Source organism: Oncorhynchus keta, chromosome 22 (assembly GCF_023373465.1).
Source record: "Oncorhynchus keta strain PuntledgeMale-10-30-2019 chromosome 22, Oket_V2, whole genome shotgun sequence".
Taxonomy (NCBI): Eukaryota; Metazoa; Chordata; class Actinopteri; order Salmoniformes; family Salmonidae; genus Oncorhynchus; species Oncorhynchus keta.
In genome coordinates, this window is record NC_068442.1 from 38,556,493 (window position 1) to 38,628,581 (window position 72,089).

At 41.3% G+C, this 72,089-nt stretch overlaps 3 protein-coding genes across 9 annotated transcripts in view; 1 reads left to right on the forward strand and 2 right to left on the reverse strand.

The window, feature by feature from the left end:
- Positions 1 to 6,830: 6,830 nt before the first annotated feature.
- LOC118401439 (dipeptidyl peptidase 9-like) lies at positions 6,831 to 34,570 on the reverse strand. Of its 5 annotated transcripts, none has more exons than XM_035798944.2 (21): positions 34,234 to 34,568; positions 30,464 to 30,554; positions 30,027 to 30,257; positions 29,545 to 29,657; positions 28,911 to 29,084; positions 27,043 to 27,214; positions 19,078 to 19,188; positions 18,222 to 18,350; positions 14,993 to 15,054; positions 14,711 to 14,811; positions 12,724 to 12,901; positions 12,237 to 12,396; positions 11,720 to 11,799; positions 11,373 to 11,525; positions 11,102 to 11,237; positions 9,722 to 9,867; positions 9,427 to 9,573; positions 8,943 to 9,095; positions 8,470 to 8,612; positions 8,008 to 8,119; positions 6,831 to 7,677 (listed from the first exon to the last, which is right to left on the reverse strand). In XM_035798944.2, exons 3-21 carry the CDS (start codon positions 30,247 to 30,249, stop codon positions 7,585 to 7,587), a joined length of 2,586 nt encoding a protein of 861 aa, XP_035654837.1. In that variant the 5' UTR covers positions 30,250 to 30,257; positions 30,464 to 30,554; positions 34,234 to 34,568; the 3' UTR covers positions 6,831 to 7,584. The 5 variants fall into 5 exon arrangements, 4 of the variants coding, with proteins under 4 accessions (XP_035654837.1, XP_035654836.1, XP_035654833.1 ...); XM_035798943.2 differs by having other exon boundaries at positions 27,043 to 27,211; positions 30,027 to 30,265; XM_035798940.2 differs by having other exon boundaries at positions 30,027 to 30,265; positions 34,234 to 34,567.
- An 11,188-nt stretch (positions 34,571 to 45,758) lies between these two features.
- dazap1 (DAZ associated protein 1) lies at positions 45,759 to 64,743 on the reverse strand. 3 transcript variants are annotated; one of them, XM_035798946.2, is made up of 13 exons: positions 64,558 to 64,743; positions 63,217 to 63,257; positions 62,479 to 62,645; positions 61,913 to 61,978; positions 61,334 to 61,438; positions 60,982 to 61,030; positions 56,252 to 56,334; positions 52,335 to 52,482; positions 52,037 to 52,066; positions 51,317 to 51,469; positions 50,555 to 50,722; positions 48,042 to 48,134; positions 45,759 to 46,600 (listed from the first exon to the last, which is right to left on the reverse strand). In XM_035798946.2, exons 1-13 carry the CDS (start codon positions 64,587 to 64,589, stop codon positions 46,428 to 46,430), a joined length of 1,308 nt encoding a protein of 435 aa, XP_035654839.1. In that variant the 5' UTR covers positions 64,590 to 64,743; the 3' UTR covers positions 45,759 to 46,427. The 3 variants fall into 3 exon arrangements, with proteins under 3 accessions (XP_035654839.1, XP_035654838.1, XP_035654840.1); XM_035798945.2 differs by having other exon boundaries at positions 61,334 to 61,441; XM_035798947.2 differs by lacking the exon at positions 48,042 to 48,134 and having other exon boundaries at positions 61,334 to 61,441; positions 64,558 to 64,742.
- Positions 64,744 to 71,267: 6,524 nt separating this feature from the next.
- gamt (guanidinoacetate N-methyltransferase) overlaps positions 71,268 to 72,089 on the forward strand; it is a 4,231-nt gene continuing 3,409 nt past the window's right edge. The window contains exon 1 of the mRNA XM_035798948.1: positions 71,268 to 71,531. Within this exon, the coding sequence (XP_035654841.1) occupies positions 71,357 to 71,531 (175 nt within the window). The 5' untranslated portion in view covers positions 71,268 to 71,356. The remainder of the gene's footprint in view (positions 71,532 to 72,089) is intronic.

Consider the following 72,089-nt stretch of genomic DNA (forward strand, 5'->3'; position numbering starts at 1 on the left):
AAGCCAAAGTGAATTTGGACTACACTCAGGAGATAAAAAAAGTTCTTTACTAAACAGAAATACCATGAGTATAGCAATAGGCCCAGTAGATTGCTTGCTTACCAATTAAAAAAGGAGCAGTCAGAGCGTACAATCATGGCTATCCGAACAGCAGAGGACGAGGTCACATATGACCCAAAAAAGAGCAATCTAACTTTTCATGATTTTTACTGCAAACTATATACCTCTGAGAGAAAACACACAGAGGCAGAACTCCACTCTTTCCGAGAGGGAATCTCGCTACCTAAACTATCAGAGACCGAGCAGGAAGATCTCAACTCCCCCTTCACTCCTGAGGAGATCCTGGAGGCAATTACCTCCATGCCACCTAATAAGTCCCCAGGCCCAGATGGATTCCCCAGAGAGTTCTACAAAGCTTTTTGGCCCCAGCTCAGCCCCATCTTCATGCCAATGCTGGAGGATTTTTGCAAAAACGGAGTTCTTCCAGACTCAATGCACACAGCTCGCATTACAGTGTTGCTAAAAAAGGACAAGGACCCCCTATCCTGCTCGTCCTTCCGGCCCATAAGCTTGTTGGATTTCGACGATAAAATAATTACCATGTTGCTCGCCAAAAGACTAAACACTCTTCTTCCCAAAATAATAAAAGCGGCCCAAACTGGATTTATTAGAGACAGATACTCTTCTGATAACATTCGCCGTCTTTTTGATATTATTGATCAAGTAAACGCACAAAAGACCCCTGTCCTGCTGGCTTCACTGGATGCTGAGAAGGCGTTTGACAGGATGGAGTGGAGCTTTCTGTTTTCAGTCTTAGAAAAGTTCAATATGGGCCCAAATTTTATTAAATGGATCAAATCACTATAATCTCATCCAAATGCCATGGTGACTACTAATGGACTGAACTCTGACAGATTCCCTCTGGAACGGGGCACAAGACAAGGGTGCTCGCTGTCCCCGCTGCTCTACTTGTTGGGGGCGGAGCCTCTGGCAGAGCTGATAAGGAGCAATACAAGTATTATGGGTGTTTCTGCAGGTGGCCTGCAGCACAAGATTTCGCTTTACGCGGATGATGTCTTGCTCTACATATCCAACCCTGAGAAATCCCTCCCTCTCATTTTAGACACAATTGCTCAGTATGGCAAGATCAGGTTATAAGATCAATTTGAACAAATCCACTGTCTGCCCTCTCAATATTACACTCACCAGCTCTATGAAGACACTTTGTCCTTTCCAATGGAAAACACAGGGGTTTCAATACCTCGGAATCTTCATAACACCAGATCTGAATAGCCTTTTTAAGGAAAATTATCTTCCACTCCTGGATCGAATCAAGAACAATCTCCAAACCTGGATCTCCCTCCCAATTAGCTTAGTAGGAAGAATTAATGTAATCCATATGAACGTCCTCCCTAGACAACTACTTATTTCAGATGCTCCCATGCTATCTCCCAGTTTCCTTCTTCAAAACAACTAACCAAAGCATCACCAAATTTATATGGGGCAATAAAAAACCTAGGATCAAGTTTTCCACTTTATCAAAACCTGAATCTAAAGGTGGTCTTGCCCTTCCCTCCCTTCAATTGTACTACTGGTCTGCCCAAATCCGCAACATGCTAACATGGATCACAAACAGAGAGTCAACGTGGATTCAGATAAGGGCAATGAACCACAGGATTGGGCTTCTAAGCTCAATTATATTCATTAATAACTTTAGTGAAGTGGGCAACATAGCCAAAACCTTTGCGATTTACAGCACCCTACTAGCGTGGAGGGACTGTAAGAAATACCTGGGCATTTCCTCCCAAATGTTCTCACTCGCCTATAGTAGGCAACCCAGACTTGCCAAAAGCCCTGAGGGATGCCAACTTTAATCTTTGGCATACTCTAGGAATCAGGACCTTTTCAGACCTATTTCATCAGAAAACCACTACACTGAAATCCTTTCAAGAGCTCTGCAGTGAATTCGATGTGCCAAGATCCCATTTTTTTTTTAAATATCTTCAAATTAGACATGTAATTTCCTCATTTACCTCCAAGAGGAGGTTTAGAACTCAGTTGAACGAAGTTGAAACCCTTCTTGTCACAGCACAATCCATTAAAGGCTAAATATCTTACATCTATAGACTCCTTTCTGAGAAAGGAAGCTCCTCCTTTACTCCTTTGAAAATAATCTGGGAAAAGGACCTTGGTCTGACTATTAGTGATGAGTTATGGGCGGAGGTTTGCGACAGGGTATACTGCTCCTCTACCAGTGTAAAAATGAAATAATCTAATTACAATTTTTTTTACAAATGTTATTATACTCCTTTGAGACTCCATAGAATGAAAACAGATATGTCTCCTAACTGTAAAAGATGTACCTCTGAATGTGGAACCTATATGCATGTATTTTGGAGCTGTAGGGAGATTGCCAGATTCTGGAAATCTGTACATACTGCCGCACAGAAAATACTAGAGGTACAGTTTGATATGACCCCATGTATATATCTTCTTAATGCCCAGCAGGACTTTGTTCTTGATCCTGACAGAGAAAATTTGCTTATGACTATTACATACTTTGCTAAGAAATGTATTCTTCTATTGTGGGCCTCTAATACCCCCCCTACATTTAAAATGTGGATTGACCAGATTGTTGACTTTCTTCCTCTTGAAAAGCTCACTTATGACCTCCACAAGAGACAGCCCAAGTTTGATAGACTCTGGTCCCCACTATTCAACTATATTTCAAACTGGACAGAGTGAACGGGGTGACTAGGGAAATGCGCAGATACATTTTGTGTAAGGTACTGTAAAACCTAAAAACGAATTATTGGCCCGTCGTCTCAGCGAATGCTTGAAATAGCTGATAAGAACCTTGATAGTGCTGCTGCAAGTGTTATATGTTGTTGTTTTTTGTGTGTTTTTATTTTAGTTTTTGAGTACGTGTGCGTATGTGTGTGTGTGTGTGTATGTATATGTGCGTATGTATGTATGTAGGTATATATATGTACCAAGGAAAATATATAGATTAAGAAAAATAAATGCTTTTATTTGACTTTATCATTCATTTTAATTGTATTTTTATTTTTTCAAATGTATTATTATTTTTTGACTTTATTTTTTTAAAGCCTGTCACATCTGTGAATGTGGAATGTGTTTTGTTGGTTGAAAAACAAAAATGTAATAAAACTTTAAATTGAAAAAATAAATAATGCACACGTTCATGTGAATAATCTGGATTCTAATTCTCTTTTAGGCGAGTTTTGGCTGGGACTGGACAACATCCACACTGACCAAACAGGAAGAGCTCACATTGCTGGTGGAGCTGTCTGATTGGATGGGAGAGGCTCAGTCTGTGCAGTATACATTCCAATTGGATGGAGAAGAGAGTAACTACACCCTCTACCTCCCTGAGAGTTCATGTGATAGACTGAAAAGTGGCTTAACCACCGGGCCCTCAGGTCTGTCCTCCACTATTGACAGAGACAACGATCTGAACACAGACGTGAACTGTGCCAAGCAACTCAGGTATGTGTTTCTTGAACATTTTACTCTAAAAAATGTCCTCTATTTTTTTTTACCTCACTGAACTTATCTAAAAGTATGTTCTCTAACAAGTGTTTTGTTTCCTCATAGGTGGCTGGTGGTTCAGCAACTGCGGCCAATCCAACCTGAATGGCAAGTACTGTAGAAAACCCAACAAACTTCAAAGACGACAGCAAAGGAACTGATATTTTGGAAGACCAACCATGCCCTGAGGACCACTGTATTTTAGATTGCTACAGTGGATCACGGTTATTTTTAGACCTTCAGTATAAAAATAGTATACAAAAAGTGTATACATGCACCTTTGAAAATGCAAGAGAAAAGGTTGCTATGCATTAGTCCAGGTTAGGCACAATTTTGGCCACTAGATGGCAGCAGTGTGTGGGCAACATTTTAGAGTGATCCAATGAACCATTGTATTTCTGTTCAAATTAATGTATCAAGACTGCCTAAATGTGCCCAATTGGTTTATTGATACATTTTCAAGTTCATAACTGCTAATCGAAATAAGCCTTTGTTAGCTCAACCATCCTGCGGGGGGGGGTGGCACCAATCCAGTAACAGGTGTGCCTTGTAAAAAGTTAATTTGTGGGATTTATTTCCTTAATGCATTTGAGCCTATTTTTTTTGTGACAAGGTAAGGGTGGTATACAGAAGACAGCCCTATTTGGTAAAATACCAAATTCATATTATGGCAAGAATAGCTTGAAAGTTTCTTCAAGTGCATTTGCAAAAACCATCAAGCGCTATGATGAAACTGGCTCTCATGAGGACCGTCAATGGAAAGGAAGACCCAGAATTACCTCTGCTGCAGAGGAAAAGTGCATTAGGAGTTACCAGCCTCAGATATTGCAGCCCAAATAAATACTTCAGAGTTTAAGTAGCAGACACATCTTAAAATCAACTGTTCAGAGGAGACTGCATAAAATCAGGCCTTCATGGTTGAATTGCTGCAAAGAAACAACTACTAAAAAGGACACCAATAAGAAGAAGTGACTTGATAGGGCCAACACAAGCAATGGACATTAGACTGGTGAAAATTTGTCCTTTGATGTGATGAGTCCAAATGTGAGATTTTTGATTCCAACTGCCGTGTCTTTGAGACACACAGAGTAGGTGAACGGATGATCTGTGTGTGTGTTCTCTGCATGCGTCTCACCGTGAAGCATAGAGGACGAGGTGTGATGGTATTTTGCTGGTGACACTGATTTATTTTGAATTCAAGGCACACTTAACCAGCATGGCTACCACAGAACTCTGCTGTGATACGCCATCCTATCTGGTTTGCTCTTAGTGGGACAATCATTTGTTTTTCAACAGGACACTGACCTAATACACCTTCAGGCTGTGTGAGGGCTATTTGACCAAGAAGGAGAGGGATGGAGTGCTGCATCAGATGACCTGGCCTCCACAATCACCCGACCTCAATCCAATTGAGATGGTCTGGGATGAGTTGGACTGCAGAGTGAAGGAAAAGCAGCCAACAACCACTCAGCATATGTGGGAACCCCTTCAAGACTGTTGAAAAAGCATTCCAGGTGACTACCTCATGAAGCTGGTTGAGCGAATTCCAAGTGTGTGTCCAAAGCTGTCATCAAGGCAAAGGGTGGCGCCTTTGAAGAATATCAAATATATTTAGATTTTTTTAACACTTTAGGTTACTACATGATTCCATGTGTTATTTCATAGTTTTGATGACTTCACTAATATTCTCCAATGCAGAAAATAGTAAAAAATAAATTAAAATCCTTGAATGATTTACTGGTACTGTCACTATTCAGACCCTTTATTCAGTATTTTGTTGAAGCAACTTTGGCAGCGATTACAGCATCAAGTCATCTTGGGTATGACGCTACAAGCTTGGCACACCTGTATTTGGGCAGTTTCTCCCATTCTCTGCAGATCCTCTCAAGCTCTGTCAGGTTGAATGGGGAGCGTCGCTTCACAGCTATTTTCAGGTCTCTCCAGAGATGTTTGATCGGGTTAAGTCCGGGACACTCAGACTTGTCCCGAAGCCACTCCTGCACTGTCTTGGCTGTGTGCCTAGGGTCGTTCTCCTGTTGGAAGGTGAACATTCGCACCAGTCTGATTTCCTGAGCGCTCTGGAGCAGGTTTTCATAAAGGATTTCTCCATTCATGTTTCCCTCGATCCCGACTAGTCTCCCAGTCCCTGCTGCTGAAAAACATCCCCACAGCATGATGCTGCCACCACCATGCTGCGCCGTAGGGATGGTGCCAGGTTTCCTCCAGATGTGACACTTGGCATTCAGGCCAAAGAGTTCAATCTTTGTTTCATCAGACCAGAGAATCTTGTTTCTCATGGTTTGAGAGTCCTTTTGGCAAACTCCAAGCGGGGCTGTCATGTGCCTTTTACTGAGGACTGGCTTCTGTCTGGCCAACACCATTAAGGCCTCATTGTTGGAGTACTGCAGAGATGGTAGAACCTTCCAGAAGGACAACCATCTCCACAGAGGAACTCTGGAGCTCTGTCAGTGACCATTGGGTTATTGGTCACCTACCTGACCAAGGCCCTTCACCCCCGATTGCTCAGTTTGGCCAGGTGGCCAGCTCTAGGAAGAGTCTTGGTGGTTCCAAACTTCTTCCATTTAAAAACGATGGAGGCCACTGTGTTCTTGGGGACTTTCAATGCTGCAGAAATGTTTTTTTTACCATTCCCCAGATCTTGGCCTTGACACAATCCTGTCTTATAGCTCTACGGACAATTCCTTCGACATCATGGCTTGGCTTTTGCTCTGACATGCACCGTCACCTGTGGGACCTTATCTAGACAGGTGTGTGCCTTTCCAAATCATGTCCAATCAATTGAATTTACCACAAGTGGACTCCAATCAAATTGTAGAACCATCTCAAGGATGATCAATGGAAACATGATGCACCTGAGCTCAATTTCGAGTCTCATAGCAAAGGGTCTGAATAGTAATGTAAATAAGGTAACTGCTGTTTATTTTGAATAAATTAGCAAAAATGTTTTTTTTTAAGTTTTTACCTTTGTCATAATGGGGTATTGTGTGTCGACTGATGAGGGGGGAAAATAAAATAATCAATTTTAGAATAAGGTTGTAACGTTAAAAATGTGAATTGGTCTGAATACTTTCCGAATGCACTGTACATGTGACCCTATTGATACAGTTAACATTGCGATTGAGATCAATCAGTAAAAGTTATCAAAAGCTAAAGAAGCCTGCGTCTTCTGAGGCGACAAGCTCAGCAAAGACTTGATCACTAGAGTGAAATGGCATTGGAGATAGTAGTTTTAATGACTTACTACATTTAGACACTCGTTATAAAAGAAGAATTCCTAAAAATACTTTATTTTAATACACACTTAAAATACCAGTTGCAGGTAGTGTGTGGTTTCCGTCCTCAGCGGCCACACCATTTGGCTCACCACACAACACTGTAATCCACCATGACTTACAACAGCACAGTCCAAAGTATGAACAAAAAAAATAATTTACATTTTAGTCATTTGCAGACGCTCTTATCCAGGGCGATCAAAAGTAGTCCATATATTTTCATACTGGTCGCCCTTGCTAACAGGGTGTGGCACAAATATCCCAAATAAAAACAGAAAATCACTCCATGATGCTAACAAGCTCTTTTTCTCAAAATGCTCATGTTTGCTCTATATTTTCTACTTCTCTCCTTCTTTGCAGTCATTGTCCAGTTAAAAACTGACAGGTGACAACCCTCTGCTCTCGGCGTGGGAAGGGGTTGGTAGCATGGGAGGGCTTCTCCAGGCTGTTGTAAAAAATCTTGGTTTTTAAGAGTGGTGTGAGGGATCGGATGCAAATCGCAGATGGGGCACAGTGTGTTTATAACAGGTGGCACCTTAATTGGGGAGGACCAGCTCATAGTAATGGATGGAACGGGATAAATTGAATGGTTAAAAATACATCAGACATGTTTGATACCATTCCATTCCAGCTATTATGACCAGTCCTCCACTCACCAGCCTCCTGTGGTATATGTGAAGGGGCACGGTAACATTGGGCAAGGGGGGGTGCAGTGGTTCTGTTCATTCAACTGCAGCCTTCAGAGGTACTGCTGGAGGAAGTGCAGCAGCATAATCTCATAGTGCTCTCCAGACTCTGGGCAGCGGATGCTGTGTCTCTCATTGGGGTAGATCTGAAGAGATGGAGACAAAGGAACAGATGGAGGAAAGAGAAAGCCCCCGGAAAGGAAGCACCTGTCTTCCTCATTTATAAAATGTTTATTTTAACGTGTTCTGAAAAGAGGCCTTGAAAAATAAATGAGTCCCACACTTTTCTTCTTTGTAGCGAATGCATTTGTTTGTTTTCAACAACGTGTCAGCTAAAGCCTGGGAAAAGGTTCCACTCCACATATTCAATTCTCATCATCGTGCGCCATTTTATACAATGAAGTTGAATGAACACGGTGTTGTCGGTCTGTGTAAGATGGGGCACATGTACACAACTAAACCCACTGCCCTCCTACCTGTAGCTGATACGGCTTCCCCGCACGGATCAGTTGAGACACCAGGAAGTTGGTGTGGAAAAAGTGCACATTCTCGTCAAGGAATCCATGTAATATAAGTAACCGGTTAGGCCTGGGTAGGAAAACAAAATATAAAGATTATCCCTAGAAAAGTTTTAAAAAAACAAATGTTAATTTCCCCTCGCATCAGAACTTATTCTGGTCCCAGATCTGTTCGTTATGTATAGCCAACTCCTATGGTCATTGTCATAAGCGGTGCCTATACAGCACAAACAGCTGGGATCAGGCTATTTGAGACATACATTCCAAGCAAGTCTGTCCCATCAGGACCATATCAAAAACAAGTGATGAACAGTATTGTAGGACAGCTGCACTTTGGAGTCTCTTTACTGCTGCCTTTACGTACTGCCTGTGAAGCACCCTGAGGTTGACAGTAAACGGTAATGAACGGTGATGACTCACTCGCTGGGCAGCTTGTCTACGTGCAAGGCGACAGAACCGGCTTCGTATCCCTGCTGGTTGTTCTCAGGTAGGTCCATGTAGCGCTCCGTATAACCTGTGTCATAGGCCATCCACACAGTCACAGGGGCACCCGCTATGGCCACCTGGACCATACAAGGACACCTCAAATCAACCAGGCTTTTAAATGAATGCTAAAATTACTTAATTTTAACTGATTGAGTGAACAGTAACCATATGTACAGTACAACCAGTCAAGATTGTGGAGTGTTAAATTCAGTTTTAGAGTCAATATTTTGAGCTTGTTGATTTAAACCAGGGCTGGGCCACATTACTACCCCTTCATGGTTCAAAGCCATAGAACTACACAGCCTGTCGTCACAATTAATTTCTCACACAGAATGCATGTGTTGTGACATAGTCCAAAGAATAATCCCCTAAAGTTCTTCAGCGGCAACTTCGAACTTTCCTCTCACCTTGAAGACGTTGGGCCTGTGGACGAGGCCCATGAGGGAGAGGAAGCCTCCGTAAGACCAGCCGTGGATGGCCACGCGACTCAGGTCCACAAACGTGTAGTTTTCAGCCACGTACTGCAGCCCCTCCACCTGGTCCTCGATCTCCACCTGGCCCTGAGAACCACAGACGGGGAAAGGAATGTCACAACTGGCATGAAGGCAAACAGAAGAACACTTTTTAAACATAGTACATCCCCATTTCACTACCTGGGCTGGTCCAATAAGAATGCCATTGTGCCTAACTGAACACAACTCTGGTAATACAGATCGATCACAAACTGGCAATGCAAAAATAAATAAAAATTCAATACCTCAGTGTTTCCCTATATTAATTTAGCAGTGGTGCACTGCAAAAAAAATAAATGCTGCTGAACCTAGGTGAAAGACGGACACCTACAACACTGGTGTATGGTTAGTAGAGATGTGAAGTCGTGTTACTGTTTACCATTTTGTTTTTCAGAGCCCCCTCGAACTTGAGGCCTCTCTGACAGGAGCCTCTCCCGTCAATGACCACGACGGCGTAGCCTAGTGACGCTAGCGTATTTAGTCTCAGGTACTTCACTCCTTTGTATGTGTTATTTACTAACTGCACCTGGAGCAAACAACCCCCCCCCCTCAACATTAACAACATGCGAGATAAAACCTTTAACATTAATTTTTTTTTATACAACTAGCCTTGAAATCCAAACTGTCACAAACAAGACTATATTACAGAATTCAAATATTTTTATTGAACAAACCTGGGGGCCTCCATACACAAAGACGATTGTAGGGTGCTTCCTGCCAGGTAACAAGTTGTGTGGTTTGTACAACATGCCGTAGAGGTGGAACCCTGAATTCCCTGGGAAAGTAAAGATCTCTGGTGGGATGTAATCTCCTGGGCGCCCTGAGAAATAACATTAACACCAATATGAAGTCAAATGCATATCACTATCAAGGTCAACTGTAGATACTATAGCTGTTCATTCCATTGGGGGAGTTATTATTGCAAGGGCAGATTCTATTGATGTGACTTCCCTTGGGAAAGTGACTCATTCAACTATAAATAAGCAACATTGAATTTGCAGGGCCATTCTGTAGTCTCAACATGTGAGTTAAGTGTGATGCCGACAGCGTGCTTATGGTAACACAGTTCATTGATACATTCATGTTTTGTAGTCAGAGGTGAAAAGCCAACAGAAGATTTCAATGCATTGACCCTAGTGATGAGGGGGATACTTAGATATTACAATATTATTTTGGACGATATTATAAAATCAATACTTTCACACACAGAAAATATTCAGACCCCTTGACCTTTCAAACTTGAACTTTCAAAGTTCTTGAAATTTTCCAGATTGACTGACCTTCACGTCTTAATGAAAGACTGTCGTTTCTCTTTGATTATTTGAGCTGTTCTTGCCATAATATGGACTTGGGTCTATTACCAAATAGGGGAGTCTTCTGTTACCAACACTACTGGTTGGCTCAAACAAATAAACTTAACAAGCATTCCAGGTGACTACCTCAAAGCTGGTTGAGAGAGAGCCAAGAGTGTGCAAAGCTGTCAAGGCAAAGGTTGGCTACTTTGAAGAATCTCAAAATATAAAATATATTTAGATTTGTTTAGCACTTTTTTGGTTACTACATGATTCCATAGTTGATGTCCTCACTATTATTCTACAATGTAGAAAATAGTAAAAATAAAGAAAATGCCTTGAATGAGTAGGTGTCCAAACTTTGGACTGGTAGACTGTGTGCGGTGTGTGTGTGTGTGTGTGTGTGTGTGTGTGTGTGTGTGTATGCATGTCTGTATGTATACACACACACATACGCCAAAAAACTCTGGTATTTTTCATCCTATAGCTTGTACTCCATATTTTTAAAATAGTGAGCCAACATGTTTTCAGCACTTTAATTTCCATAATTGACCAAAATAATTTTCTCATGCTCTCTCATCTCTCTGAGGCAGACATATAGTAAGCAATATGTTTGCAGCACTAAAATCGCAATAAAATTGCAGCATTGAATCGCAATACATATAGAATCGTGAGAACCGCAATACATATCGTATCGGCACCCAAGTATCGTTATAATATCGTACCGTGAGGTCCCTGGCAATTCCCACCTTTCTTACTTACCTGTGGCCTCCATCATGCTAGCCCAGAATTCAGGCTCCTTGTGCAGTGGGTCACTCTCTGGGCCCATCAGCTTGTAGATGTGGACGCAGGGAGGTGTGCTGACATTACTGTAATGGCTGACAAACATGTCAAAATTCTACAGAAAGATAGAGCAGAAACATAACAGGTGCGGTCAACTAAATCTTCAAAAAGCTAAAATGCCAAAACCTCCAAGCTTAATTTCAAGGAAAAAATAAGATGACAAAGCTTGTCGCTAAGGTAATGTACCTACCTGGCTTACAGAGCAGCTGTGAGAGAAGCCTGGCTTGGTCAGCCTGACCATATCCCCCGGGGAGTCGTAGCTCACAGTGTATAGGTGATGCTCCAGGGGCGTGTCCCGCGTGCCTTGGAAGTACACCAGCTGGGTAGCCTCGTTCACCCAGATCTGAGTTGGTAGGGAGGGAGGACAATGACTGGGATGTTTTGCTTATGCACATCACCTTTCTACTGCGATAGCTGATGAGCGGTGACAAAGGGCTGTGGCAAAAAGAAATGGGGTGATTTCCATGCTCGCCACCTTAAAATGCTAAAACCCTTTAGGCAGTCATTTTAGATAAGAGGTGTGTGTCTAGGGCTTACCTTGGAGCCATGTCTGGCCAACACCTCCCACTCTCCACTGGTTAACGTCACCTCTTCCTTGATCGGGCATTTAAAGTCCTCTGAAAGGAACAACCAGTAGACTAAATGAGTTGACCACAGGTGGCTGGAGGCACCTTAACTGCAGAGGATGTGCTCATAGTAATGGCTGGAACAAAATAAATGGAATCGTATCAAACAAACAAAACACGTGTTGTCCATGCATTTCATACCCATTCCATTCATTATCATCTGATACCCATTCCATTCATTATCATCTGATACCCATTCCATTCATTATCATCTGATACCCATTCCATTCATTATCATCTGATACCCATTCCATTCATTATCATCTGATACACATTCTATTCATTATCATCAGCCATCCTCCCCTCAGCAGCCTCCTATGGAGTTGACCTCCCAAAATATTATCAGAAATAGATTTGGGAAGGTGCACCTCTATTCACATCTTCACCATTAACCCATAAATCAGAGTATAAACAATGTATTCTGCTACCCTCTGTCTGCATGTAGTCTCTGGTCCACTGGTAGCAGCCCTGTTGTAACAGCGTGGTGACTTTGTACAAATGGCAGAAGCCAGTTTTGGACTCGTTCGCCCAGAGGAAGGTGATCTCATCATCGTTTGTTTGAATGAAAGGATAAAATATGTCATGGACCTGAAACAAAGAAAAGGCCTTGCCATAACATGAGTCCAAGAAGAAACAGCATTTTCTGGTTTCAAAAGGTTAAGACTAAATCTTTTAATTTCAAAATGTATAATTAGAAGATAATTTTAACTTAACATTCATGTGACTACAAATTAACCAATAAAAACTACAGTACAAGTAACAACAATATCAACCAAAGGCATGTAACTACAACTTTGTGCAAATCAGGGCACTGCAAGCAGTTTAGGATGATTTCTATTACATATTGAGTTCCATGCTTAGATCTCAAGTCAAAATCTAGGCCTTAGAGCCAAAGCCAGACTTATTTTAACTCACGTTGATCCAGATGTCGGTGATCTCCTCGTAGATGATGAAAGGGTGAACCAACTCTGGCACAGCCCCCACACTCTCCTCTCGTTGGGCCTGGTCCTGGGTTACAGGGATGAACAGGGCCGGGGGCAGCAGGACCAACTGGAGCCTCTGTTGGCTCCTGTCCAGCAGTACCGCCCATGCACTGCACAGAGGAGCAGTAGGTTGTCAGGGTCAAATAATTAGCTGGCTAACGTTGCTAAATAGCCTCATGAATTCCATATTTCCTAGTTGACGTAGAGAAAGACAGCCTTGAAATTGAAAGGGTATATATACTATTTTAATTAAATGAAAAATAATTTGTTACAGTATACAGTGGGGCAAAAAAGTATTTAGTCAGCCACCAATTGTGCATGTTCTCCCACTTAAAAAGGTGAGAGAGGCCTGTAATTTTCATCATAGGTACACTTCAACTATGACAGACAAAATGAGAAAAAAAAATCCAGGAAATCACGTAGGATTTTTAATGTATTTATTTGCAAATTATGGTGGAAAAATAAGTATTTGGTCACCTACAAACAAGCAAGATTTCTGGCTCTCACAGACCTGTAACTTCTTTAAGAGGCTCCTCTGTCCTCGACTCGTTACGTGTATTAATGGCACCTGTTTGAACCTATTATCAGTATAAAATACGCCTGTCCACAACCTCAAACAGTCACACTCCAAACTCCACTATGGCCAAGACCAAAGAGCTGTCAAAAGACACCAGAAACAAAATTGTAGACCTGCACCAGGCTGGGAAGACTGAATCTGCAATAGGTAAGCATCTTGGTTTGAAGAAATCAACTGTGGGAGCAATTATTAGGAAATGGAAGACATACAAGACCACTGATAATCTCCCTCGATCTGGGGCTCCACGCAAGATCTCACCCCGCGGGGTCAAAATGGTCACAAGAACAGTGAGCAAAAATCCCAGAACCACACGGGTGGACCTAGTGAATGACCTGCAGAGAGCTGGGACCAAAGTAACAAAGCCTACCATCAGTAACACACTACGCCGCCAGGGACTCAAATCCTACAGTGCCAGACGTGTCCCCCTGCTTAAGCCAGTACATGTCCAGGCCCGTCTGAAGTTTGCTAGAGAGCATTTGCATGATCCAGAAGAAGATTGGGATTATGTCATATAGTCAGATGAAACCAATATATAACTTCTTGGTAAAAACTCAACTCGTCGTGTTTGGAGGACAAAGAATGCTGAGTTGCATTCAAAGAACACCATTCCTACTGTGAAGCATGGGGGTGGAAACATCATGCTTTGGGGCTGTTTTTCTGCAAAGGGACCAGGACGACTGATCCGTGTAAAGGAAAGAATGAATGGGGCCATGTATCGTGAGATTTTGAGTGAAAACCTCCTTCCATCAGCAAGGCCATTGAAGATGAAACGTGGCTGGGTCTTTCAAAATGACAATGATCCAAACACACCGCCCGGGCAACGAAGGAGTGGCTTCGTAAGAAGCATTTCAAGGACCTGGGGTGGCCTAGCCAGTCTCCAGATCTCAACCCCATAGAAAATCGTTGGAGGGAGTTGACACGTTTCTATACAGCACTTTGAGATATCAACTTATGTACGAAGGGCTATATAAATACATTTGATTTGATTTGAAATTCCGTGTTGCCCAGCAACAGCCACAAAACATCACTGCTCTAGAGGAGATCTGCATGGAGAAATGGGCCAAAATACCAGCAACAGTGTGTGAAAACCTTGTGAAGACTTACAGAAAACATTCGACCTCTGTCATTGCCAACAAAGGGTATATAACAAAGTATTGAGATAATAAACTTAAGGCTAAATAAAAAAATATCTGAGATGAAACCACAAGGCTTGGTGAGGTTCATATTTACAAGGACTTTACTCAATGACAGGAACAAGTACACCTTTACATCACAGATATAATCCGCTCCATGGCACAGATAGCTTCGCTTAGTTGTGTTTGTTCCAGTCTTTTGAACTCACTATTTGCCGTCTTTTGTCCAGCCGGCGCGGGCGATGTACTCAACCCCAGGGAACAGGGTGGTAAAAGGCAGGACCAACTCCTTGTCCTGGGTGCTTACAATCTAATGATAACAAGGACTCATAAGAATAGGCAGAAAGGCATTGAATGACATACAGAAACATATGGAACACATAAAAGACCACAAAAAGGGAACAGAAGGCAACATATACAAGATGACATGCAGAATACGAAGACAGACCAATACAGTTCAAAACCATGAGAACTTTTTAAGCTGTTCTTACTCTGCCAAGGTGGTCGGTTCTGATTTCTACCAGTTTGAAAGTAATTTGAGGATTCTTACTCCCTGAAAAGAAACATGGAGAAGAGAGCAATACAAGTTACCAGTCTTAGATATCACGTCTTGTCTGGCACTCCTGTCAAATAGCTCAAGTTACTCAAATGTACAGTACCAGAAACACCTACTCATTTAAGGGTTTTGATGTATTTTTACTCTTTTCTACATTCTAGAATAATAGTGAAGACATCAACACTATGAAATAACACATATGGAATCATGTAGTAACCAAAAAAATTCAAACAAATAAAAAATATATTTGAGATTTTTCAAAGTAGCCACCCTTTGCCAAGAGTGTGCAAAGCTGTCAAGGCATTCTCTCAGCCAGCTTCATGAGGTAGTCACCTGGAATGCATTTCAATTAACAGGTGTGCCTAGCTCAAAGTTAATTTGTGGAATTTTTTTCCTTCTTAATGCATTTGAGCCAATCAGTTGTGTTGTGACAAGGTAGGGGTGGGTATACAGAAGATATCCCTATTTGGTAAAAGACCAAGTTCATATTACATCAAGAACAGCTCAAATAAGCAAAGAGAAGCGACAGTCCATCATTACTTTAAGACATGAAGGTCAGTCAATACATAAAATTTCAATAACTTTGAAAGTGTCTTCAAGTGCAGTCGCAAAAACCATCAAGCGCTATGATTAAACTGGCTCTCATGAGGACCGACACAGGAATGGAAGACCCCAGAGTTACCTCTGCTGCAGAGGAGAAGTTCATGAGAGTTACCAGCCACAGAAATTGCAGCCCAAATAAATGCTTCAGAGTTCAAGTAACAGACCCATCTCAACATCAACTGTTCAGAGGAGACTGCGTGAATTAGGCTTTCATGGTTGAATTGCTGCAAAGAAACTACTGCTAAAGGACACCAAAAATAAGAGACTTTCTTGGGCCAAGAAACACAAGTAATGGACATTAGACCGGTGGAAATCTGTCCTTTGCTCTGATGAGTCCAAATTTGAGAATTTAGGTCCAACCGTCTTGTCTTTGCGAGACGCAGAGTAGGTGAACGGATGATCTCTGCATGCGTGGTTCCCACCGTGAAGCATGGAGGTGGTGGTGTGATGATACTTTGCAGGTGACAGGTCATGATTTATTTAGAATTCATGGCACACTTAACCAACATGGCTACCACAGCTTTCTGCAGTGATTTGGTTTGTTAAATGTGATACGCCATGTGTAATATCAATTTGTATAGTTTACTTAGCTACTTGGGTCATCTCTGCTCTTTCTCTCAGTGCCACTTTCCACAGACTTAGCCACACCCACCCCCTTTCACTCAAGGTGCGCATTTGATGTTCCTCAACCACGACACACTTGCGCTCAGTCTGCATGGTCAATGCAGCACATACAACAATGCTGATGATGACAAGAATGCCGGTTTCACTTTGCAGCTTAATATAAATCCACTAGCATTCTATAACGACACTATTAGTTTGTGTTTCTTACATCAACAAACAGCTAGTTTGTCTTCACTTAGCAAGTTGCCCTGAATCTTGTGAGATATTAAATGTTAGCCGCTAATACTAATAGCTAGCTAGTGAGATGTACTGAGTAAGAGCAAATGTAGCTAGCTAATACGGCCTGATAATACCAGTGATGGTGTAGACCTAAATCAGCATGTTGTTTGTGCAACAGTATCTTCCAAATCAAAGAGGAATATGCAAAGCAGGAATATGTTAGCTACTTGAAGTAGCTAAGAGAAAACATGCAATGTATTTAAAGCTTGTAGGATGCCCTAGGAAACACTTATAAACACTTTGGTTCCTACCCTGTCCCAATAACACCTCCCTGGCATTTTAATTTGCCATCATCTCAAACACTATTCAAAGTGCACACTATTATAGTCTAACTATAGAATTAGAATAGACATTCTATTTCCATGATTCCAACAGTTTTGCTCTACTTCTTTCTCAAGTCAAATCGCAATTGGTAAAAAATAAGTCCTAGATTATTTGCCCATATCGTGCAGCCCTACAGTGTGGCAGTGTGAAATTGTCAATTGAGCAGTGGTGTAAAGTACTTAAGTAAAAATACTTTCAAGTACTACTTAAATCATTTTTTTTGGTATCTGTACTTTACTATTTTTGACAAGTTGTACTTCACTACATCCCTAAAGAATATACTGTACTTTTTACTCCATACATTTTCCCTGACATCTAAAAGTACTCGTTACATTTTGAATGCTTAGCAGGACAGGAAAATGGTCCAATTCACGCACTTGTCAAGAGAACATCCCTGGTCATCTACTGCCTCTGATCTGGAGGACTCACTAAACACAAATGCTTTGTTTGTAAATTATGTCTGAGTGTTGGTATGCCCCTGGCTATCTGTAAATATAAAAAAACAAGAAAATGGTGCCATCTGGTTTGCTTAATATAAGGAATTTTAAATGATTTTTAATTAAGTACATTTTATCAAGTACATGTAGTTTTGATACTTAAGTATATTTCAAACCAAATACTTTTACTCAAGTAGTATTTTACTGGGTGACTCACTTTTACTTGTGTCATTTTCTATTAAGGTACCTTTACTTTTACTCAAGTATGACAATTGGGTACTTTTTCCACCACTGCAATTGAGTGCAGGAAATGCAGAAATTATAAAAGTGCTGAAATTTGTTTTGGTTGAAGTTGAATTGAACAGTATAAAACAATCAGAATGGAGAAAGACTCACTTAGAATGTATGTGCTACCACCCTAGGATCATGTAGAACTTTTACTTTTCAAAAACAAAAAAATACCACGATATAATATTTTGGCCATATCGCCCAGCCCTAGCTTAGCATATATGGGAACTCCTTCAAGACTGTTGGAAAAGCATTCCATGTGAAGCTGGGTAAGAGAATACCAAGAGTGTGCAAGGCTGTCATCAAGGCAAAGGGTTTCACACTTTTTAGCTTACTACATGATTCCATATGTTATTTCATAGTTAATGTCTTTGCTATTATTGTACAATGTAGGAAATAATACAAATCAAGAAAAAACATTGAAAGAGTAGGTGTTTGCAAACTCTTGACTGGTACTGTATATTGAAGTATAAAATCCAACTCTGCCTAGCCACAATAGTCACATGAAAATGTAGATGGTAGCCAATACAGTTCAATAAAAAGTTATGAATCAGAACTACTATTACTTAAAAAAGGCGATTTGGGGTGGGGATGAGGGTGAGAGCGGACCTGTGCGGGGGTATCTGTAAACATCAGCCTTGCGCTCCTCCAGGGCTGGGGAGGGAACGTGAATTAACTCCACCTCTGACTCATCCACCTCCTCATAGAGTAACTGGAGGGTCTTCCCCCCATCTGGGTCTGAAAGAGAAACTTATTGAGTTGACCATTTTATTCAAAAGCAAGTATGTGCTAAAGTTTTGGGGTATCTGTATTTTACTATTTATATTTTTGCAACTTTTACTTCACTACATTCCTAGAGAAAATAATGTACTTCTTACTCCTTACATATTCCCTGACACCCAAAAGTACTCGTAACATTTTGAATGCTTAGCAAAACAGGAAAATGGTCTATTTCACACGCTTAAAAAGAGAACATCCCTGGTCATCACTACTGCTTCTGATCTGGCGGACTCACTAAACACATGCTTCATTTGTAAATTATGTCTGAGTTTTGGAATGTGCCCCTAGCTATTTGTTTAATACAAGACATTTGAAATGTTTTGTACTTTTGATACTTAAGTATGTTTTACCAATACCATTTATTTTTGATAGTTAACTATATTTAACAACAAATACTTTTACTCAAGTAGTATTTTACTGGGTGACTAACTTTTACTTTAGTCATTTTCCATTAAGGCATCTTTACTTCTACCCATGTATGACAACTGGGTACTTTTTCCACCACTATGTGCTTTGTGTTGTAGTAGCCTAACCTGGTTTCATGTCTTCAACAATCCAGTAAGATTTAACTAAGCTTTTTTAAATTATTAAACTTACAGTAGTAATGAAAATCAAAATGCATTTTATTGCTAAGATAAAGAGAAATAAGGACAAGCATCACAAAAACCATCCAGAAGAGACTAACCTTCAGGAGCAGCTGGCGACCACCAGTAGCCCGTGAAGCGGTCAAACTCCTCCTGGATTACAAAGGTGGCAATGCCTGCAGACTTGGGGTCCTCCTTCACATTATTCATCCCTAAGAAAAGGTAGAGAAGGATGCACTGTCAGGAGAATGCTCTCTGCTTTCCATTTTACGTTAAAAGATGACCAATTTTGTTATTATTTTAATCTTTTAAATTAAGGTTGTTAATAAAAGGACATCAACACTACAAGATACTATTTTGAAGAAAACTCTTGCTAGTATATTTGCACATCATATATATCGTAGCACGCGCTCCCCAGCAGATATATCTCACTGGTCACCCCCAAAGCCAATTCCTCCTTTGGTCTTCTTTCCTTCCAGTTCTCTGCTGCCCATGACTGGAACTAATTGCAAAACATCTCTGAAGCTGGAGACTCACATCTCCCTCACTAGCTTTTAGCAACAGCTGTCAGAGCAGCTTACAGACCACTGCAGCTGTACATAGCCCATCTGTAAACAGCCCATCTATCTACCTACCTCATCCCCATACTGGTATTTATTTATTTTGCTCCTTTGCACCCCAGTATCTCCACCTGCACATTCATCTTCTGCCAATCTACCATTCCAGTGTTTAATTGCTATATTGTAATTACTTCACCACCATGGCCTATTTACTTCCTTAACTTACCTCATTTGCACTCACTGTATATAGACTTTTTGTTTTCTTTTGTTCTACTGTATTATTGACTGTATGTTTTGTTTATTCCATGCGTAACTCTGTGTTGTTGTATGTGTCGAATTGCTATGCTTTATCTTGGCCAGGTCGCAGTTGCAAATGGGAACATGTTCTCAACTAGCCTACCTGGTTAAATAAAGGTGAAATCAAATTAAAAATATATTTTTTTTTTACCTTTATTTAACTAGGCAAGTTAGTTAAGAACAAATTCTTATTTTCAATGACGGCCTAGGAACAGTGGGTTAACTGCCTTGTTCAGGAACAGAACAACAGATTTTTACCTTGTCAGCTCGGGGATTTGACCTTGCAACTTTTCAGTTACTAGTCCAACGCTCTAACCACTAGGCTACCTGCCTAGTGATGAAAATGTCATGCAAATGAAATTCAGGCCTGTATGCATCTTTGGTATTACCCCAAAAGAGCACCCCATTTCTGATACATTGAAGAGCATGCATTCAACAGAAATCTATTCAATTGAGAAATACCACAACTCTGAAAGCTGTCAAGCATCAGTCTCAAAATAGTTTGCTTGTTTAGTAGCATGCCAACCTTCATGGCTGTAGGAAAGTCTATCCTCCTAATTTTTGAAAGTTCTAATGTTACTGGCCCCACGACAACAAATATACATGTCATTTTGTTCTTGAAACAGTTAATTGAAATACTGTAGAATCCCATTCATTCCTAAGGAGTACTGCTTCTTCTGGGGAGTGCCAATATGGCGGACCGGTATACTGTGGTCACAAACCAGTCGATCTCCAAGCCATTCCTCGTAAATTCACTCTGGAGTGCCAGAGTGTGCGTCCGTAAATTCAGAGCGCTCCGCTCTGGGAGTGTTCAGAGCGCACACTTGGAGGCTCTGGCCGAAGAGTAGAGTTGATCCGAGCGTTCTGACCCCACAATGGCAGTCAAGCACCCAAGCTAACGGGCTAACGTTGGCGAGCTACTTCCAGACACAAATGAGAACACCTCACTCTGACCATTGTTATATAAATATTCATACACATAGCTCATATATTATACAGCGCTAAGCTAATCCGCCTGACTCAAGTCATTTCACGTACCCCTGCTAAAACAGGAACCAGCTCACACATCCAGCAATAAAACTACCCCCCTAAAACTACCCACTCAGCTCTGTTGTCTCACAACCCCAGGAAACAAAGACATTCCATCGCACGAACACATACACCCAGCCATAAAAACTGCCCCTCTCAGTTTTCTACCTCACGAACCCCTGACACAAATATCTCCTTGTATAAACACACAACTCACCCCCCTCTACTGGTCGGGTGCTCAGAACAAGACTCTGCTGTGCACCAATGAGGCTCCTGCTCTGGCTAGAGCAGGTCCGCCTCCAGCCCTTCGGGACCATTCAGAAGACCAACACGACAAGACTCCACCTACATATTCCATGTATAAAATCTGCTGTTAAGCCTCTTTTTCACCTGACTCCTTACCGAGTTATATGAACTAGATCCGTGCATGTTAAACTGCGGGACAAGATATCTTTTGACTCAATAAACTGCCTTATGTTACAACTGAAATTCACTCTGTCCAGCGCCCGTGATTTGGTCTCGACTCTCCAGTATTTAAACACTAACACCATTTTTCACACCCTAGCAGAGCTGGTTAGGCTGTTATCGTGTTATCCAGAGCGTTGGTGACTAACTGTGCTGCTGGCAACAATTTAAATACGTTTTTTGCCAACGTTTACTGACACCGGTCATTTAACGGGTGCTGAGCGTTCGTAAATTCGTAAATTAATCCGTTATTCTGCGCTCTTGTGCACTCAGACGAGAGTGCTCTGAAATCGGCGTAAATAGCCAGAGCGAATTTACGAACGCGCCCCTAGTCAATCACCAAACATTTCTGTAAAGAAAACAGCGATGAAGCCTTGCGTTCCTATTTATTTTATTTATTCGTTTCGCGCTGTTGATAGTATATATGCCTACTGTTGGCCAATCAGATAGCTCGTATCATCGCGCCGGCACAGTTTCCTCGAGCCAAAGACAAAAAAAAAAAAAAAACTAAAAGTAAAGCAAAGTTGATACTGTGAGCAGGGCCGAATTAACGTAGTGGCTTACCGGGGCTGAAGCCGCTGGGCCCAAGAGGCAGCAAAACAAAATAAGTAAAACATATACATATATATATATATTTTTTTTTTACTGCAACCACCATGGGAGAGGAGGTAGTGGGCCCACGTGGGTAACTGGGAGGCTCTGTCTTGAATGGATAACTGAATCATAAAAAAAAAACATTACTGCAAAATAAATAAATGCAACTGGTCAATTGTGTGAGTCATGTGTCTTTCATATGCCAATCAGAAAGCTGTTCGCAAATATGGAATGACATGTACTCGGTTACAAAGATCTTGCTAGCTAGCCTGCCTACTGAAAATGATGGCCTGTGTGGGGCCCAGAATATAAAATACAGAAAAAAAGCAGCAGGACCAAGAACTTAAACCAGAAAATACCCAAACTGACTTTTTTTTTCTTCTGCACAACACAAAGGGCAACCAAACACCTGCAATTAAGCACAGGAGAGATCAACCCATGCTGCACATGCAGTTGAAGTCGGAAGTTACCATTCAACTTAGCGAAATACATTTAAACTCTGTTTTTTTTTTTTTTACAATTCCTGAAATCTTTTAATGCTAGTAAAAATTCCCTGTCTTAGGTCAGTTAGGATCACCACTTTATTTTAAGAATGTGAAATGTGAGAATAATAGTAGAGTGATTTATTTCAGCTTTTATTTCTTTCATAACATTCCCAGTGGGTCAGAAGTTAACATACACTCAATTAATATTTGGTAGCATTGCCTTCAAATTGTTTAACTTGGGTCAAATGTTTTGGGTAGCCTTCCACAAGCTTCCCAAAATAAATTGGAATTCTGTCCCACTCCTCCTGACAGAGCTGGTGTAACAGTCAGGTTTGTAGGCCTCCTTGGTCAAGCATTCTTTTTCAGTTCTGCCCACAAATGTTCTATAGGCTTGAGGTCAGGGCCTTGTGATGGCCACTCCAAAACCTCAAATTTGTTGTTCTTAAGCCATTTTGCCACAACTTTGGAAGTATGCTTGGGGTCATTGTCCATTTGGAAGACCCATTTGCGACCAAGTTTTAACTTCCTGCCTGACTGATGTCTTGAGATTTTGCTTCAATATATATGCACATAATTTTTCTTCCTCGTGATGCCATCTATTTTGTGAAGTGCACCAGTCCCTCCTGCATCTCCCGGAGACAGAATACTTCTCCTTCCTGAGTGGTATGACGGCTGCATGGTCCCATAGTGTTTATACCTGCGTACTATTGTTTGTACAGATGAACGTGGTACCTTCAGGCGTTTGGAAATTGCTCCCAAGGATGAACCAGACTTGTGCAGGTCTACAATTATTTTTCCTGAGGTCTTGGCTGATTTCTTTTGATTTTCCCATGATGTCAAGTAAAGAGGCACCGAGTTTGAAGGTATGCCTTGAAATACATCTACACCTCCAATTGACTCAAATAACATCAATTAGCCTATCAGAAGATTCTAAAGCCATGACATTTTCTGGAAATTTTCAAGCTGTTTAAAGGCACGGTCAACTCAGTGTATTTAAATTTCTGACCCACAGGAATTGTGATAGTGATTTATGAGAAATATTCTCTGTATACAATTGTTGCAAAAATGACTTGTCATGCACAAAGTAGATGTCCTAACAGACTTGCTAAAACTATCGTTTGTTAACGAGTTAATGACTTCAACCTAAGTGTATGTAAACTTTCGACTTCAACAGTACTCTGCATTTGGTTGGGGTAAATCCTGTGAACTGCTGCCTTGAGACAGATTAGTGTTTAACGTTTGTGCAGTCAAATATATATTCTTATTTTATTACTTTTACCCCTTTTTTGTGATATTCAAATCGGTAGTTACAGTCTTGTCCCATCGCTGCAACTACCCTACGGACTCGGGTGAGGCGAAGGTCGAGAGCCATGTGTCCTCTGAAACAACGCTGCCAAGCCGAACTGCTTCTTGACCCGGAAACCAGCCGCACCAATGTGTCGGAGGAAACACTGTCTTGCTGGTGACCGAAGTCAGCACGCCACAAGGAGTCGCTACAGCGCGATGGGACAAGGAAATCCCAGCCGGCCAAACCCTCCACTAAGCCAGACGATGGCTGGGCCAATTGTGCGCCGCCTCATGGGTCTCCCAGTCACAGCCGGCTATGACACAGCCTGGGATCGAACCCTGGGCTGTAGTGACGCCTCAAGCCTAGACCGCTGCACCACTTGGGAGGCCATGTGCAGTCAATATTTAACTTTTGCTCCAAATCTACCTGGCGTGGCAGACTGCTATATCAGGTTTAGAACCAAATAAAAACAGGCTAATTGAAACCCTAAAATCCTTTTCCGGTATGAGGTGGCCTGCCCATGCACAATCAACAAAAGCATTATGCCTCAATTATGCCAATGTTAGTCAGTCTCTTCTAGAATTATCTGAGGATGAAAATCTAACATGGCTCTACCACTCTACACCCAAATGGATAAACTTGAAATAGCTTTCTCTTTAACTTGTGAAACAATACTCCAACGTTTTCAGAATACAAGCACTGCACTTAAGGTAGTCCAACTGGACCTGTCTAAGGGTGTTCGTTTGGTGGCCTCCTTTAGAGATTGTGGCTGTGCTCCGAGATCAGTTTGATAGCTTTGAGGCAAAAGGAAAGGACCAAGCATTCTAACGCTTTACAGACCTAACAACTGAGAAGATTTTATTTATTTTTTATTTTACCTTTATTTAACCAGGCAAGTCAGTTAAGAACACATTCTTATTTTCAATGACGGCCTGGGAACAGTGGGTTAACTGCCTGTTCAGAGGCAGAACGACAGATTTGTACCTTTTCAGCTCGGGGGTTTGAACTCGCAAACTTCCGGTTACTAGTCAAACGCTCTAATCACTAGGCTACGCTGCCGCCCCATATGACAGATGACAAAAACACGCTGATGAGTCGTAAGAGGCAGAGCCTGACTGTCGTTAATCAATGACAGTTTAGCAGAAATTTGCTGTTTGTGTTCACCGTTGTGATTGACACACTTATTGATGAGTTGGATAGGAGGTATGAGTCATACAAAGAGCTAAACAACTGCTTTGGATTTAACAATATACCTTCACTTTCAACATAAGACCTACAACCTTCAAAGTAAATAGCAATCTGACTTGCAACATGATTTTCCAGATGAAATTGTCCAGTTTAAAGAATGTATTAAAAGTAGGGGGGGAAATTGCTTCACGTGTTCTAAAAGAGCAATCTACAAGCAGTCTTTCACAATGTTTACATTGCCTTGCGAATATTCTTGACTTTACCCGTTACCTATGCATCAGACCAGTGGTGCTTTTCAAAGCTTGCTCGTCAAAAACAGACTAATCAACAATGGGACAGGAAAAGACAAACATTTTAATCTTATGGCTCTTGGGAATTATGTACTCAGAGCACTTGATTTCAAGGACATAGTTGCAGATTTCACTGCTTGGAAAATTAGGAACAAAACCATTAAGATAAGCCATGATGACACTTTTTGTAACAGCATAAGGCCTAACGCTCGTCCGCTGGAGAGGCTGTCCAGGCAGCTGGTAGTGCTGAAATGGCAGAGGCCGCTCTCTTGTTTTCTTTGCGTAGGCTGTCTGGATGGTATCTGTCCATGGTCCTCCTGAATCAATATTGTGACCATGCTGTGTAGCCTAGGTTATGCAACTGTAATAATATGCTTTGTGGACTTTAATGTTGCTCTCCGATTTTAACTGTGATAATTATGAAACAAACATATAAAATGTTATGCTTACTTTGTTATATTGTAGCCTAGGCTCAATTTATTTCGAGAAGACACACGTATATAATCCCATGAATAAGGGGCTCATTCATCAAGCTAGGGGAAGCTAAGCTCTCTAAATAAATTGAATTAAATTTGCCCAAATTATATAGCTCATGATTAGCCTACTCCTGTCTATTATACAGAAATAAAATCATTCAAAATAGGCTACTAAAGCATGATTTGGCCACAGAGGATCATTAGACTCTTACATCGCACTGCCTACAGTCAGAAGGCAGCATGCACAATATGGGCAGATGATTGTTGTGTTGCGACTGTCAGTGAAAAGTAGAGGCTCAGCCAGGCATATCGCAATATTTTAAAATACAATCACAGGAAAACATAGTTTGGAAAGCAAATGGTAAATGATGTAATGAGAAAGCAATGAAAATACTAAATCTGTCTGAGTTATCCAAATTCTCAAATTAATTGGTGAGGGTGCACTACGCATATTCACTCTTTATCATTGTTGGGTCAGTGCAAAGTTTGTCCAAAAACAATTTCCTCCTCCCGTTTAGATGGACGTTATATTCTGTTTGTGTCTCCCCTTCTTGTAGGCCTATTTATATGGACATCATTTTTATTGATATGTTTGTCAGTAAAGTAGGCTATTGGTAATTTGTTGTACTAAAAAAGATTCTGCCAATGCCTCTAGTCATGTAAAGTGTAGTAGAATTACAGGAAATGTGTTTAAAAAGCCAAAAAATAAATTCTGTCCAAAGAAAGGTAGGTAGGCTATCTGATATAGCCTAGGCCTACTCTACGCTATACGTGCTCAGCCATGCATTGAACAGTCTTTTTTGCAAACAGTGAATATTAGCCCTTTTTTCTCGTTAAAAAAACAACCTATTTTTTGGCAGGCCATCTAACGATTTGTCCAGGTAAAAATGTACTTGAACACGCATTTCACAATCTGACATAATGGTCTCCTACCTTTTGGGCTTTACATTGCAGATAGTACATTTGTTCATGGTTCTAGGTTGTTTTTTAAGCATTTTGAAGAAAGAGCAGTTTGGGAGCCAAATAAGCAGTCTCTTTTACGTGAATGGAGCCAAATGAGCCAGTTCACCGAAAAGACTCAGAACGCCCATCACTACCCTCACACTGACCATCAGATGCAGGCCTTCAGTCCAGTAAAAAAATTGTGCTTCACAAGTAATACAACAAATGATCCATTACGTGTGATCATATATCTAAAATGTTGAATATTGTATTGGGCCTATAGCCTACTGCACAAACCTCATTGCTATAGAACTGTTTTTATATGGTTAATGTTGCAAAAACTTAAGTTGTTTTTTTATCTGAGAGGTAGATCTCGGCTTGAATTTTGACTCAGAAAGTGATCTTGATTCAGTAAAGGTTGGTGACCATTGCTATACATCATTTGTGCCAACCTTTATGGCAGTAGGTGAGTCTCCTCTCCTCCCCAGTCTCGATGCTGGCCACCCACAGGTCGTTGCTATTGATGAAGGCCATGAAGGTGGGGTCGCCTGGGGAGATCTTGGGGTCCATTCGAGTGCCTGAGCATTGGGTCTTAATCTCTACAGGCTTCATGGGGGACACCTGCTAAACATCACACAGACTTTCAGGTATAGAAGTTACCATGCAACAGACAGGTTGGTTACCAGAGTGCCTACATGTCAAAGTCTTCTCTATCACAAACACTTGTAGGTGACCACTTGGTACACTTCTTTATTTTACAAGTGTATAAGGCACTTTGTATACTTCACTTTAGCAATGTACAGTCGTGGCCAAAAGTTTTGAGAATGACACAAATATTAATTTCCAAAGTTAGTTACTTCAGTGTATTTAGATATTTTTGTCAGATGTTACTATGGAATACTGAGGTATAATTAAAAGCCTTTGGCACTTATGAAATGCTTGTATTGACAATTACATGAAGTTGATGCAAAGAGTCAATAGTTGCAGTGTTGACCCTTCTTTTTCAAGACCTCTGCAATCTGCCCTGGCATGCTGTCAATTAACTTCTCGGCCACATCCTGACTGATGGAAACTCATTCTTGCATAATCAATGCTTGGAGTTTGTCAGAATTTGTGGGTTGTTTGTTTGTCCACCCGCCTCTTGAGGATTGACCACACGTTCTCAATGGGATTAAGGTCTGGGGAGTTTCCTGGTCATGGACTCCCTTGGCTGAGAAGCAACCGCACACATGAATGGTCACAGGATGCTTCACTGTTGGCATGACACAGGACTGATTGAAGCGCTCACCTTGTCTTCTCCGGACAAGCTTTTTTCCAGATGCCCCAAACATTCAGAAAGGGGATTCGTCAGAGAAAATGACTTTACCCCAGTCCTCAGCAGTCCAATCCCTGTACCGTTTGCAGAATATCAGTCTGTCCCTGATGTTGTCCTGGAGAGAAGTGGCTTCTTTGCTGCCCTTCTTGACACCAGGCCATCCTCCAAAAGACTTCGCCTCACTGTGCGTGCAGATGCACTCACACCTTCCTGCTGCCATTCCTGAGCAAGCTCTGTTCTGGTGGTGCCCCGATCCTGCAGCTGAATAACAATTGAACCGCTCTCCTTGAAGTTATTGATGATCAGATAAATGGTTGATTTCGATGCAATCTTACTGGCAGCAATATCCTTGCCTGTGAAGTCCTTTTTGTGCAAAGCAATGATGACGGCACGTGTTTCTTTGCAGGTAACCATGTTTGACAGAGGAAGAACAATGATTCCAAGCACCACCCTCCTTTTGAAGTATCCAGTCTGTTATTTGAACTCAATCAGGATGACAGAGTGATCTCCAGCATTGTCCTTGTCAACACTCACACCTGTGTTAACGAGAGAGTCACTGACATGATGACAGCTGGTCCTTTTGTGGCAGGGTTGAAATGCAGTGGAAATGTTTTTGGGGGATTCAGTTCATTTGCATGGCAAAGAGGGATATTGCAATTCATCTGATCATTCTTCATAACATTCTAGAGTATATGCAAATTGCCATCATACAAACTGAGGCAGCAGACTTTATGAAAATTAATATTTGTGTCATTCTCAAAACTTTTGGCCACGACTGTACAGAGCACTTTGAACAATTCTTTCCTTTAAAAACGCACAGAGCACTTTGCACACTTTTTCATTTTCACAATGTACAAGTTCGGACTACCGTACATATATTTGAAGGACTTTGCTTTCATGACCACCTAAATAACCAAGATGCAAAGATAACTGTATTGTGTTAACAACAGTATGATCCTAACTTTAACAGGAAGGTATGAGCTGTGTCGTGTAAATAATACTCACAATGAAGCCATTATGGCCTCCGTCCCGACAGTAGAACAGGCTGTTGCTGGCCTGGAACAGGAAAAGGCCGCTCTCGGCGTGATAATCATACGATGTGATCCCAAAGACCCCCAGACGCTTTCTCTCCCTCAGCAGCTCCTCCTCCCGGGAGTACACCCCATGATGAGGGGTGGCCTGATGGTTAGGGAAGATACATACCAGACAGTGAGACAGCGATGCAGTGTTAGCTTAGCATGAACACCAGCGTGTTTTGGCTTTAACCAAAGTGCGGTTTTCTGGGCAACAATAGTGGTACCTTAATTTTGCCACTCGTGTTTACAGGGGAAATTAATGATAATATGTTTTTTGGGGGGGCATAGTATTGATGGCTGTGTCATAAACAGAGCATAGACAAACACAGGCACTCCCAAAGATCAGAAGTACAGTAGTATTCCATTAGGTGCCAACTGAGCTGACCCGTGTATGTCCTCCTCTACATAGTTCACATCAGTGCTGTGGATGAGGACATGCATGCAGAATTGCCTTGTGAATGTGTGACGAACTTCTTGAGGTGAACAACATTTATGTTTAGATTTCCCAGAAATCCGACAAGTGGCAAAAGGGAGCCCAACGGAAGGGGCTGAGGGTTCATTACCTGAAAGTGATCTAGCATCTGTTTCCACGACAACACCAGAAGGGCCTCTTTCCGAATCTTCTTGGGAATCTCTGAGTAAAGTAATGAGTTCTCTCTACTTCCATAGGGCATTCCTAAATTAACATGGAGCGGAAGAAACGGGTTGAGTTAAAGAATATATTTGCATCGCTAAGTCTGTTTATCTTTTGTCTGTGTAACCACAAAGTTCAAGGATATTGTCACTGATATTGGTTGTTCTGAGGTTGTTCCTAATGAGTTTCTTCCCATTGTAATGTTCCCTATAGCCTACCTTCTAACATTAAGTGAAGAGATCAAATATATATATAAACATGAGATTCCTCCATTTCCCACCCCTATTCACATTAGTTAATTATGATACACCGTACTGTCACCATTGCGGTGCTGTTTGTTGACAGGAATTATGACGACTCCTCAAAATCCATAATGGGATTTCCAGTGAGGGTGTGGAGGTGTGACCTCACCAAGGTAGTAGAGTCGATGGGAGTATGGGCCTGACTCGTCCTGCCTCTGGACAAACTGGAAGTCGTGCGGGGCCTTGTTGATGACCATGCCCGTGTACTTGCGGCTACTATGGATGATGTTCCGCAGGCCGTCCCACGAGTGCTTCTCCACAAAGAACTGGGAGGGCACATCCTCCATCTCCACTACCTCCGAGCTGTCTGAGAGCTCATCTACAGCAGTCATTCTGAAAGCTGAATAACTGACCCATAACAATAGAAGTCACCAACAACATGATACAAAGCTGAATATAAGTACATACATGTAACTGAGTATTGAATACAAGTAAACGATGAGAACAGACAGACCAGCTAGTTGTATAGGTTAAAATGGTCCAACATGTCACATTAAGACACATTTGACCAAATGAGCACTGTAGAATGCAAGATTAGTTACGCACCTTTTCCAACTACCTTCTGTTTCGTCTTCAAGTTTCACCCTCTTAACTCTATGCATTAACCGGCCAACAAGCCTGAACCAGATTTGGAAACCTAAAACAGAGACATTGGATTTCTTTGATACAGTCACTATAATACATGCCCATCATCTTAAGGAACATTACAGTGTGAAACAAAAGCTAAAACCCTACCATGACATATTGAAGATTTTTTTTTTAGAATACGTAGGAGACTGACCAGACTGAAAATTCCCTGCATGAAAGAGGATTATCGTACAAGGACAAGCCAGAGAAACAGCACAGAATCTGCCATAAACATCCCGGATGAACAAGACTTCACATAACAATTCCATAAAAACTGCTATACCGAAGAAATCTCCACACCATTGTTCTTTGACCTGCTTCATTGAGGCACAGCTCAGCGGCTCACTTGGGAAAAACCTTTCTCCTGCGATGGTCTAACTGTGTGACTCAGGACAATGCTAGAGAATGCTACATGCCTCTAATGTCTCAACACTAATATATCACCAGAGTGAGGAATGTTTGGCTATTACTCTACAATTCAGAGGTTAGTAAGGCTTGTTGATCTGCCTTCATTTTTTAGGCCTAAATGAGGTCATTCACATAGCCTACAGCACATTAACATAACCATCCAATTAATATTAAAAGGAAGTAGGGTTGCAAAGGGTCAGAAATGTTCCCGGAAATTTTCCATGGGAAGTTAAGCCTGGGAATCTTGCTTAAATTCACCAACAAACAAACAAAAGTTAGCTGACAAGGTCGTTCTGCTCCTGAACAGGCAGTTAACCCACTGCTCCCAGGCCATCATTGAAAATAAGAATGTGTTCTTAAACGATGGTTAAATAAAGGTTCAATAAAAAAAACTACTTCAATGGAATTGCACAGTGTATTCTTCAATCACAGCCCACACTACTACACTGTCTTAGCCAAGGACTAAGACAGCTTTCTGGTAAGTTTTGATTACAATACTGGGTGGTTGAATATATTTTATGACATACATGTTTTTTGTTAACTACTAAATAGTAGCCTGCAGCAAAGTGTGTTTGAATAATTTTAAAGTTGTTACCCATTTCTGCTAGTTTGTTTTTGCTAGCTGAGCATGCTAACTGGGTGTTAATTCATTTTAAAACATTTATCATACAAAGGAGTCGTTTAATCTAACTGCTTAACTATTTATCTGTACATGGAATTGTATTTGTTATTTTTTTTGCAACAAAAAAATTACAATCTTTACAGGAAAATGCCACGGGCACTATCTGATGTGTGGAGACATTTCACTGCAGCTAATGTGGAAGGAAAATGTGTGTACATTTGCAAATACTGTTTCAAATCATATCTGACGAATGCAACAAAGATGCAGAATCATCTGGCCAAGTGCATCAAGTTCCCTCAGCGCTCACAAGAAGCAACCTCTGACAAAAGTCCCGCTACTTCTATTCGAGGTGAAAATTATGAATCAGACACCTTATCAATATCAACAGCTCATGGTCCTCCTGGAATCAGAAGTGTTTTTGACTCAATGGAGGAATGTAGACAGAGAAATGCTGATGAATGTCTTGCTCAAGCTGTGTATGCAACTGGTTCACCTCTGATGCGCACAAGCAATGTGTATTGGAAGAGATTTCTGAATGTTCTTTGCCCAACATACGCCCCTCCAACTAGACATGCTTTATCTACTCATTTGCTGGATGCTAAGTTCAGAGTTCAAGTGAAGGTCAACCAAATCATAGAGAAAGCAGACTGTATTGCAATCATCTCTGATGGGTGGTCGAATGTTCGTGGGCAAGGAATAATTGACTACATCATCTCCACCCCTCAACCAGTATTTTACAAGAGCACAGACACAAGGGCCAACAGACACACCGGTCTCTACATTGCAGATGAGCAAATCCAACAAATCCATGGATGACACAATCGCCATTGCACTGCACACTGCCCTATCCCATCTGGACAAGAGGAATACCTATGTAAGAATGCTGTTCAACTACAGCTCAGCTTTCAACACCATAGTGACCTCCAAGCTCACCACTAAGCCCGGTCTGAACCACGCCCTGTGCAATTGGGTCCTCGACTTCCTGACGAGCCGACTCCAGGTGGTGAAGGTAGCCAACCTCCGTTGATCCTCAACACATGAGCCCCACAAGGGTGCATGCTCAGCCCTCTCCTGAACTATATGTTCACTTGATCAAGCATGTCTCAACTCAACCACCAAAATGGCAGACGACACAAAATCAAAGAAACAGCCTACAGACAGGAGGCGAGGGCCCTTAGACTTCCCAAATGTGGGACCCACTTCCTCTCTGCTTACCTCATGTCAAAATAAAAGTCCTGCATGTCTGCCATATATGTGGACAAAAAAGGGATAACTTGTTTTTGACATGAGGTAAGTAGAGAGGAAGTGGGTCTACAAGAGACTCATGTTTGGAAGTCTGTTGAATAACAAAATCCTTTAGATATTTTGTCTCAAAATCCCCCAATCATAATGACCAACCTTCCTGCCAACAGACAAAGTTGAAATAGCATTGCATTTAACATTTGGCTTCCCACGGAGTGTTTTTATGCAACCCAATCCAATAGAAAGCAACGCTAGTGTATGTAAATACCCCTGCGTTGCTAAAAGCACCTACCGTGGTACATGGCTAGTTTTGGGTTGGCCGTTGATCATGACTCAGTTCCATTACATTACACATAAGAGTCATTGGACGAAGGCATCTACTATAAAGGGGAGTTTTGTTAAAGAGCTGCGACGCTCGGTCGGAACATTAACAAGCATCGCTTGCAGTGCGGTTTTGGTAGCATAAGAACCTTATCAAAAAACAAAAAGGTTCAATTAATACACACATTTATAGGGTTAGTGTTCCCACACGGCCATATATCCATGTTACTTACTGTGCGTGTTTACGGAAAACAGAGGTGCTAATTAGCATGCTCCGAACAAATCCAAATGTGTTTGTCACATGCGCCAAATACAACAAGTGTAGGTAGACCTTACAGTGAAATGCTTACTTATAAGCCCCGAAACAACAATGCAGTTAAGAAAAAAAAATAAGACAAATTTTAAAATATTATAATAATAATTAAAGAGCAGCAGTAAAATAATAGCGAGGCTATTTACAGAGGGTACCCGTACACCGGTGTTTAACGGAAGAAGGCCGCCAGAAACGTGTTTTCACTGAAAAATACTGTCCGCTGCAAATCTGATAAAGCCGGCGGTCCATAGCTAGCAACTCTACATTGTTATTTGTATTATTTAAAACTCCTAATGTTAGGGGTTGGTGGCATTGGGAAGTATCAACACAGCCCATACATTCACTTACATTAAACATGCCCAAGTGTGGATTGTAATCTGTCCAGGTCCATAAAAAAAACTATTTTATTAACTAGCTAGTAAAAGTTAAAGAGATTCATCCTCGGATACTGACAATGACGATTGGAGTTAGGTAACGTTAGTTGGTTCTATGGCTAGCGAGCAAGATAACGTGAACTAGTACGTTTTATCGTCATATGTCACGCCATTAGCAATCCAACAAACTCTAAACGTAACGCAAAAAAAATGTTTTAAAGGACCCGTTTTCAGTAATTCATTTCAGGATAAATGTAAGCAATTGTCGGAGCTTTACTAGCTACACTGCTGTGTTGACAGCAGGGGGCTGTGCTGGCTAGCGAGTTAGCCTCAGCGGCTAGCAAGCTAACGGTTAGAAACGGAACAAGAAATGTCGGTTTACGGAAATAACATCAGGTTTGGTACTTACAGGTTCAGCCCTAGATTTTCTCTCACACGTTTCTAACGTCTGCTGTAATGGTGCGATTAGATGTTAACCAGTTATAACTGCGTCCATGGCCTGTAGCTCATCAGACAAAACAATCACGGAAACGAATTTGGGAAGCCTTAACGAAAGCGACCCTTCAACCGGAAATCATACATATTGCAGCATCAACCAATGCTAATATCAGAGACGGAAGAGGAACACAGGCTGCGTTTTCGTCTTCTGGTTCAATCAAAGTCAATTGACTAAGTAGGCCAGACCCAGCTGATATTGCGTTGGTGGGTTGGTTGTTTAGAAACAAAACTTTAGGTTACGACCGTAACCCCGTTCTCTGATAGTATGAGTGAGGTATGTATTCGTCAGAAGCCTTTAAGAAGAGGCCTTTAAGCCAGCCATGATTGGCTGGACGTCGAGACCTGTGCGTCGGGGGAAAAGTGTCTATCCTACCCTAAAAGGTCCAAGTCAGCGTCTCTGAGTCTTTCAAAAAAAATAAGCAACACCCAGTCCTCGCACATGCAAAGAGGGTGGTCCAGTGACCTAATGTTATTTTTCAAGTATTTGTTTCGGTATTTCACTTATGGGAAAACGGACTCCTGTATTGCCAGACAAGCTTACCCTGACGACCGACTGCCCTGTGCGATATATCACACAAATGGGCTTTGCCACCAGAAGACCCAACACGTAAAACAGTATGCGCCAGGGTTGGTGCAGTGACATCGAGGCTATAAAACTTCGCAAATGTATGAGGTGAAGTCCAACTCGCTGCTGAGCAAATATCTTGGATAGATATGCCCAAAAATAAATGCGTAGCCATTTCTCTAGTGCAGTGGTTCCCAGACTTTACGGTCGTGGCCAAACGTTTTGAGAATGACACAAATATTAATTTCCACAAAGTTTGCTGCTTCAGTGTCTTTAGATATTTTTGTCAGATGTAACTATGGAATACTGAAGTATAATTACAAGCATTTCAAAAGTGTCACAGGCTTTTATTGACAATTACATGAAGTTGATGCAAAGAGTCAATAGTTGCAGTGTTGACCCTTCTTTTTCAAGACCTCTGCAATCTGCCCTGGCATGCTGTCAGCCCATTCTTGCATAATCAATGCTTGGAATTTGTCAGAATTTGTGGGGTTTTGTTTGTCCACCCGCCTCTTGAGGTTTGACCACACGTTCTCAATGGGATTAAGGTCTGGGGAGTTTCCTGGCCATGGAAACAAAATATTGATGTTTTGTTCCACGAGCCACTTAGTTATCACTTTTGCCTTATGTCAAGGTGCTCCATCATGCTGGAAAAGGCATTGTTCGTCACCAAACTGTTCCTGGGTGGTTGGGAGAAGTTGCTCTCGGAGGATGTGTTGGTACCATTCTTTATTCATGGCTGTGTTCTTAGGCAAAATTGTGAGTGGCCAAGAAGCAACCCCACACATGAATGGTCTCAGGATGCTTTACTGTTGGCATGACACAGGACTGATGGTAATGCTCACCTTGTCTTCTCCGTACAAGCTTTTTTCCGGATGCCCCAAACAATCGGAAAGGGGATTCATCAGAGAAAATGACTTTACCCCAGTCCTCAGCAGTCCAATCCCTGTACCTTTTTCCTGGAGAGAAGTGGCTTCTTTGCTGCCCTTCTTGACACCAGGCCATCCTCCAAAAGTATTTGCCTCACTGTGCATGCAGATGCACTCACACCTGCCTGCTGCCATTCCTGAGCAAGCTCTGGACTGGTGGTGCCCCAATCCCACAGCTGAATCAACTTTAGGAGACAGTCCTGGCACTTGCTGGACTTTCTTGGGCACCCTGAAGCCTTCTTCACAACAATTGAACCACTCTCCTTGAAGTTCTTGATAATCCAATAAATGGTTGATTTAGGTGCAATCTTACTGCCAGCAATATCCTTGCCTGTGAAGCCCTTTTTGTGAAAGCAAGGATGACGGCACGTGTTTCCTTGCAGGTAACCATGGTTGACAGAGGAAGAACAATGATTCCAAGCACCACCCTCCTTTTGAAGCTTCCAGTTTGTTATTCGAACTCAATCAGCATGACAGAGTGATCTCCAGCCTTGTCCTCATCAACACTCACACCTGTGTTAATGAGAGAATTACTAACATGATGTCAGCTGGTCCTCTTGTGGCAGGGCTGAAATGCAGTGGAAATGTTTTTTTGGGATTCAGTTAATTTGCATGGCAAAAAGGGACTTTGCAATGAATTGCAATTCATCTGATCACTCTTCATAACATTCTGGAGTATATGCAAATTGTCATCATACAAACTGAGGCAGCAGACTTTGTGAACATTTATTTGTGTCATTCTCAAAACGTTTGGCTACGACTGTATTGTCCCATACCCCTTCAAACATTCAACCTCCAGCACATTCTAAAATTTGTTTTTTTGCCATCATTGTAAGCCTGCCACACACTAAACAATACATTTATTAAACATAAGAATGAGTGAGTTTTTGTCACAACCCAGCTTGTGGAAAGTGACAAAGAGCTCATATAGGACCAGGGCACAAATAATATAATAAATAATTTTGTTCTTTATTTAACCATCTTACATATGAAACCTTATTTGTTAATAAAAAATGTGAATAACTCACCACAGGTTAATGAGAAGGGTGTGCTTGAAGGGATGCTCATAACTCTGCAATGTTGAGTTGTATTGGAGAGATTCTCAGTCTTAAATCATTTCCCACACACAGTCTGTGCCTGTATTTTGTTTTCATGCAAGAGAGTGCCGAGAATCCACTCTCACATACAGTGCCTTGCAAAAGTATTCACCCCCCTTGGCATTTTTCCTATTTTGTTGCATTACAACCTGTAATTTAAATTGATTTTTATTTGGATTTCATGTCTTGGACATACACAAAATAGTCAAAATTGGTTAAGTGAAATGAAAAAAATAACTTGTTTAAAAAAAGAAACAACAGAAAAGTGGTGCATGCGTATGTATTCACCCCCTTTGCTATGACGTCCCTAAACAATATCTGGTGCAACCAATTACCTTGAGAAGTCACATAATTAGTTAAATAAAGTCCACCTGTGTGCAATCTAAGTGTCACATGATCTCAGTAGATATACACCTGTTCTGAAAGGCCCCAGAGTCTGCAACACCACTAAGCAAGGGGCACCATGAAGACCAAGGACCTCTCCAAACAGGTCAGGGACAAAGTTGTGAAGAAGTACAGGTCAGAGTTGGGTTATAAAAAAATATCCGAAACGTTGAACATCCCAGGGAGTACCATTAAATCCATTATTAAAAAATGGAAAGAATATGGCACCACAACAAACTGGCCAAGAGAGGGCCGCCCACCAAAACTCACAGACCAGACAAGGAGGGCATTAATCAGAGGCAACAAAAAAGACCAAAGATAACCCTAAAAGAGCTGCAAAGCTCCACAGCGGAGATTGGAGTATCTGTTTATAGGACCACTGTTCAAGACATTTGAGACTGGGACGGAGGTTCAACTACCAGCAGGACAATGACCCTAAGCATACTGCTAAAGCAACACTTGAGTGGTTTAAGGGGAAACACTTATTGGCTTGGAATGGCCTAGTCAAAGCCCAGACCTCAATCCAATTGAGAATCTGTGGTATGACTTAAAGATCGCTGTACACCAGCAGAACCCATGCAACTTGAAGAAGCTGGAGCAGTTTTGCCTTGAAGATTGGGCAAAAATCCCAGTGGCTAGGTGTGCCAAGTTTATAGAGACATACCCCAAGAGACTTGCAGCTGTTATTGCTGCAAACGGTATCTCTACAAATTATTGACTTTGCGGGGTGAATAATTAAGCACATTCAAGTCTTCTTGTTTGTTTCACCCCAAAAACATATTTTGCATCTTCAAAGTGGTAGACATGATGTGTAAATCAAATGATACAAATCCCACAAAACTCTTATTTTAATTCCAGGTTGTAAGGCAACAAAATAGAAAAAAATGCCATCGGGGGTGAATACTTTCACAAGCCACTGTAGGTACATGATTGCAAAGGGCATCAGTGTCTTAACAGCACAATTTGCCAAGGCAGGATACTCTGAGCGCAGCCCAATCCAGAAATCTGGCTGTGGCTTCTGATGAAATTAAATTTTCCCAGTACCGCATGTTGCAATTTCGATGAGGCTCTCTTGTTGAGATATCGGTAAGTGGACTGGAGGCAGGGCATGAAAGGGATAACAAATCAGGCCGCCTGGTTGGCGCAGTGGTTAAGGGCCACCAGAGACTCTGGGTTCGCGCCCGGGCTCTGTCGTAACCGGCCGCGACCGGGAGGTCCGTGGGGTGACGCACAATTGGCCAAGCGTCGTCCAGGTTAGGGAGGGTTTGGCCGGTAGGGATATCCTTGTCTCATTGCGCACCAGTGGCTCCTGTGGCGGGCCGGGCGCAGTGTGCGCTTACCAAGGTTGCCAGGTGCACGGTGTTTCCTCCGTTTCCTTCCGGGTTGGATGCACGCTATGTTAAGAAGCAGTACGGCTTGGTTGGGTTGTGTATCGGAGGACGCATGACTTTCGACCTTCGTCTCTCCCGAGCCCGTACGGGAGTTGTAGGGATGAGACAAGATAGTAGCTACTACAACAATTGGATACCACGAAATTGGGGAGAAAAAGGGGTAAAATCTTAAATAAATTTTAAATACATTTAAAAAAGAAGAGGATTAGTTTGCGAGTGGGTAACCCGCCTTTACCATCTGTCCTATTGGCCAAAGTGCAAGCAGTGGAGAATAAACTGGATGAGTACCGTTCAAGACTATCCTACCAACAGGACATTAAAAACGGAAATATCTTATGTTTCACCGAGTCGTGGCTGAACGACAACATGGATAATATACATTTGGCTGTTTTCTCCATGCATCGACAAGACAGAACAGCTGCCTCTGGTAAGACAATGGGTGGCGATCTCGAGGTTTTGCTCAGCTGAGGAAGGGTATCTCATGATAAGCTGTAGACCACACTATTTACCAAGAGAGATTTCGAAGCTGTGTATTTACCACCACAAACCAATGCTGGTACTAAGACCACACCCAAGAAGCTGTATAAAGCCAGGCGGCACTCCTAGTGGCCGGGGACCTTAATACAGGGAAACTTAAATCCGTTTGATCTCATTTCTACCAGTATGTTACATGTGCAAAAAGAGGGAAAAAACACTCTAGACCACCTTTATTCGACACACAGAGATGCATACAAAGCTCTCCCTCGCCCTCCATTTGGCAAATCTGACCATAATTCTATCCTCCTGATTCCTGCTTACAAGCAAAATCTAAAGCAGGAAGTACCGGCAACGATGATACAGCCTATAGGGATGAGGTCAGAGACCTGGAAGTGTGGTGCCAGGACAACAACCTCTCCCTCGATGTGAGCAAGACAAAGGAGATGATTGTGGACCACAGGAAAAGGAGGACCGAGCACACCCCCATTCTCATCAACAGTGCTGTAGTGGAGCAGGTTGAGAGCTTCAAATTCCTTGGTGTCCACATCACCAATAAACTATCATGGTCCAAACACACCAAGACAGTCGTGAAGATGGCACGACAATGCCTATACCCCATGCCTATACCCCCTGAGGAGAATGAAAAGGTTTGACATGGATCTTCAGATCCTCAAAAAGTTATACAGCTGCACCATCGAGAGCATCCTGAATAGTATGGAAACTGCTTGGCCTCCGACCGCAAGGTACTACAGAGGGTAGTCTGTACGACCCAGTACATAACTGGGCCAAGCTTCCTGCCATCCAGGACCTCTTTACCAGGCAGTATCAGAGGAAGGCCCTAAAAATTGCCAAAGACTCCAGCCACCCTAGTAATAGACTGTTCTCTCTGCTACCATACGGCAAGCGGTCCCGGAGCGCCAAGTCTAGGTCCTTTCTACCCCCAGCCATAAGACTGCTGAACAGCTAATCAAATGGCTACCCGGACTATTTGCATTGACACCACCACCTTTTTTACAATGCTGCTACTCACTGTTTATTATCTATTATCTATGCATAGTCACTTTACCCCTACCTATACGTACTGTAAATATTACCTCAATTCCCTCAACTAACCTGTGCCCCCGCACCTTGACTCGGTACCGGTACCCCCTGTATATAGCCTTGTTATTGTTATTTTATTGTTGCTCTTTTATTTTTTACTTTAGTTTATTTAGTAAATATTCTTCATAATTCTTATTTTTCTAAAAACTGCATTGTTGGTTAAGGGCTTGTAAGTAAGCATTTCACGGCGCATTTGACAAATAACATTATTTGAGTTGATTTGACAATTATCAGCAGTTGAAATCATGACGTTGATTACTTTAAACGTCTTCTACAGAACCACTTAACCGATTGCCACCAAATTTGGTCTATAGTATCTATGGATGAACACCTTCAAACACATTTTCCAAGAATCTAGCTAAAACAATGTGGTCGCTATGAGCCAATGAGTTTGTATGAATGGTTTTCCCTTTCCGACAGCGCCACAATGTGGCCAAACTCAGCCACACTTTACAGGTTAGTTAGAGTCATATCATTGAGTCAAACAGATCACGACATCTAAATATGTGCCCGTTATAGCACCACCGTGTGGTCGATCTAAAGGTGCTTGCATGTGTTGAGTGTTGACACTGTTTGCAACATGTGTACCAAACGTGAGTGATTTATAGGCATTTATGTGCGAGACCACACCCACATTAATGTTTATTGGTCAATAACGGCCATTTTGTTTTTGGTATAAGTCTGGAAAATATTGCGTTGAGAGATCTTGGTCCATAGATGCCACGTATCAAGTTTTGTGCAGATCGGTCATTCGATGCCAGAGGAGTGCCATTTTAAGTGGCGGAAAATCCATCATGGTCGACTTAATGGGTCCTACAGACAAATGTGTTCCTTGTGAGAATGACCTATGTACTGATTTTCATGATTCTTGCTCAAACAGTGTAAAATTAGACATATTGCCTTCGGATGAGCTACTTCTGTACTGTTTACCACACTTGCCAAATTTCAGAACTCAACATACAAACGATACATCAGAACTCAAAATCATACTGACCCTGCAAAATAATATGCTTTTGATGTATTTTGGACTATTTTCAATGCTGTTAACTACTTTAAACGTTTTCACCTCCAGAATCGCTCGACCGATTGGCAACACATTTGGTACATAGCATCTATGGATGAACATCTTTAAACACACTATTGTCCAAGATTCTAGCTGAAACAATATGGCTGCTATAAGGCAACATGCTTGAGTGAATGTTTTTTCCTGTCCAACAGCGCCACAATGTGACCAAACTCAACCCTATTTTACAGGTTAGCTAGACTCATACCCTTGAGCATTTGTGCCAAATTTCATCAGATCAAGAGATGTAAAAATGTGCCCAACGTGTGGTAGATATGAATGTGCTTGCATATTTACCACATTTCATTAAACATACGAATATCTGTGGCTGATTTACAGTATATGCATTTATGTGACAGACCGCACCCACGTGAATGTTTATTGGTCATGTTGTTTGACATACTATCCGGGATGTGTTTACAGACCTTGGTCCATAGATACCATATATCAAGTTTCGTGAAGATCGGTCATTTGGTGGAAGAGGAGTAGCATTTGAACTGTTTTTCTGAAAATCCTTCATGGTGAACCTTGTGGGTTCTTGAGGCAAATTTGTTCCTTGTGAGGAGATGGACCCACAGTACGTACCACATTTTATGACTAGGTCACACAGGGTTAGGGGCATGGCCTTTCAAAGTTTGCATTTTCAATCGCTTGTTTTTGGCCTACCATGTTGTCAATTGTCATGGCATTGCATGGGAGGGTGTGGCTTTTGGCCCTTTACCATCATGCCAGGTTGCACCCTCCTGGGACTTACCTTCTCACGAAAATGTGCATGTGAATTTCTGCTTTACAGAAGATTAAAAAGAAGAATGAACCGGAACAAAAACAATAGGGTTTCACCAGCTTCGCTGCTTGAACACCTAACTAGCTGAAACGATCCACCAATGATACCCTATATGGCATATTTTTGTCATTAACCACGTTTCCACTCAATTGTTATGCAAGAAAAGTCATACCGGGCTTCTGAGTGGCGAAGCGGTCTAAGGCACTGCATCTCTGTGCTAGAGGTGTCACTTCAGTCCCTGGTTCGATTCCAGGCTGTATCACAACCGGCCATGATTGGGAGTCCAATAGGGTGGCACACAATTGGTCCAGCGTTAGGGTTTGGCCTGTGTAGGCCGTCATTGTAAATAAGAATTTGTTAACTGACTTGCCTAGTTAAATAACGCTAAAATAACACTGTCATGACAGCTGTGATGGAAATAGGAAGTTTCGGTAAAATTGTATAAATGCCGACACATAATTTGTTCGTTTGACATGGTGGGATCTTTTTGTGTCGGTAATTAATTATATGAGAATTCTGCCTTTATGCGCAAATATTGACATAATATAACCATCATATTGAAGTAAACTTGGAGTCACGTGATGGTATGGCGTGTGGCCTCCCACTGCGACTCTTGAAACCATGCAGTTTATTAGGCTGCAGATTAAATACATTGGGGTGGTGAACGTGCACGATGATGAGCTTGATGCTCATTTCCAATAAATATTGAGGTTCTTATTCTGGTGACGTGATGATGGATGCTTGACTGCTTATTGACAAATAAAAATATTCTCGCTCTTATCCATAATAATGTCATCATGTAAACTAGCCTCCCCGCACCGTATCTGCGAGCCGTTGGCTAGAGCGAACGTAAAACCAGAGTAGGCACATTTGCTATTTAACGCAACCGTTTTTGTGGCAAAACTATCCGTAGAGGTGAAAATCAGATGCAAACAATTAACTTTAGATTTTTATTCGATACATGAACACGAAAAAGTACATTTTGGTTACACTATGTCATCAAGCAATAATTTCTAAAAGCAACAAATCCGTTTGTTGGAAACACCATTGGTGGGAAAATGTAAATTTTTCCACCAGCAGATTTTTGAATATTCGCATGAAAATCTTTTGCCACTTGGATGGAAACCTAGCTATTGGTACGAACTATCTGGCCACACAGAATCACAAGACTCAGACTTTTGACCCCTTGAAGCATGCGCATCTTAATTTATCCACCATCTTTGATAATATAGTCAATGAACAAAAATATAAACACAACACGTAAAGTGTTGGTCCCATGTCTCATGACCTGAAATAAAAGATCCCAGAAATTTTCCACATGAACAAAAAGCATATTCTTATCTCAAATTGTGTGCACAAATTTGTTACATCCCTGTTTGTGAGCATTACTCCTTTGCCAAGATAATCCATCCACCTGACAGTGGCATATCATATCGAGAAGCTGATTAAACAGCATGATCATTACAGGTGCACCTTGTGCTGGAGATAATAAAAGGCCACTCTAAAATGTGCAGTTTTGTCACACAATGCCACAGATGTCTCAAGTTTTGAGGGACTGAAATTAGCATGCTGACTGCAGGAAATGTTCATTCATTTCTCAACCATAAGCTGCCTCCAAAGTCATTTAAGAGAATTTGGCAGTAAATACAACTGGCCTCACAACTGCAGACGTGAACGGCGTTGTGTGGGCGAGCAGTTTGTGTTGTGAACAGAGTGCCCCATAGTAGTGGTGGGGTTATGGTATGGGCAGGCATAAGTTACAGACAATGAACAATGGCAATTTGAATGCAGAAATACCGTGACCATATCCTGAGACCTATTGCTGTGCCATTCATCCTCCGCTATCACCTCGTGTTTCAGCATGATAATGCACGTCACCATGTCACAAGGATCTGTACACAATTCCTAGAAGCTAAAACTGTCCCAGTTCTTCCATGGCCTGCATACTCACAAGACATGCCATCAATTGAGCACGTTTGGTATGCGCTGGATCGATGTGTACAACAGCATGTTCCAGTTCCCGCCAATATCCAGCAACTTCACACAGCCATTGAAGAGTGCGACAACATTCCACAGGCCACAATCAACACCCTGATTAACTATATGTGAAGATGTACTGCTGCATGAGGCAAATGGTGGTCACACCAGATACTCACTGGTTTTCTGATCCACACCCCTACTTTTTTTTTTTAATTTTAAAGGAAGCTGTGACCAACAGATGCATATTTGTATCCCCAGTCATGTGAAATCCATAGTTTAGGGCCTAATGAATTTATTAAAATGTACTGATTTCCTTACTGTATGAACAGTAACTCAGTAGAATCTTTGAAATTGTTGCATGTATATTTTTCAGTATAGATTTTACAACCAAACCAAAAATTACAAAGCTGGAACTAGAGCACCCGTGGGAAAACTGCCCTTTGAATTTCTTAAGAGAAAAAAAAGTCACCCAAAGGTTCTGTGCCATGATAATGTAGTTAGGCTAATGATAGGTGGGGCCTAGTGGTTAGAGCGTTGGACTAGTAACCCGGAAGGTTGCAAGTTCAAACCCCCGAGCTGACAAGGTACAAATATGTCGTTCTGCCCCTGAACAGGCAGTTAACCCACTGTTCCTAGGCCGTCATTGAAAATAATAATTTGTTCTTAACTGACTTGCCTAGTTAAATAAAGGTAAAATAAATAAATAGGTAAAATAATATTTCACGATGGCTATTCCATGGTCTAAGCATGAGACCAACTGGGTTTGAAATGTGTCATCTGCACAACGCAGAATTGTTAGCCCACTGAGCTAAAGCCTATTGGCATTACCTTGGGAGAGAACCATTGACATATATTTTTGATAAACTAGGGGGGCCAACCTGATTGGGTGTGACAGAACATTCAGGTTTTAGTTGATATAGTAAGTGAAACCTGGTACATTATAATTCCACTGTATTTAACCCTTGAACATTTCCATGGACGTTTTTTGCCCAGAATGTGGCCCTGTCCAGAAACAACACAGCTCCTACCCCTTCATGATTCATGTAAATACAAAATAATTTGATAGGTGTAAGCAACTTGGTATTCAATCCAAGCTGATACTAAACATACAGTATATGATGATACTAGATAATTATTTTTAGCACAACATTTAAGTTACATTTATGCACAAGTATGCCATCTACTGATGATTGTCTATCCAAATCATTCACTTCCAGAGGACTCAGCAGTTTAAATGCATGATATCGTCAGGTTTTGGGGAAATGAGGCTATTATCTGGCCTAGTAAGTAATTTGTACAACTTAAAAGACCACATAGCGTGGTGTTAATCAAAAAAATTTTTTAATGGTTTTAGTCATTTTAGTGTAGTACAGGTACGGTAGTGCATGAGTAAGTAGCCTTGGCTTGTCCAAGCCGGAACAGCTCATAGGGCAAGAGGCTAAGTGCCAAGCCGAGACGCATCAGGTCCCATTTTTACAGTCTTCGGTATGACTTGGCCGGGGATCAAATTCACAAACTTCCAATCTCAGGGTGGCAACACTAACTACAAGGCCACTGAGTTGATGGAAGAATCCGGTAGTCTTAACCAATCCCTAGTAGTTATACTCAAACATATTTAGTGACATTTAAGTTGAAGCATTGATGGCCAAGATGCAGGACAGCAACCAGAGGCAGGATATCTTTTATTTGAAATAAGTTCCTTTCTTTTTGCATAAGTGAAAAATGCACTCAAACAGCCACCTGAGGGAAGTCTACATCTTTAAATAAAAAACAAGCAAAGTGTACATTTTTAGTACAAAATTGTCTTAAAAAATTGCACAGATTGTGTATAATATATATATATATTCATATTTTCCATTTTAAACAAACTTTAAAATAAAGGCTCAGAAAGTAAACAAAATCCACCAAATGAAAAATAAAAACATTTTCCCTAGAATTTAAAGCTGAGGAAACTTGAGACCCTGTTTTCATTTCTGTATCCAGCATAAATATACATATCCTTATATATATATATATAATTTTTCCAATCTCTGTGCTATTGTTTGACCAGAAAATCAAAACCTATTGCAAAGTAGTTAAGTCCTACTATAAAACATGGGGGGGAGAAACAAAGGTTATTTCATTTCAACAGGTTATGCAAAAGTCTTACATCAACTTTTACATCAAGTGACATTGTAACAGAAGTAATTGGAATCCCTGGTTTTATGAGTTCACTTTTTCTCAAATTGTGTGTATTTGTGTCCCAAAAAACATCAATCCAGAAATCCAGTTTTGCTTATCACCAGAACACATTTCCCTGACTTTAGAACTGAGCGCTGTGGCGGTTGGAGACGCTCAGCGCCGGTATGGATGGAAGCCCGTTACGTTGTGATTCTGTACACGAGCAAAAACGGCTGCGGCAGCCTGGGGTCCCACTGCCGGTTGTGCTGTTGGTGCCCCGTAAGAGGCAGTCTGCTGGCTGGGGTCTGCGAAAGTATGCCCAAACCCACTCAGGTCCTGACCATAACCTGTGAGGGTGGGTAGGTGGAGAACAGGGAAGAGAGGTTCATTATCAGGATCGTAAATGGTATTAAGTGAAAGTCCCTTATTTGACCTATAATAAATACATTGATCATAGTTTCAGGGCCTTCTAATGTTCATGTTAAATATTGTATTCCTTCCATCGTGAGCCTCCATGAACCTACATTCAGAGTTTGGTTAGCCAATTAGGAATGAGCGCTTCCAGTGTAAATCAATTGACTTATAATTGAGGATTCAAAGATGTAATCTGAACTCTTGTGAAAGGCATAAACAAAAGGAAAACAGTATAACAAATACTTAATCAGTTTTCAGTCACACAAGCACACACATTATTTTTCCAGACACTGGATGGCACCATCTCCCTGCAATCCACTGTAGTCAGAGAAGCAGGGAACTGCATAGACATTCAGTGAAGACAGGTCTGAACAGTTCCAACTCATGTCGGACAGTACAGAATAACAAAAACATTTATGAAATGAAACAATATAAATGGTATAATACAAGGCTGGAAGAAAGAATTAAGAAAAGCTAATAGCAGAGGGGCTAATATGACCAAAGAAATCAAATATAAATTGGGTATTCGTTCACCAGCCAGAAGTTATTTTTTCTTCATACAAAAGTCCCTTAGATTATCATCATTATTTTAGCTGTCATAAGGAGATGGCATATGAAAAACAACAAGTGGATTGACTGCCATCACATTGAATAACAGAGCGCAAGAGAAAAAGTAAACCATGTTAAACATAGTACACCACGAACGCATTTTGCCAATTAGATCATCCCCTTTTTAACAGCAAAGCTATGCAGAGAGAGTGGACAAAGTGAGGACGCAGGTGTTGTTAGTATAACAAACTACAGCTACTACAGGAAATTAGATGTGTAACACTGTTAGATGGAATATTCATACCTTGAGATATGGACAAAAAGAACTCAACCTCAAGTCAATGAATACTGTAGCTGTATTTTAGTATACTCTAGAACAGTGGTATTCGAAGTCGGGGTCGTGGGGGAACAAAAGCTCAGGTGTAGAGACTATTGTATGGGACAATACAAATGTTTTTGAGAAGGAATTAGAAAATGTATTTCTTGGTTTATTTTCATTTTGATAAGATATGAAAACGAATGTAAGATTATTTGTTGATGTAAAATTTTAACGTTAACCATTTTAAGGCTGTGTCGTTATGTGGGGTGGGGTCGTGAGAAATTCTTGGGGAAAACATTGCGTCCCCAGACATTCTGGTGGAAAAAAATGAGGTGCCCGCTGAAAAAGTGTGACTACCACTGGTCTAGGAGTATGTACTTTGTATGCACAAACATACCAAAGTACATGCAGGGGAAAAGTATGCAAGGGAACATTAAAGTTGCAGTTATATGTCTATGTACCGAACTGTACTTTTGGTGGTTGGAAAAGACGATGCTCACACCTACCTGCACTACTTCCTCCCTGCACATCCTGACCATTACTGTGAGAAGGACGCGTTGGTCCGTAGGAAGAGGGCTCCTGAGGGTAGTTACCCAGGCCTATCAGGGAGACGAGGAGACTACGTTGACTGAACCCAGATAAAGAGTCTACTTTACTTTAAAATGGTCCCCTTCTTAAAATGGATTTAGACCTGCCACCTGGGGCTTGGCTTAAATTAACACTTATTACACTCTCTCTGACTGCTGTGAGACTCCTGCTAAAATCAGTGCACACATCCTTATTACACTCTCTCTGACTGCTGTGAGACTCCTGCTAAAATCAGTGCACACATCCTTATTACACTCTCTCTGACTGCTGTGAGACTCCTGCTAAAAATCAGTGCACACATCCTTATTACACTCTCTCTGACTGCTGTGAGACTCCTGCTAAAAATCAGTGCACACATCCTTATTACACTCTCTCTGACTGCTGTGAGACTCCTGCTAAATCACATACACCTTGAATTAGAAACACATGGGGTAGATGGGCTACTTGCTAATGCCCGTTGCTGCCTGTGGCTATGGTTACTGTACTAAATTATTCTAAAATCAGGCGGCTGACGCTAATGGTTAAGAGCAGGATGGGTATGCAAAGCACAAGCATGAAACACCGAACAAGATGGGAATCTCACACCTGACAGTTACAGGGAAATATACAATTTATATAGTCAAATATAAATTATGGTAGAATATAGATATACACACACAGTGACCAGTTTATTAGGTACACCACCCTGTTCACAAAAATGGTTAGCTCCTACAGACAGTGAGTCACGTGGCTGTGGCTTGCTATATAAAGCAGGCAGACAGGCATCGAGGCATTCAGTTACTGTTCAATTGAGCAAAATGAGTGACCTAAGCGACTTTGGGCGTGGCATGATCATTGGTGCCAGTATCTCAGAAGCGGCCGCCCCCTATGGCTTTTCACGCAGCACAGTGTCTAAGGTTTACCAATAATAGTGCGACAAACAAGAAAACATCCAGTCAGCGTCAGTCCTGTGGACAAAAACAGCTCCTTGATAAGAGAGGTCGAAGGAGAATGGCAAGAATCATACGAGCTAACAGGTGGGCCACAAACAGACAAATAATGGAACAGTACAAGTGCAGAAGAGCATCTCGGAACACACAACTTGTTAGTCCTTGTCATGGATGGGCTGTTGCAGCAGACGACCACATCGGGTTCCAATCCTATCAGCTAAAAACAAGAAGAAGCGGCTACAGTGGGCACGTGATCACCAACATCGGACAATTGAGGAGTGGAAAAACGTTGCCTGGTCCGACGAATCCCGGTTCCTGTTGCGCCATGCTGATGGCGGTCAGGATTTGGCGTAAGCAGCATGAGTCCATGGCCCCATAATGCCTGGTGTCAACAGTACAGCTGGTGGTGGTGTAATGTTGTGGGGAATGTTTTTCCTGACACACGTTAGGTCCCTTGTTACCAATTGAACCACATTTGAACGCCACACCTTGTAGAATCCATGCCCCAAAGAATATGGCTGTTCTGGAGGCAAAGAGGGGACAGACCCAGTACTAGATGGATGTACCTAATAAACTGGCCACTGAGTGCACACAGTCTTGAAGAGCTATACACTAAGAGATATTAACAAAGCAATATATCCAAGTCTGTGTCTCCCCATTGTATTTTGTTTACGAAGGATAAATGCCAGTAGGAAATGAGGGGGAACACAGAATGAACTAACTAGGCTACATAAATTAACCTTCCAAACAGCAAGGATTTACCAATGTATTTTGTTTAAAGAGGGAGAGACCTTGTGCAAAAGCCCCGCAATTGATGACAATGCTGGATTTATTGGTACAATAAGTATAATTGGAGAGTAACTGAAAAAATCCTGATACATTTCATAATGATGTATTGCATTGAGTCTTCTCATAACAGCTGTAATCTGTTAGTAGGAAAATATTGGTTTCAGGCCAATTACGCTCAAGAGAAAAATAACATGCAGGATCCATCGACACCAGAGCTCATGCCAGGAGAGAAAAGCCAACCAAGTCAGTGACAAAAAGGGAACAGTTGGCCTAACTGCCTGTCACTTTTGCCAGTAAAATATCTACCTGGTTTATCTGCAGTTTGGTGGGCATTCAAACTCCTCTCAAAAACATTGAGAGGCAGGATGATCTAATTCAAACCTACCATGGGTTACCCATCCCCATTATTCCCCAGCCCCACCTGGAAAAATGCTGAAATGGGTGGCACTGAAGAGTCCTGGGTATGGGTGGGACTTCTATAGGATCTCCATGGCCTGGAGGGTATGTATGCAAGCGTGTGTATGCATGTGATGCCATTAAAGCTAAATTGTACCAAAAGGCAAGCTCCTGCTTGTTTGAGGGTTGCAGTAATGAGCTTTGGCAAGGGAGCGGTTGTTGACCCAATAAAGCATCATAATGAATCCATCCAGTACAGGCCATAATAACAGTAGGGTTGAGGGTGGGGCTGAGGACTTCATGGAGGCTCTACTTACCATACTGGCTGTAAGGGAAGTCTGGCTGTCCCGTGGGTGCTTTGCTCATGTCCTGAGTAGGTGTGGTGGCTGGAGCAAACCCTAGCGGCCCTGTTCCTGGAGTCGTGGGTGGGGGCGGCACTCCTTGTGGTGCATACTGGTCACCATGAGGCGTGCCAAAACTGTACCCTAAACCAGTGCCAGATGGAAGAATCATTATAATGTTGTACATTCTGAACTATCAATGATAAAATGTTAATGTCTCATACAGGTTATCATAATCAAAAGAAACATAACATGATTATTGTAGTAGGAGCTGCAACCCTAGTCATTAACCCTAGGCATTAGGTTTGAGCGATATTACGATATTATCATATATTGGCAATATAAAATAATATATTGTGAAGACTATATTAACGTTCTTGTGAAGACATTAAAATATATTTCAGAACCATAAATGTGTGTGTTACTGTTGCAGACCTGCTATCAATTTATTCAAGACAAAGCTGGCAGTGAAAGTACAATGATTTTCCTCCTTCATTTTCTGATTTAGCTGACTTTCATCAATGCCTGCATATGAAACTCGCACTGACCTTTCAGAGTTACTTAAGAGGTATTTGTAAATGTGTGTATAAGTTTTTAACAAAGCAAAACACTGCAATCGTATTTTGGCCCATAATATTGTTAATCACAATATTTACGATATGAAAACAAAATAATGTACGTAGATGGAAACACAAAAAAAAATAAAAAAAGACAATACAATACAGCACAGCTACTGACCAAACTGAGGTGGTGTACTGTATCCCTGTTGAGCGTAGGCCTGAGGTGCCCCAAACCCCCCCGCCGGGGCCGCTGTGACGAGGAATGCGTTGAATGGCGAGGGGGGCTGTGCGGGAGCTCCACGACCCGCAGATAAAGGGGGCCCGTACCCACCTGAGACAGAACACAACGTATAGTTACGTATATACATACACACATGATGACAGGTGTCTATTGCTACATGTTCAGTCCCAGATATACCCTAGATGAAACCCACTGTCAGCAGACACTGCATATTAGACAATATTTTCAACATGGGGAGAACCGTGTCAAAAATAACAAAAATACAACTTGTATATGAATGTGGTGCATTCTAGAACTCAAGCATTAAAGCTACAATAGCACTTGCTTGACCTAAGATACAGAAACACCGCTGGGATTGTTTGGGGGTTGGTTGTATGATACATGACAAGCAAGGGTGAAGGGAGGTAAGAATCATGAAGCCCATTATCTGTCTTGAGAGGGAAATGAGCAGAGTGACCTCAGCCATTACAGCTGACACCGTGATAACACTGGTGCTTAACGGACAATAACTAATTGGTCAATATGGAAAATACAAAGTGCAAGGCAATGTCTATGTCACAATACTTTCTTGATAAGTTAACTGTCACACAAGACTATTTAAAAAAGCAGGTTAGTGAGATATCTGAAATGTTCATGTGATTCAAGGACAAAACATACCCAAGGGCTGGCCTGTAGACACCCAAACTCCTTCAAAGAGAAAATAGTTGACAGTTTATTTATGCTGGCACAAAACCAATCTCGCAATATGTAATTGGTAACTGTGGTACTGTTGTCAGTAAGTTGACCATTCCTAAAAGTTACATTTCAGTGCTGACCCAGAAATACAATGTTATTGTTATAACATAAGGCATCGGACATTGTAACAGTTTCCAATGCTATCTTTCTTCTAGTTATAAAATAATGTCATGTTCCTGGTCTGAGAGATCGAGCCGTGCCTGGCTGGTCCCCCACTCACCCGGAGGCCCATAACTCTGCTGCCAGCCCTGGGCAGGCTGTGCCGACCAACCATTGGCTGCACTCAGGATGCCTCTGGGTCCCCATTGGTTAGGTCCAAGCTGGCCAGGAGCGTTGCTGTCCCGAGGTTCAGCCTTTTTCACTTCCACCTGGACAAAGGACAAGGAGGGCACACATTGCAAGACCAGTAATTTATCTTCAAAATCCCTTCCTTATCTAAACCCACCCATTACTAATATTTATCTTTAACATATCAGCTTGAGAGGGTTTCAGTTTTACATCTTATCTGAGCCAACACTGCTGCCTAATACAGATAAAAAGTTGCTTAACAATATGTTTCTCAGGTATTTCAGTCACAATAAGGTTTTGATACATCATTTTTATGCAATTGATTTAAAATGGTGCTAAAAACATCATGAAAACTACAGTACAACTGGTCTACCTGAGAAACATAGAATTCCTATTTACTGTTTTTATATGCCCTTTCATTTTTATAAAAACATCTAATGGAAGGTCAAGACTTACCTTTCCCGGGCTAACGCTTAAATAATCTCAATTATGTTTAACTTGGAGTAGAATTTCAGAGGGAAATGGATGTAGAAAGAAATGTGTATCATATCTATCAGAATAAGAGGTACAACATGCAGACAATAGAAATGGATAGTCATAAGTCAATATAGAAATGAATCTTCATACTGTGTCAGATAATGGAGAAAATTGCAATGTTGCTTAATTGACTAATACCCATCTGATTTGCTCATCTCAGACAGAATAGAAGTACCTGGTATTGGACTAGTCTAACGTTCAATGAGGTTGAAAACCTGTTCTTTTAACATGCCAGATGGCTTGTGAGGCTACCAGCCATTATCTGCCCTAAAAAAAGAATTGTAGCGTCACTTGCTGTAGCTAGCCAGCAACAGAGATACCAGCAGTTTACCAGAGCGGAATTTGGGTTTAAAACTAAGGGGGAGACTACATAGAAATAGACTAGGCTCTATAGAGGTTGAGTTATTGAGGTCACCTTGCATGAGAAAAACGAATCGCAATTCTTCCCCTGCTTTAATTAAGGTGGTGCTACTTTCTTTGGCTCCCCTTTCTTCTCTGTCGACCTAATTACAGGCACGTTTCCATGAGTGCCCCCCCGCCTAGCCTATAGCGCAGATACCTGGGTCCTCTCCCTCGGGCATCGCGGCTGGAGTGATGGATACCACGACTTCGATACACTCCCCAACAGCAGACCTGGGATTTGTGCCACAGTTTGATGTGCTCCACTTTCTAATTTTATCACTTTTATTCCCCTAAGTCCCAGCCTAAGGTAATGTCAACTCAAGAAAAATATCTCAAGTCGAGCCCCAATTCCTGCTGGAAATCAGGACAAAGTCAAGGAGAGTCGGTATGAGTACAGCACAATGTAGGTAGGGTCTCATACATCAATCATGAACAGACATGGCTTTAGTTTGTACATTTAATGAGGTCAGAATGGGTTAAACTATGAAACATTTGTAAATAAGTAAAAAATGTCCGTGTGGACATTTAATGTTCTCTTTCAATAAAAGACGTTATGTATCCTCGTTTGGGGGGGAAATCGGAGAGCTGAACTAAATTTTTTCCAAATGTTTAAAATGTATTTTGTCAAGATAATTACTTCTGTAAGAGAGGATGTCTCAGAAGTAGTTATGCAAAGGTGTTTTGTTAAAACTATAAATGATGAATGACTGGACATAAATAAATACAAATGTAAAAACTCTGCTGGTATCACAGAACTGTGGCTTTAGGCACCCAATTAGCTAAGAAATCTCCATTGGGAGAAAGTAGTGAATGAATAGGGGCTTCAACTCGCCCTTGAAAAAGACCCACCCATTTTGGTTGTCAGAATTGATCAACACAGTATGGAGATTCTTAAACTGAGGTCACTTAATTGAGGTTGTTTCACTTTTTAACAAGTTGAATAGGAAATATATCAAATAGCTCAAAAAGTAAGTGACCTGCCAACAAAATAATAAAAAAAATAACTGAACAAGACCAATCCTTTAGGTGATTTCTTTGTGGTAAAATACACACTTATCTCCAGGGGTGAAAGTAAGCCGGTACATCTTCCCGGCAAAAGAAAGTGGATTTACACCGTACCGGTAAAACATGAGCCTATCACAATAATTAAAACAAAATGTCAATAAAACTGTAGGCTTTTACAACATTTATCATAACCGCATGTCAGCCGGATGAAAAATGAGCGAACGGACTTGAAAATGGGTGGTATACAGGCCTACGATGTAAATGCGGTGGTTCAACGAGAACACTGACATTTTTATAAGGCAGATGACTGGCTGAGACTGACACTCGCAGAAAGCAGTAGACATCAATTCAGGCTACAAGTGTAGGCATAATGATAGCTTAATGTCATTACACTTTTGGTGTTTTAAAGGGATAGTTTGGCAAAGTGGCCCTTTATTATCATCATCATCCTTCCTTTTGGCTATGTGGCCCTTTATCATCCTTCCTTTTGGCTATGTGGCCCTTTATCATCCTTCCATTTGGCTATGTGGCCCTTTATCATCCTTCCTTTTGGCTATGTGGCCCTTTATCATCCTTCCTTTTGGCTATGTGGCCCTTTATCATTTTCTTCCCGAGTCTGATGAACTTGTGTATGTAATAATTTTTTATGTACAGTGGGGTTCGATTTGATTGACACCCTTGATACAGATTAGCAATTCTAATACTGAGCTATTTTGTATTAAAAAAAAAATTTGTTTATACTAATACAATTGCCCAGAGAAATAGATATAGTTGAACAAGTCATACTTTTTTTCCTCACAAAAAGGTAGAGGTCAAAATATATGGCACCCCTTTTTTCTCTCAATACCTCACCTTGCGAGGATAACAGCACAAAGCCAATTAACAATTTCTTCATGTGTGCTTGGGGTTAATGTCTTGCCAGAAGATCCACTTGCGGACAAGTTTCAGTCTCCTGGAAGAGGCAACCAAGTTTTTGGATAAAATGTCCTGGTACTGGGTAAAGTTCATGAAGCCAATGACCTTAACAAGGGCCCCAGGACCAGTGGAAGTACAACTACAAGGTGAATTATTGAAAGGTATTGAAAACAGGGCTGTCAATTTTAACACTTAATTTTTTTTTTTATGATTGTCAAACAAAATCTCTCTCTGTGCAACAATAAAATAAAATAATTTCCCAAATGTTTTCTATACAATAACTCAGTATTTTAATTATTTTTATAGTCATTTTTATATGTTTGACAATCAGATTGAAAACATCATGACTGGTTGTGTTTATGCTACATGAAAAGGTTATACATTAATTTAGTAAAATTAGAGATCCTATTAAATGAATAGGGATTCTATACATAATTCTATGATCAGGCCCTCGTAATCGCCTGCAAACACATGAGATCCCGTACCGGGAAGAAATAAAAATCTACTTTCACCCCTGCTTATCTACCATTATATGCTCCAAAACTGGCAACTTGAATCTCAAATGCCAGAGTAAGTATTGTATTTGAAGTAAGATATGGAATATCTTTAACAACCTAAAGGAGAGGTCAAAATAAACAAAGCCTTGGGCGACTACAGGAGTTGTACATAATATTTCAGAGGGGAGACCAAGTCTTTTTTGCAAACAAGTACAAGGCCAATCAGGCCATTGAAAGGTTGCAGCCAAGAAAATAAAATAGTGCCCTGATCTTTAGGAAAATATTTGGAGTACCACATTTCCGTAATCTTCAGCCGTGTCATTATCACATGAAGTTTACAGGAGCTTTAGGCCTTCATGAAAGAGTAACCAACCTCATTGGTGGCCCCTGGAAATAAGAGCTGTAACTCCAAAGGTAACAGCGCCAAACAATGCTTCCCGTCGCCCAAGCCTCTGTTTGATCTTGAGGGTAAAATAAAACTACAACTACACACTTTTTTGCCCATGATGTCGTGAAAATGCATGTTGACAGCCTGGTCCACTGATTGTTCGGCCTCGAAAGTAATAAATCCAAAACCTAGCCAACGACCAAGAGTGAATCAAGGTAGCAGGGTGTTGTGACAACACAAGATGAAGAACAGTATTGGGGTCAGCAAGACAGGGATCCATCAAGATTGAGCTGGAGGCTCCTGGGGCTTGGATGATGTCGCTGACTTGCAGCAACACACAAGTTGAAGTTTGGGGGCTGAGGCACTTATCATCCAATAAACTTTGCACCAATCCTCTCCATGCTAACTCTTAAAAATATTTTTTTAAATACTTCTAACATAGCAAAGTAAATTTAAGTAACATTTGCTTGTACTGCATTCATGCATTATATAGGGGATTGAAAATGTAATTTATATACAACTTTAATATATTTACATGCAGTGCAGTCAGTGGAACTACCAATGAATATAAAAACTATAGATTTTATGACACATTTGAGTGGTCTCAAAGCATTAATTTCTATATTGGATTCCAATTTGACCTGTGCTATTGATGTGACTTCATGTAGTTTCATCCAAACCCCACCTTGATCTGCCCCTTGGTATATTTCTGTGCAGCACAAACTGGCAGCATCCAATGTTAATGCATAACAAAAAATGGAGAAACAGAAACTGTACAATGTCTAAAGATTTCTCCAAGCTTTCCCAAATTTGGTTTTATGTTTTGAGTCAGCCAGGATAAGCCTAAATGGAAAATTACAATATTACTTACAACAGCAACACAAAGATATAGGCCATTTTGTCTTCCGAATGTGTAAGTAACAACTATTGATGCTGTCAAGAGTTTACATGGGGGATAAACAAAGTTCCCTTCAAAACAAGGAGAAAAACCCCACTGTGTGAGGATTCAACACTTACTATATAAAACAAAAACAGTGAAATTAAGTAGCAAACCAACAAAGACTTGATAAAGGATTGATGGTGAATCCTCTGGTAGCTTTACATTGAAATAGACAAAGTCTAACATAGACCCTAGGTTATTCTCACACCCTTTAAGCACAATGACTACAGTCTCTTCATGATATGAAAAAGAGCTCTAGCTGAACTTATGGGTATACAGCACTGTCATTTAGCATAACCATACCATATTTGATTCAACTGTACATTTAGAAGGCAAACATTGGCAAATGTCCTGGTTCTGATAAGGTCTAAGGGGATTACACATCTAAGGCTCTAAAAAAACTTTTCAGAGTTTGCAGTAGCAAAAGCACACAACACTGAACCAGTTTCATTTTGATAAATGTATACCAGTGGCAGAATTGGGTTGTGAGAACATCTCCACTGAGGGGCCTAACCTAATTCCAATACAATGTCCTTTGAGACAAAATAGATTTTGAAACCTCTAATTACATGTCAAGCCTTCCCAAGCCGCCTGATCTACAACGAAAAATACCATCCATCGATGACCTGTCCTTAATCTAGATTCAAAACTTAGTTTAAGCATTTAAAGACATATTGGTAACATTCAAGTCGAACATTTGCTGCAAACTGAAAGCCGCAAACATTCCTAGAAAATATATATTTTTAAATAATACAAGTGTCAAAACATCCTAGGTCCTTCTTAGTGCAACAAAACTCAGTTCATATGATGAATCTAAACTTTGTATACACCCCAAATTGACAGCCTGCACATTCCATTTGGGGATTTTACATCTGGCCTGTACCTCTGTGATACCACTCAGTACACAATAACCTAAAGGAGAAAAGACAAATCTTAAGAGACACCATTAATCACATTCAAACCATTCACAAGAAGGAGAAGAGAGAAAGAAAAATAGAAAGGGCTTACTTACAAAAATACTTAACTTTCTACATATGGGAAAACACATAATATATATATATATTTTTTTAGATATATCAGACATGTCTAAATTAAACAAAAGAAAACTTAGTTCAATGCCGGACTTTAAAAGTATTTTATTAAAAGAAAAGTCTGGGTATTATCCTTGATTATCTTTAAGGTTATTGCTGTGTATCATCGTGTAAATTCAGATGACAAACTATTCTGTTGGTCTCCCCAAAGAGATCAATGGATTCTGAAGGAGAAGAGGGGGAATAAATTATGGAAGTCATTCATGACCACTGCATCATTGCTATGTAGGACAAGTGCAAAAGAAACAGCTCTGAGCAAACAGACCAAACTAATGTATATTTAAACTGTTCTGAGAAAACTGACCAGACTAAACAACATCAACCCATGCTTGTCTTGTCATTCTAACTGTCAACTAATTTAGACAGACTGAGTAAGGACTTCCACTTAAAGCACGTGTCAAACTCATTGTTCCACGGACGGCTGGGTGGCTGTGGGTTTTCGCAATACCCTTGTACTCAATTCATCAATCAAGGTCACTAATTAGTAAAGAACCCCCCTCACCTGGTTGTCTGTCTTAATTGACAGGAAAAAAACAAAAACCCTGTAGACACTTGGCCCACCGAGGAATGAGTTGAACACCCCTGACTTAAAGGGATACTTTGGGATTTTGGCAATGCACCCTTTTATCTACTTCCCAGAGTCAGATTAACTTGTGGATACCATTTGTATGTCTCTGTATCCGGTATGAAGGAAGTTAGAGGTCGTTTTTCAGAATCATCTGCATAATTGTGCTTGTTTACTATCAATACACTAGTGAAGCTCTGCTATTTCAACATTTAAGTCAAACTAAACGAGGAATGTTAGCACTTACAGTGGGGCAAAAAAAGTATTTAGTCAGCCAGCAATTGTGCAAGTTCTCCCACTTAAAAAGATGAGAGAGGCTTGTAATTTATCATAGGTACACTTCAACTATGACAGACAAAATGAGAAAAAAAATCCAGAAAATCACATTGTAGGCTTTCTAATGAATTTATTTGCAAATTATGGTGGAAAATAAGTATTTGGTCAACTACAAACAAGCAAGATTTCTGGCTCTCACAGACCTGTAACTTCTTCTTTAAGAGGCTCCTCTGTCCTCCACTCGTTACCTGTATTAATGGCACCTGTTTGAATTTGTTATCATTATAAAAGACACCTGTCCACAACCTCAAACAGTCACACTCCAATCTCCACTATGGCCAAGACCAAAGAGCTGTCAAAGGACACCAGAAATAAAATTGTAGACCTGCACCAGGCTGGGAAGACAATCTGCAATAGGTAAGCAGCTTGGTTTGAAGAAATCAACTGTGGGAGCAATCATTAGGAAATGGAAGACATACAAGACCACTGATAATCTCCCTCGATCTGGGGCTCCTGCAGTGCCAGATGTGTCCCCCTGCTTAGGCCAGTACATGTCCAGGCCCGTCTGGAGTTTGCTAGAGAGCACTTGGATGATCCAGAAGAAGATTGGGAGAATGTCATATGGTCAGACGAAACCCAAATATAACTTTTTGGTAAAAACTCAACTCGTCGTGTTTGGAGGACAAAGAATGCTGAGTTGCATCCAAAGAACACCATACCTACTGTGAAGCATGGGGGTGGAAACATCCTGCTTTGGGGCTGTTTTTCTGCAAAGGGACCAGGACGACTGATCCGTGTAAAGGAAAGAATGAATGGGGCCATGTATCGTGAGATTTTGAGTGAAAAACTCCTTCCATCAGCAAGGGCATTGAAGATGAAACGTGGCTGGGTCTTTCAGCATGGCAATGATCCCAAACACACCGCCTGGGCAACGATAGAGTGGCTTCGTAAGAAGCATTTCAAGGTCCTGGAGTGGCATAGCCAGTCTCCAGATCTCAACCCCATTGAAAATCTTTGGAGGGAGTTGAAAGTCCGTGTTGCCCAGAAACATCCCCAAAACATCACTGCTCTAGAGGAGATCTGCATGGAGGAATGGGCCAAAATACCAGCAACAGTGTGTGAAAACCTTGTGAAGACTTACAGAAAATGTTTGACCTATGTCATTGCCAACAAAGGGTATATAACAGTATTGAGATAAACTTTTGTTATTGACCAAATGCTTATTTTCCACCATAATTTGCAAATAAATTCATAAAAAATCCTACAATGTGATTTTCTGGATTTGATTTCCTCATTTTGTCTGTCATAGTTGAAGTGTACCTATGATGAAAATTACAGGCCTCTCATCTTTTTAAGTGGGAGAACTTGCACAATTGGTGGCTGACTAAATACTTTTTTGCCCCACTGTATGTCAAAGAATATTAAAGTTTGAAATGAGACCCAAAATCTATTCACACATCCTGAATAACAAAAAACAATAAACCTTCATTTCAATAAGCTTATTTCAAACTACATGTATTACTATAGCATGTTAACATGTTCCTAATAGAACTAAAACGTCTACACAGGCAGCCCAATTTTGATATTCTTTCCACCAAATTGGTCTTTTGACCAATCAGATGGGCTCGTTATCCAATAATAGGGCAAAATATCAGAATTAGGCTACGTGTGTAAATGCAGTCTATATGCATCAGAAGCTGATTCTGTCACACAAAGTCAAGGGAAGATGTCTTAAATGAATGCCAACGTCATTCAACTTTCTCACCATGTAAACAGGTCTGCATGGGGAAAGTTCAATGGTTAAGGATGAAAAAAATGTTCCACCACAAGACACAGGGGGAATAGTTATAATTGAGGGTGGGTGGGGGGAAAATGAATGCGCTTATCCTATTTGGGTCAGAATAGTTTGTCATGAGATTTAGAGATGGGAGGTATGGAAGAGAAAAACGAGATCAGCTTTTACCTCGGGGCCTCTGTTTCTCCGCGTCATAGATCATTACCACCTCTGTGACCTTGGATTACACAAAGGAGAACATGGGCTGCATTAGGATTCAGACCACTAGTATTGCCATAGTATGCATTACTCAGTTGGAACCATAGAAGTAGGAATTAGGATACGAATTTAATTGGCTCTCTATGGTTTGAACACTGACACGTTCTATATCCTCAAATTGATAGCATTTTAACAGAAAAGTATGTTTTTCCTGTGTTCTTCCAATAAGCAGTTCCTGTATTGGATCCTGGTAACTGTTTTAGGTATAAAACAAATGTATAAAGCTATACAATACAGTATACACCATCTTAACAGGACTCACCACTCCAAATCTATTGAAATATTCCCGGAGTTCTGGTTCACCACAGTTATGGGGGATTCCGCCGACAAAGATCTTCTTTGATTTATTGCTGTCAGCTTTGCTGCCCTTCTGAAACAAAGAATGGGGTCTCAAAGCCAGATCGAGAATCACACTGAAGACGAGGCAATTCACCATCATCTAGCTAGACAGTCGAGAAGAAATTAGCTTCCCTCTCCTTTTGCCCTGGGGTATAAATGTCACGTCGATGCAAACACTAGTCCACACAGATCAGGGTGCACTAGTGCCTTCGCTTCAGCGTTACTGAGACAAGCTATTTCAGGATTGCAGCATAATTCATTTTTACAGAATCACTTAGTCTAACAATTACTTGGAAATAATAACATTTTAAGCTCCTTAGCAGAAGTCATGTTAACAGCAATAAGCCTCAGTGTGACAGACGCGATTTCTAGAGGCAGATAGGACCCAGCTTATCAAAGGACAAAAAGGATCCAATTCAATCCATTCTACCCAGGCTTGGTGCCCTATTTCTGTAGAGGACATACAGTACCTAGCCTCCACGAAACGAAATACGCTCCTTACCCAGCCGTCCTTAGTTCGTACTTTTTCAGGTTGCATTCCTCTGGGAGTACATGGCTTCGGGTCAATCTAAAGGCAAAGGATGAAATCTCAGCCTTCAATGAAAAAGCACCTTCAAATGTTCCCTACAATTTATCAGGTGAATTAGACTACTCAAAAAGGCCACATACAAATGGAATAAATTAAATATGTGCAATACAATTAACTTTACAATAAATCACAATTTAATTGCAGGACAATAACCTTTATTATAGCAAAATGGTCATGTTCATATTGCTGCATATAAAACGCACTGTCTGCAGTTAATTATCTGGTAAATGTTGTTAAGCATCTGAACAGGCAACATTCAGCCTGCTTTGCATATAGCTCATCAGAACAGTCCAGGGATGTCCTTCAGAGAGCCAGCCTTTTGTTTTCTGAAGATGCCAGTGTGCGCTATGGGTTCACTATTACTTCATTAGCTCTGTGTAATACTTTACTGAAAAAAGTCCCCATTCCCATGCAGTGCTTAATCCTTATCTCACACTTCACAAAGGGAATCATTGGAAAGACACGTATTTCACACTCACATTTCTGCCATCGAGATTATGGGGTTTGGTCTCCAGTACAGTCCGGACACAGTTGGGGTCTTTGAATTTGACAAAACCAAAGCCCCGGGACTGATTTGTGGTTTTGTCCTTCATGATGACACAATCAACTACTTCCCCATACTGCGAGAAATAGTTTCTCAAAGTTTCTGATAGAAAAGAGGACATTGACATGAGTCGGACGACACCATTACAGAATCCTTTAGGGATATATACAAAGCCTAGTGTCCTGACATTATGGGTAATGTGTTTAAAAGTTCACCGGATGCAAAGCATGAACAATACATTTACATTACAGGCATGTATCTTTGGAGGCAGCAACAAGTAAGAGTCATATAATTCACATTGAAAGCCCCCCACAAGGTAATCCCATGGAAGGACAAACAGAAATACATAGTACTGTGGCTACTGCTCATAACTTCAGAAAACACTGTCAGAGTGAAGAGTGTGATGCAAAGACACACACTGTCTAATCAAGCATGATACAGAGAAGGGCTCTGAATGCCTGTGGCTAAAGAAAAACTAATGTAAAGCTACTAGGTCTGAGCAATTATGAGAAAAGCCTGCATGTGTGGTTTAACTGCAATACATGATAACATGCTACCCTTTGGGTACTCCAGAACAACATTTCCATGCAGACACTTTCATGTTCAAGCACAACACTATCTGCATTGCAATACACCTAATATTGACAGGTTGGTAATTAGACAGCTGACTCACCCTGTGTTGTACTCCAGTCCAAGCCACCCACAAACAGTTTCCTATAAAATTAAGAAAAAAGCCATCCTTTGAGGACACTTGAGATGGTCCATCATTGCTTGGACACAATAAACCAGTCTCAAATGGTTTTGTGGCGTTAATGTGTGACTATTAGTTATGAGACTGTGCCACATAACTATATTTTTTTATGCAACCTTACAATAGCTTGAGTTGTATTTCAGCGGGTGTTTCTATAGGTAGCTTTTGTTTCGTATCAACACAAAACGTCCTAACGTTAGTCCTACACGTGGCTCATTATGCATAGCTATGAACCCTAGGTACTTTCTATTAAAAGGCTGGAATATAGAGGATGACTTGTTTAGCCCCGACAACACTTCAGGTCTTTTTTGTTTTATTCCTACTGCGACGTATCCAGTGCAGGCTAAAATAAGCCAGACATGAGAGACGTTAGCTAGCTAGCTAAAATACATGATCCTTGCTGGATATTGAAAATAGCGTTAACTGCACATCGATCTAGGCTAGCTACATATTTGACATTATACTCTTATCAGCTGTATGCCGACATTCAAAACTAGGCAAGATATCATAGCCTCAACTATAATTTCGTATGGATAATTTAGATAGATCAAACCAACATTATCCAAATCCTCTCAATCCAATGCCCGCTAAATGTCCTGAAAGAGTCCTCTATCAAGTTCATCAAGTGAGTAACAGCGCAATAAAACTCGCGCCAGCAACCAGCTACAATTGAAGACGTTGGCTAGCTAACGTTAGCTAGTTGGCTCTAATATTTTGGGGGGGAAATATGTTAATCTGTCAACTTCAATCAAACTTCTACCATCACACTCAAAATAAAATTGGCAACAACTAACGTAAACATGAAGATAGCAAAGCTTCGACCCCTGATGGTGCGGTGCCCACATTTTTACCACACAATAGCTAACGTTAGCTAAATACAGTAGCTTGCTAGTTAGCCGCTAACATTGTAGCTGCTGACTCGTTTCAGTTTCTATTTAGCTAGGTGGTTTGTTAGCTAAATAGTTGAGTTTTTCAATGAATTATTCAATGACAACTTGAAAAGTAATGTTTAAATGGTATCTAAACCAATGTCATGCGTTTCCAAATGATTAGCTAGTCGTAGCTAGGCTAAAGTCAACTAACGTTCGCTTACTATCTAGATGGCTACCAGTACATATACTTAACAAAATGCTAACTAATGTAGCTAGCTGAGTAAAAGTGGTGATGCGGGTGAGATCTACCACAGTAATAATTAATTCAAGTTAAAAAATGTATATAGCTATTTAACTAATTGTCATTAATTATATGGAGATCACATCTTACCCAACTTCATCTCCGGCTAAGTTGCTGTTCATTTCTAGACTAGTGTGCAGGGAACTGGTGTGCTGTCACCGGTTCGGTGTATTACTTCAGTAGCTACAACCGCCCCTCTACTGTAGCTACTGTACTGATACCAGAGGAAGGTCACTCTGCTTTTGGTTCAAACTGAATCTGCGCAATGACGACATGTTTGCCACGGGGCCACCTGGAAGGGGTAAAAAAAAAAAAAAGAAGAGAAACGAACAGTTCTGGGATATGTAGTTGAAATTCAAGATGTAGTCTCTTTATTGACAAATTCGATCAAAAAAATAAAATAATACTGCCCCGCACAGGCACATAGACTGAGTGCATGCCCTTGACCATGGACCAAGGAGATAGGATGGGTGCCTTTGTAAGCCAACTAGCCTGCACAAAATAAGCAGCCTGGTTATTTTGTTCCAGTAGGTCAGGAGCTACATTTTTCACAAGGACCCCTTTTACAATAGTTTATAGTTTGTTTTCTATGAGTGCAGATTATTGTATGGTAGGCCTAGATCTACATCAATCAGGGGTGCAGATTTAGTTGATCTTGACTCTCCAAGATGACCATCTTGTATCACACTTAGTATGCTTTCATTGCTCTTTGATCTGATTGACAATGACAGCATTATCATCAAAGAGTTCACTGCCACTTGCAACCATTGCTACGCAGGTGACTGATTATACCTCTGACATATACAGTGGTCAACATGGTCTTGCACTTTGACGGCATTCATGGATTTATGGAGGCCATGCAGTGACTTGGCTCTGAAGGGTTGACATAATGATATACATTGAACAAAAATATAAATGCAACACACAACAATTTCTAAGATTTGACTGAGTTACATTTCATATAAGGAAATAAGTTAATTGAAATAAATTCATTCGGCCCTAATCTATGGATTTAACATGATTGGGAATACAAATATTTGTTGGTCACAGATACACGACATGGTCAAAAGTATATGGACACAATAGTGGATTCGGCTATTTCAGCCACACTCATTGCTGACAGGTGTATAAAATCGAGCACACGGCCATGCAATCTCCATAGACAAACATTGGCAGTATAATGGCCCGTGCTACAGTGGCTTTAAGCATGGTATTTTTATTTTGTCTTTTGTATTTAACCATTATTTAACTAAGCGTGGCACCGTCATAGGATGCCACCTTTCCAACAAGTTAGTTCGTCAAATTTCTGCCCTGCTGTTATTGCGAAGTGGAAATGTCTAGAATAGAATAAAACTAGAAGGAACAATGGCTCAGCCTCTGAAGTGGTAGGCCACACAAGCTCACAGAACATGACCACTGAGTGCTGAAGTGCGTAGTGCATAAAAATCGGCGTCATTGAACTCTGGAGTAGGGGAAACGTGTTCTCTGGAGTGAGGAAATAGGCTTCACCATCCAGCAGTCCGACAGACAAATCAGGGTATGGTGGATGCCAGGAGAACGCTACCTGCCCGAATGCATAGTGCCAACTCTAAAGTTTGGTGGAGGAATAATGGTATTGGGCTGTTTTTCATAGTTCGGGCTAGGTTCCTTTTTTCCAGTGGAGGGAAATCTTAACGGTAAAGCATACAATGACATTCTAGACGATTCTATGCTTCCAACTATGTGGCAACAGTTTGGGGAAGGCCCTTTCCTGTTTCAGCATGAGGTCCATACAGAAATGGTTTGTCAAGATCAGTGTGGAAGAAATTGACTGGCCTGCACAGAGCCCTGACCTCAACCCCATCAAACACCTTTGGGATGAATTGGAACTCCGACTGTGAGCCAGGCCTAATCGCACAACGTTAGTGCCTGACCTCACTAATGCTCTTGTGGCTGAATGGAAGCATGTGCCCGCACAAGGAGTCACAAGAGCGTGATGGGACAAGGACATCCCGGCCGGTAAAACCCTCCCCTAACCCAGACGACACTGGGCCAATTGTGTGCCACCTCATGGGTCTCCCGGCTACGGCTGGCTGTGATACAGCCTGGGATCAAACCCAGGTCTGTAGTGAAGCCTCAAGCACTGCGATGCAGTGCCTTAGACCGCTACACCACTCAATGATTTTCACATTACTTGTGTTCCATTTCAGACAGTGATCGGTGTTTTGAATTAATTTAGTAGTAATTGACACACTCAAACACACCGCAAACAGGCCTTTAAGGATTAGGTAGTCAAACAATAATAATAATAATGTAAACCTTCACTGTAATTACCTGCATACAAGTCTATGTAGGCCTAATTACTGTATTTTAAATAAATAGAATATCTCTGGTGTGGACTTCAGGGGACTGGTTTATGATTAGGTGTTAACAATACGTTTTTCTCAGTGTTAGTCAATGGCAGCCTAAAGACTCCCACCAATGATTTATTCACTTCCTATGATTTGTTTACTCCCTTACAGTCGGACAGACGGTATAGGAGCATGAGGTCTGATACCAACAGCCTCAGAGACAGTTTCTATCTACAAGCCATAAGACTGCTGAATAGGGTTGCACATTTTGGGGAATATTCAGAGGTGGACATTTTCTGTGGGAATTAATGGGAATATATGGGAATTAACTCTCATCAGACTCTGAGGTCTCATCTTCACTGTCACTTTCCATCCTTGTTGACGATGGCTCGTTGTCAGGCTAAAAAAGCCTAAAATTTGCCCGGATGGCCACCAATTCCTCAACCCTTGTATTGGTTAGCCTATTGCGTGCTTTGGTGTATGTGTTCCCAAACAAGGACCAGTTGCGCTCTGAGGCGGCTGATGTTGGTGGGATTTGGAGAATGATGGAGGCAACAGGGGAAAGAGCCTCAGATCCACAAAATCCCTTCCACCAGATGGCTGATGAGATATGTTGGCACGACTGTCATATTGCATCTCCATCCCAAAGCCCTTGCTTGGAAGTGTACTTTGCCAGACTGCCAAGACCCTTCCTCTCATCCAGGCCAAGATGGCGAGGCACGGTAGTGATGACACCATAGGCCTTGTTGATCTCTGCACCAGACAGGATGCTCTTGCAAGCATACTGGGGTCCAACATGTACGTACTGTAGCGGCGTGTATGGGCTTCAGGCAGAAGTCTTCACCCTCTTTGATGTATTTTACAACTGCAGTTTCCTCTGCTTGGAGCAAGTGAAGTGGGCAGGGCAGTACAGATTTTCTCTCTTACATCTGCAAGCAGTCTGGACATCAGACAGGATGGCATTGTCTCCCTCAATCCGTGCAATGGCTACTGCTATAGGTTTCAGGAGTTTCAGGCTGCTTACCACTCTCTCCCAAAATACATAATCCAGGAGGATCCTCTTGATGGTGCTGTCCATGTCGGCAGACTGTGATATGGCCATTTCTTGGAGAGACTCGTTCCCCTCCAGGAGACTGCCAAACACTATAACACCACCCCAAAGGGTGTTGGTGGGCAGCTCAAATGTGGTGCTCTTATTCTTCTCACTTTGCTTGGTGAGGTAGATTGCTGCTATAACTTGATGACCCTTCACATACCTAACCATTTCCTTGGCTCTCTTGTAGAGTGTATCCATTGTTTCCAGTGCCATAATGCCCTTTAGGAGCAGATTCAATGCATGAGAAGCACAGGCAATGGGTGTGATGTGAGGGTAGGACTCCTCCACTTTAGACCAAGCAGCCTTCATGTTCACAGCATTGTCTGTCACCAGTGAAAATACCTTCTGTGGTCCAAGGTCATTGATGACTGCTTTCAGCTCATCTGCAATGTGGAGACCGGTGTGTCTGTTGGCCCTTGTGTCTGTGCTCTTGTAGAATACTGGTTGAGGGGTGGAGATGATGTAGTTAATTATTCCTTGCCCACGAACATTCGACCACCCATCAGAGATTATTGCAATACAGTCTGCTTTCTCTATGATTTGCTTGACCTTCACTAGAACTCTGCATCCAGCAAATTAGTAGATGAAGCATGTCTGGTTGGGGGTAGGGGTGTATGCTGGGCGAAGAACATTCAGAAATCTCTTCCAATACACATTACCTTTGAGCATCAGAGGTGAACCAGTTGCATACACAGCTCGAGCCAGACATTCATCAGCATTTCACTAACTACGTTCATCCATTGAGTCAAAAACACTTCTGATTCCAGAAAGACCATGAGCTGTTGCTATCGATAAGGTGTCTGATTCATAATTTTCCCCTCGAATAGAAGTAGCGGGACTTTTGTCAGAGGTTTCTTGTTGTGAGCGCTGAGGGAACTTTATACACTTGGCCAGATGATTCTGCATCCTTGTTGCAGTCTTCACATATGATTTGGCACAGTATTTGCAATTGTACACAGCTTTTCCTTCTACATTAGCTGCAGTGAAATGTCTCTACACATCAGATAGTGCCTGTGGCATTTTCCTGAAAGATTAGAAAAAAATTAGGAAAACCCTAATACAATTCCATGTACAGATAAATAGTTAAGCAGTTAGATTAAACAACTCCTTTGTAAAAAAAACATTTTTTATTAAATGTATGGAAACCGGTGAATTAACACCCCTCAGTTAGCTGGCTCAAGCAAGCTAGAATCCACATGGTAGCAAAAACTAACTAGCAGAAATTGTTAACAAGTTAGAAATGATTTAAACACACTTTCCTGTAGGCTACTAGTTAACAAAAAATCATGTATGTCATATAAAATATATTCACCCCACCCAGTATTGTAATCAAAACTTAACAGAAAGCATGTAGTTCATGGCTCAGACAGTGTAGTAGTGTGGGCTCAAATAGCATCTCATTAGTGTGCAAGAGCTTGAGAATCAGCTGTACATGTGATGGAAGAATGCACTGCACATGTGATTGAAGAATACACTGTGCATTCAGAGGGTTGCAATTCCATTGAATTGGGGATTGTTCAAACAAAATATGCCACAATACCTAGAATTGCCTTATGTATCCCACAAAAACAGGTTCACTTTTATACGCTAACTTTTTTAAATGAATTTAAGCTAAATTCCCCAAATTCCTGGGCTCAATTTACCATGAGAACATTTCCTGAAATTTCCCGCAAAGTTTCAGACATTCAGTACACACATCCATCCATACACACATGTAACCGATGTGAAATGGCTAGCCGCGACTTCTGTGGAGCGATGGGTAACGATGCTTCGTGGGTGACTGTTGTCTGTGTGCAGAGGGTCCCTGGTTCGGGGGCGAGGGGATGGACTTAAGTTATCCTGTTACATTGATGCTGTTGACCAGGATCACTTGGTTGCAGCGGAAAAGGAGGTCAAACGGGGGGTGATGTGAAATGGCTAGCTAGCTAGCGGTGGTGCGCTAGCGGTTCGATCGGTGATGTCACTCGCTTTGAGACCTTGAAGTAGTGGTTCCCCAGTGGTTAAGGGTGCCAGCTGTGCCATCAGAGACTCTGGGTTCGCGCCCAGGCTCTGTCGTAACAGAGCTCCGTGGGGCGACGCACAATTGGCCTAGCGTCGACGGGTTAGGGAGGGCTTGGCCGGTAGGGATGTCCTTGTCTCATCGCGCACCAGCGACTCCTGTGGCGGGCCGGGCGCAGTGCACGCTAACCAAGGTTGCCAGGTGCACGGGGTAGGATGCGTGCTGTGTTAAGAAGCAGTGCGGCTTGGTTGGGTTGTGTATCGGAGGACGCATGACTTTCAACCTTCATCTCTCCCGAGCCCGCAAGGGAGTTGTAGCAATGAGACAAGATAGTAGCTACTAAACAAAAACAATTGGATACCACGAAAAAGGGGTAAAAATAAAAAATAAATAAAAAAGAAGTAGTGGTTCCCATTTCTCTGCAAGGGCTGCGGCTTTTGGGTAACGATGCTTCGTGAGTGACTGTGGTTGATGTGTGCAGAGGAGCCCAGGTTAGGGCGAGGAGAGGGACGGAAGCTATAATGTTACACACACATCATAACTGCTGCTTACCACTCTTGTTATAATAGCTAAACAGTGAACCAATCCCCTCTTCCTCAAAATACGGGTAAATATTGGACTATAAATTGTGTCTTCCTGTATTATACTTGTGCTAAAATATGTTTTATATTCTATTCTACTGAGCCATTTCGCTACACTTACAATAACATCTTCTAACCATGTGAATGTGACCAATAAAATTTGATTTTACAGTTTGTATTTTTACCTTATATTATTTCTTATTGTTGTTGCATTGTCAAGAAGGAACCTTCAAGTAAGCATTTTGTTTGACGGCGTATTCCATGTGTGTCCTGTACATAAGTCTAATAAAACTTGAAACGTATGTGAAAGTTAGAAGAAAAAAGTGATGGCGATGGGGTTCGCTGTGGAAACTGCTGGTAGATACAATTTGATAATTGCAGAGCTCTCTCTGCCTGCTCCACTAAAAGGCTAAATTAGTTCTGGTCAGTATAAAGTTGTTAATGAATTAGTTATAGTTTTAAATATGTAGCCCATCACACTTTCAAATTAATTGTATTTTTTATTATTCTGTGATTTTATGTTTTAAGTAGCTGTCTTTACCAAATAAATCTCTCCCTGCTGATCAAATAATCTAGACGAAACTAGGGTGCAGTGCAATGCTGTAAAACAGACTGTAATATGCCACGATTATGAAAATACAATACATCATGTTTTTTTTCTCTCAGCTTTCCATACTAAGGACGTCAGTGACCCCAACACTCCTTGGAATGCCACCTATTGACCAGCAGTAGTACGCCTCTTTGACATTGCAAACACGTCTTGCAGAGTCAGCATTTCTGACCCATATAAATCCCCACCGCTGCAAAATCTCACTTTCCTCTGGCACGACGTGGAAACAGCAACTGTCTATTCCCCAGCGATTAGAGAAAAACAATCACCAAAATGACCACGGCACATGCCATATTTTCCAAGGGAGAAGACTGCAAAGCTGGTTGGCACGACGCTAGTGCTGGTTACAATGAGACCGACACTCATCTCGAGATTTTGGGCAAGCCTGTGATGGAACGTTGGGAAACTCCGTACATGCACTCGCTGGCAACTGTAGCCTCCTCAAAAGGTACAACGCACAATGTGCAAGCTGGTGGTCCCTATGAACGCACCGGGACCACTAGATAGTAATGAATTCTGGTATTCTATGATCATTTATAGTTCTATAATAACCTTTTGCATTATTGTAATATTTTTTTCTTACAAATGTGTGAAATAAATTAGTCGTAAAGGACAGCCTATAGCGTAATCATTGGCTAGGCCTACACTTAATTCAGAGCTGCAATATAGTCAAATCAGATTATCAATAAATCAGCAATTAGGCTATTGGGAAAAGTTTATGAAACAAATGCATTGACTTTTTATATTACTTCTGAGTTGTTTCACCCAATGCACATGCGAGTGGAGTTTAAAAGCATGGTGGAGTTAGACATATGTTGAACATAATGCTTGCGCTTGCAGCAGGTGTTACTCTACCCATGGAATCGTGCCAAGTGAGGATTTGGGAGTGCCAATAATTTATGATGACATGCTATTCAATACGTTTTATAACTACAACTGTTGATCACTGATTTCACTTTTATAGCACACAATACGTGCACAGACTTGAACTTTTATGTTTAGAATT

Bases quoted from the DNA above. Each gene is read 5' to 3' on its own strand.
- LOC118401439 (XM_035798940.2), bottom strand. From the start codon at position 30,519: ATGCATAGAGTTAAGAGGGTGAAACTTGAAGACGAAACAGAAGGTAGT. The intron at 9,096-9,426 runs GTAAACAGTAAC...TGTGGTTCTCAG, and splicing joins GGGCTCTGAAAAACAAAATG to GGCCAGGTGGAGATCGAGGA. The intron at 8,120-8,469 runs GTGAGTCATCAC...TTTCCTACCCAG, and splicing joins GTAGACAAGCTGCCCAGCGA to GCCTAACCGGTTACTTATAT.
- dazap1 (XM_035798945.2), bottom strand. From the start codon at position 64,589: ATGAACAGCAACTTAGCCGGAGATGAAGTTGG. The intron at 62,646-63,216 runs GTGAGTCAGCTG...CTTTTCTATCAG, and splicing joins GGACTGGAGTACAACACAGG to AAACTTTGAGAAACTATTTC. The intron at 51,470-52,036 runs GTATGTTTTGTC...GTTCTGTCTCAG, and splicing joins GTCTACAGGCCAGCCCTTGG to GTGGGTACGGGCCCCCTTTA.